Source organism: Schistocerca serialis, chromosome 6 (assembly GCF_023864345.2).
Source record: "Schistocerca serialis cubense isolate TAMUIC-IGC-003099 chromosome 6, iqSchSeri2.2, whole genome shotgun sequence".
Lineage (NCBI taxonomy): Eukaryota > Metazoa > Arthropoda > Insecta > Orthoptera > Acrididae > Schistocerca > Schistocerca serialis.
The window spans coordinates 744,288,037-744,360,125 of record NC_064643.1 but is presented as its reverse complement, the minus strand read 5'-3'; positions in this window follow the sequence as shown (position 1 = coordinate 744,360,125).

Genomic DNA, 72,089 nt, shown 5'->3' with positions numbered 1-72,089 from the left:
TCGCGCGGCCGTTTCTGAATTATAACAGCATAAAATAAACAATTACTTCATTGTATTCGTCAGCCCTTCTGATTAGGAAACTACTGAGTTTGTGATGGTTGAGTCTGGCTCGAATTGTCAACGTTAATAGTTTTAGCATAACGTTCACAAAAGTCCTTTTTCTCTCATTACCCTCACGGTAACGTTTAAATAAATAATCCCAACGAAACAAATGACTACGCTGTTGGCGTAATAGCCCAATCAATAGCGAGCAAAAGAGGTCAAATATCGGGGACAGTCGTGTAGTCAGAAATGTTTGTCCAGTGGTATGTGGAAGTGCGACCAACAACACACTAGAAATATTGACAGGCGAGGTATGAGTGTGAAGTTGGAGGAGCGTTTGAAGGTCACCCCTGTACGCTTTTCTGGAAAAGCTCGAAAATCACGGCCACCAGCAAAAATGTATCCCAGTACAAAATTTAACTACATTAAAATTTCAACAAAAAAGTTCCTGTTCATTTCCTCTTTAGCACTAATAGCCGGCGCGTAGCGAGCGAGGAAATGCGAAAATCTCGCGCATACTTTTTGAAGGCCCGAAAAAACTTTGCTGGTGTATAAATCGACAGCGGTAGCGACAGCTGAATCATTCTGCATACAACCTTTTCTGTGCCTTTAGCAAACACCGATGGCATTGAAATATTTAGCCCTTTCAGTCAGTCAGCATCGCGAACAGAATTCATGCAGTCCCGTTTAGCATTTCTTGCTCCCACTGTTAGCGCTTTCTATGGGGTGCTGCGTCATGCTAAAACTTCGTGAAGTTCCTTTCTAACGGGTGTCGGACAATACCTGCTGTCACGGAAAGTCACAAGCATTTAAGTCCTCGAGGTACGCTCGGATCACAGCCCACTTAAGAGGGTTAGGCTGCAACAAAGGCGACTGTCCCCCAATTACCAGAAATCAGAGGTGGCGTCTACATTTGCGAACAAGTTGAGCTGATGGACACTGGCAGGAAATGATACGTTACATGTGACATATTGTGGCAGCAATGCAATTTAATGGATGTGATAAGATTGACTGTAACATGTACAGCTCCTAGTTATAGGCTCTGTGGCGGAGCTACACAAAACAAACATTAAAATATATTTCTCAACCACGGATTATCAGGGGGCATTTCGAATATTAAATAATTATAGTCAATTGGAATTGATGATATCGGGTGATGTTTCTCGAGTTGGTAGTGGCTAGTCTTCATGCTGCGCCTCGAAATGCCAGTTAGATCCATATCAATGGTCTGGAATCGTAACATTATGGAGTACAGCTCTTACGGCCGCCTCGAAGACTGTTCGTTTTGCCTAAGGATATCCTACCAACCCCCGCATGATTTTACGTTCCGCTGCTTGTAGCGAAAGGGAATCAAAAGAGTGGGTGAACCTTCTCTCTCGAATCCGTACCTCTGTGTATCTCTACTACACTTCAATACATCACTGATCGACGTTCAATATTTATTCTTTTATGATAATGAAGATACTGGCAGAAGTAAAGCGGCGAGGACGGGGCGTGAGTCGTGCCCGGATAGCTCAGTTGGTAGAGCACTTGCCCGCGAAAGGCAAAGGTCACGAGTTCGAGTCTCGGTCCGGCACACAGTTTTAATCTGCCAGGAAATTTCAAGATACTGGTTTGTTTCTGGCATTGGAAGTTCTGTCCGCTCTAGGAAATGCATACTAAGTTTGTGAATGTCTCGCTAGAGTGCACTACAATACGGTAACACAAGTGACACCACCTAGCGAGAGTTTCTGAAATTTTTAGCGGAAATAAATGCGTGAAACATATCCCCTTACCTTTAGTTGCCAAGAATATCCTTGCTTGCTGACTGCTTATGAAGGATAAAGTGTGTCTTTTTGTGAGTGTATTGTCTGAGAGTTCCAATAGATTATTTTCTTGTAAATAAGTACAGTCCGAAAGGAAAACCGTATGAATTCAGTGTGCAACTTAAAGAGGGAGAAATTGGGAAGGTCAGCTAAGGATGGAAGTGTAGGAACGTGTTGCACCCAAACATGAACTAAGTATCAATTTAGAATGAAAACACTGGACATTCAGGCAAGGGTCTACACGTAATTTCAACGGAGAAGTGTACGGTACCACGTTTAGCGACACTTTAGCACAAAAAAAAAACGTAGTGAAACGTTAAACATTTTGTTAAGACAGTTATTAGCCTGTTAATACCTCATAAAATGCATGAGACACAAATGCTGACTTTATTTATATTTTGCTTTATACTATTTTATAATAAAATATACAATATTCTTCCATAAAATATAAATAAAATGAGCATTTGTATGTCATGCATTTTATAAAGTTCTAAAAATTACGCGTTTTGGAAGATCTTTAAAGTGGTGCGCTGATTAAACTACATATGCGCGAGTATAAATACGAAAACCGACAAATGCGGCATGCTAGCTTTCCAGATACTTGAATCAGTTGGTGGCTGCTCGGTTTGCTTCTGTGAGTCAGTCACAATACAGGATCTTTAACGTCACGGAAATTCATTGTTTCACCGCATGAACTCATAAACGCCATCGATTGAACACACACGAAAAACATTAAACGTCTCAAGTTCGTAACTGAAAACAAAAAGCACATTGTGAATATAGCGAAGCTAACATATGCCCATTAAAAATCTCTCCAGAACGCGGCATTTTTACTACGGTTTGTCGTGATAAATTGTCGGAAAATGTGATGTCGGCAGCTAGCTATGTTACCTAGCCTTCAGTGTGATTTAGTAGTTGATTATGAAGGGGAAAGGATGTTGTGACCTGGCAAAACAACTTGCATCCGTCCACAACTGTCTGTTCTTTCATTGCTGCGGGAGAAGTCTCATCAAACGAGAACACATGAAATATTAGTTCACTTTATTACATTAACAAATAAAATATTTACTTAGACTCACTTACTTGCCGTAACAGTACTGGGCAATTTACAAATGTCATGGACAAGAAAAACATCACTTGCACTAATTAACAAACTGTTCTCTTTAGGTAGAATGTTCAACACTACAAGTTTATCTGAATCTTTAACTACTCAATGGTCCCAGACGATGATGTTTACTGCTGTAGCTAATAACTGCCCACGTCGTGTTATGCCGACTCCACTGTAGCCTGAATGGGTTTTTAAGTTTGTTTTATACGCCCGACTTCTAATTTCACCACACAAGTCTCCAGGGTTGAGCAATTATTGGTTCAAATGGTTCTGAGCACTATGGAACTTAACTTCTGAGGTCATCAGTCGCCTGGAACTTAGAACTACTTAAACCTAACTAACCTAAGGACATCACACACATCCATGCCCGAGGCAGGATTCGAACCTGCGACCGTAGCGATCGTGCGGTTCCAGACTGTAGCGCCTTTAACCACTCGGTCACTCCGGCCGGCCGTAATGTCGACTGTTGAGTTAAAGTTGTACCTATTTTGCCATTTTTGGGAAGAGAAACCTTAAGCGCTTCTGCCTCTATAGTCTCAGTATTAAATGTTCATTAATTTCAATTTACTTCCTATCTCAGTTCAGTATTTAACACAAATCATATGTCAATGTCATTTCAGAGATATTACGTCGGTTCCACACTAACGGAATAACACGTAATTGTCATTTAACATCACTTTTATTAATAATTCTTTTTCTTATGACGTAAATGTTAATGAATGATCACTATCTAGGAGGAGAGAGGGATTGATCCTAATAATGAGATAATAGCTTTTAATGAGCCCGCAGTCGTTAATTAAATAAAAAGACACGTTCAAGGCTGATGTGCGAACAACTTTCGTCACGTCCGTTTTCACGTATCTGTCAAAACTAATCCTGTCGCCCACAATTCAAATTAACACTGACGTAACCCCTTTTGTCGGAACATTGAATCGTAACTATTATGTGAAAGTTTATTCTAGTCCCCGAATTAATTGCTTTCAGATACGCGCACGACCGAACAGCAGAACGGAACACAAACGACTTGTTTTAACAACCGAACAACGCAATGACGTTACATTACGACAATGTCCGCCCAATGAACCTCTCTTTGACTTTATTTTCTCTGCTCTGTTTAGTTAAATTATTCCTAATTACAATTTATTCAGTTATTTAACGAAAACATCTAACAAAAAATAAAATAAATTTATCCCAACGTAAAAGCAGTTACAAGCTGAGGTCTCGAATTGGGGGAGAGTGCTTTCATTCTCGGTACTATATTGACCTCAGTGTGAGGGCGTTGCAGTTGCTTAAACGAGTTGTGTTGGGTTGTTTGGGGGGGAAGAGACCAAACAGCGAGGTCATCGGTCTCATTGGATTAGGGAAGGACGGTGAAAGAAGTCGGCCGTGCCCTTTCAAAGGAACCATCCCGGTGTAGCAGTGATATTTTTCATGTCTGGTGCAAGGTGATATCAAAAGTGCGCGAGAGTTTTTTCTGGTTATGTGTTGTTTTTTATCTTTGCCGTAAGACTATAGCATCTCCTAGTTTTTGTTACTTCTCTGTTGTTTTTTTTAGTTTCTTCTCATTGTGAGTTTTCACGAATAAATATTTTTTCGTTAACTCGTTATACCGGACGGCTATGCAATTATTTGTTTTAGGCAAGTCGCCTACACCGGCATTTGCCTGGAGTGATTTAGGGAAATCACGGAAAACCTAAATCAGGATGGCCGGACGCGGGATTGAACCGTCGTCCTCCCGAATGCGAGTCCAGTGTGCTAACCACTGCGCCACCTCGCTCGGTGCTTAAACGAAGTCGTGGTCTTCTGGAGCGCCTCCCATACGTCATTGTGGACTGCAGCGAGTCCTCACTAACATCTGTGGAATCGATTCGCGCTGCCAACCTTGCTGTGCCACCGCGATATCTGGATGACACCACAAAGGAAATACAATTTGTAAACTTTCTTAGGGAGTGCTGGCTCCTTAATTCTGATCGGTGAAGGCCTCCACTTTTCCCAGTAAGGAAATCAGGAGCCGTACCTCGTCCAGATTTCGTTTCTCTGACTCACACTTCAACCACTACTTTTATTCGATGGTAAAATTAACACAGGTATTTACGAAAACTATCGTCTCATAGCATGGCTCTACGGTAAGGTAAGTTGTGAATCAGCTGCCAACATTGTATTAATGACATTTTTAGATGATACCACTGACTTGCAAGTACAGGTTTCAAACGAAACTTTCGTGGACGACAGGTTCATTACCGTAGAAAGTTTGAGTCATAACGAACTACCACACGTGATGAGCACCTTAATACTCACATTTTCGGGAGGTTTACTATTACCTGGCACCCCGTACCTTCCGTCGTCGAGGCTCTGAGGCCGGCATTCCTCCGGCTGTAAATACTGCTTTCTTACGAGGGGCCCCGTACGCAGCCCATCCGTTACGCCTAACTGGATAACGTCCTTGCAGCTCCGAGGCATCCTGGAAGGCGAGCGACGAGGGAAGCGACTCCGACACAAACCGGTTGTCCGGATGCGCGCAAACACAGGCTCGTCCGATAGGCGGCGCCGCCGTCACACGTAATGCCGCGACCGGATTCCTCGGACCGGCCGGGAGCCCCCGGAGGACCGCATTAGCCTCTTAAAGCGTACGGCGAGTGGCGCTCCCAGCCGCAATTTTCGCTTCTTTCACAGTCTTCTGAGGCACTTCACTTTACTCGCGTGGGCATTGCTCTGTCCCCATATACCGGAAAACGCGCGTAGTAAATGACGCATGCAAAGTGGCAGGAAGAAGAGGGAAATCAACAGCGTGCTTTTTAAAGACATATTCACTCAGCACAGTGTCAGTGAACTTTCATCTTGAGACCAACTGTTTCTTTGTTTTGTACCATACTACTTCCTGGCCACAGGTGCGTGTGCTCGTTGTGTAGATATTGTGTCCGCCTGCGTCAGTATGCAGTGGAATGGAGCTGATGGCTTGTTCTTTCCCCAGTCTTCCTAAATGGGTTGTGGTGGGAGCCTACATGGCTGGCTTCCTGCGATTTCCAATGATGGCCAATATTTTCCGAGACCAGGTGCAGATAAACTGCCGAAAGTCCAGCCAGGAAGCAGCACCTTACTGAAGTTCCAATAGAGGGAGCAGAAAATGACCAATGAAAAGGGCCGGCCGAAGTGGCCGAGCGGTTATAGGCGCTTTAGTCTGGAACCGTAGCGGTCGCAGGTTCGAATCCTGCTTCGGGCATGGATGTGTGTGATGTCCTTAGGTTAGTTAGGTTTAAGTAGTTCTAAGTTCTAGGGGACTGATGGCCTCAGAAGTTAAGTCCCATAGTACTCTTAGCCATTTGAACAATTTGAACCAATGAAAAGATCTACAATCAGCTACCGATTCTGATTGGCAGGAAATAATTACGTAAAACTTTCTGGGCAGCACGTGAAGCAGAGGAGTCAGTTGATGGCTCTCGTGCGCTATAGAAGTCGTGTGTCCTTCGTAGTGGAGCTGGTGTTTTCATTATCTGTTTCTGAATTCAGGAGGTGATGCTTCATGATCAAGATTGTTATTTCTTGCATTCACTCATTCCGAAAGTGGGTTCTGGTGGGCGGGGTGGGGATTTCAGGTTTAACTACTCCTACTTCCTAGGCAAGTGTTGCCGTTCAACGAGTATGGAGACGCTTAAAAGGTGGAGACCTATAGTAGCTAGCCGGACGGTTGTGTTTGGTGAACGAGACAGACTTCGCGACCTATTCCTAGAAGCCAATCAATTTTATTAGTTTCCATCGAAGCGTTTGTGAGTCATTTTTTCCTTTATTGGCTTTGAATTGGATTTCTGTTTTGTTGCGTGCAGACTATAGGCAGGAGTTGGTAGGGAACAGTTCAAAGCGGTGTATCAACTGCGGTGAACAGATTCCATTGCAGCTGTCGGACCACGAAATCTTTGTGAAAGTGATCGGATTGCCACTTGGCTTTCAATCATTAACTTTGCAGTAGTGGAAGTTTAACTCTGCCTGACGGATCAAAACGTGGCTACTTAACTCTGGCTCAGGGCTCAAAGCGTGACTACCGACCCTTATGTAGACTGGAATTACATATTTAACTGTGCAGAGAATTAATTCCGATCCTACAATAAACGTCTTTGAGTAAATCTGCGGAGCAGTACGTCGCGAACTTCGTCTCGCGCGCCGCATATCGCCTATAGGAGAGTTTCTCAAAACCTGACTGGTGTGTCGAGAGATTTTAATTTCTGATCTTCCGATAAAATATCTAGAAAACAATAAATTTATCACCAAATCGTTTCTTGCGTTAGTGCAGTCTACAATAAATCGCCCATCATTATACTTGATTGTACGCATAATAATTATAACAAAACTTGTTGTTTGACGTATATTTTGTCAAGGTTTACCTTCTCGTCTTCATAATCATCGCTGTCTGAGAACTAAATTCCCTGCAGGCGAAAACAAAACACCTGAGGCGTTCCCGTAGGGACGCTTAGAAAATCGCGTTATGTGATTGCCCACTGCAACGGTCCGGAATTGCCGACTCGAAAGTAGTGAATTTGGAAAGCACATGTTACTATATTGCTACATCCTGGCATTCGTAAAAATTGACTGTTGAAAAATCCTGTTTCTTGAACGGTGGTGCGAACCTTAATTCCTCCCAACGTGGTGCTTTTTAAACTGACACAATAGTGTCGTCATTTAGGTCACCAGCATATGTTACATTCTGCTTTTAATGTCATGAACAGCAGCCACAAAACCGACGGAAGCAGAATTACCCAATCCGCCACCGCACAAACTTTCGGCAACGAACGGTGATTCAGCACACAATCAAAGCGCGTTCGTAACACCACGCACTTTTTTGCTGCATTTGCTCGAGCTTTAACACTGATCTGTCAAGGGCTATGTGACGGCACTGAAAAAAGAATCAATTTTCTGCGAACAATGTTTGCAATCGCCTCCTTACTTAGAAAGCCACTGCCGCTGTGTCGACTGCTCCATCGGTAATGGATTACGCTTTGTGTTGCAACGTACCGTAGGAATTACTCTCCACCGTTGGATGCTTCTCTATTCGACACTCCCCGTTCGCACCAGCGGGGATTTGCACGGCAGCGTCTGGCCTTTTACAAAAAAAAAAAAAAAAAAAAAAAAAAAACACATTCCAGCGGAAGCAAACTTCCTACGATACTGGAGCTCCTCGCAACTGATGAATTCTACATCGCTAAGTATTGTGCATCCATCACTGCCATCATTACATTGTACATAAGGAAGTCGTCTGTTGCGTAGAGCCATCACTCTTTGTTATTCGTTCTTTGTAGTGTTACTTACCTCACTATTGTAACACAACTATGATCTATCTTCTGTGGAATTTGTAGTTCGTCCATAAAACGTGATCCATCAATATGACACCTTGTTTATCTATACTAAGAAAATGTGTAATCTAATGCAAAATAAAGATGAAAATTGTATAACAAGCTACAGTAATTAATGACAGAATTGTATATCATGCCGAGGGACGTGCTACATATCATATTCAATGTGCACACGTTAACGGCTGATAAAGACAGTGGGAGTCGCAGTACAGCCAAATCATAAGAAGTAACTCCCGATTAAAACTTCGATAAGACTTAGCCAAAGACAAACACAGAGGAGACGAAGTGACGAGAAAATATCACGAGCTGTCACACGCCAGCATGGAAACACTGAAGAATTGATCAGATCAACAGAGATTCTTAAATTATTGTTCGTTCATGTGTGGACAGATCTGTCGCAGTAGCAGAGAAAACTGCGTCAGCATTTGTTACCAGGGACGACTCCCCTACCCCTACATAGCGATAAAATCGCTTGTCTTTACTGAAATTTCTCATAATTAGAGGTTTGAAGGAGCGACGTGTACTTGCTTGGAAGAAACTTTTAATAGCCAAGACCACATTCAGTACTATTTATTCCTAATAACCGGTTGGTTCCAACATTTAACACTATCCTTTTCTGATCTTGAAAAAAAAGCTGTGTCACAGATGCAAAGTTGACAATACAGTAGATAGTATGTAGCACATTCACACTGTTTTGTTAAAAACATAAATAGGTTTGTGACAAATAAAAACAATACAGTTAAAAAGCACCTTGGGTAACTGGAAGTGTACACACACATAACATTCCATTCATGCCTGTTATATCTTTAATCGGCACCCTATCGTTAGTCATTTGAACTGTGTATTTCAAAGAATGTGAATCCAAGGTGCATTGAACTCGTCATGTAAACGAAAAACATATGCACACATGTGCACTGTTACGCAATTCAACAAGTAACATCTTGAAACCGGACATCAGGAATAGATAGTATTCAGTGCGATCTTGGCTGTTAAACGTTTGGTCAAAGCTTGCCTTAACGAAACAGAGAATACATTTACACTTACATTCTCTAGACACTGTCTCCCAACATCTTGCGGATTCAAGGAAACAGTTTAGCTATACTTTCGTCCGGTGGCGTTATGGGCCCAAATGTTTATGCCAAATTATGTGCTACCAAAATGGCTTGAGACGCAAGTCTACTGAGATTAGATTTGGACTAACAGAGGCGCGCTTGTCTTTGTTATCATTATTTACACTGTTGCAAATCACTGTGCTTCCACACAGAGATCGAACAGACTGCAGCAGTGGTCAAGACACTGGGCTTCCCGTTTGGACATCGACATGTAGGTTTTCTATAGTATCCCCAAATTGATCCAGGCGAATGTGGGACAGTTCCTTTGAGAAGCACGGCCGTATTTTTCCAACCGTGTCCAGTCTGAGCTGTTGCTGCTTCTCTCATGACCTCCTCCAAAGTTGAAGGTGTAAACAACTGTGTTAGTTGTAATGCTCATTTCCAGAACTTTTTCAGAATTATGTGTACTGTACCAAAGTTGTAACTCTTCAGGCTTTCCCGGCGATCTAATGACATCTTGGGTTGTCGGGTGTTCTGCCGGATATCAGCGTATACTTGCACGATATTTCGGTCACGTAGCTCGAGACCTTCATCAGGTGCGACCTGAGACTGCTACTCGAGTGGACCTGGTCCAGTATTTGTGCCTATGGCCTTCCCCCTCCACCAACGGCTGCAGGCGCTTCCTCTGTGGTCCGCGCCCATTCCCTGTGACCTGCTGGAGCGTTGCTGCTCCGTTTTCCTTCCGCTGCGGTTCTAGGTGTTCCCTCTGCGGTCCGCGCCCACCAAACCCGCTCCTGGGGGTTTCATCTACGGTCTGGGGTACCAGGCGTTCCCCCTGCGGTCCGCGCCCGCTCACCACGACCTGTTGGAGCGTTGCCGCTCCGTTTTTCGTCTCCTGCCGCTCTGGATGTTCCCTCTGCGGTCCGCGCCCACCAGTCCCACTTCTGGGTGTTCCATCTTCGGTCTGGTGATCCTGGCAGTCCGTCAGGGGCTCGTTTACCATCTCCATGTCTCTGGTTCTTCTGTTTGTGTAGTGTTGCAGCTGGCCCCGTTGCTCCTTTAACAATCCAGAGCCGGATCCCAGGCTCTGCTTAGCTGGTACCCTGTGTCACGATTCATAAGATCGTCAGCCATTTTAATCTCAATCGATTCTCTTATAACACTGTCCCAAAATCTGGGTGTTTGTGCTAGAATCTTGGTATCCTCATACTTCATGGCATGATCTAGTTCTAGACAGTGTTCAGCAATGGCTGACTTAGTCACCTGTCTTAATCTAGTGTGCCTCTGATGTTCTTTGCACCTGATCTCCACAGTTCTTGTCGTCTGGCCAATGTAGGACATGCCACATTGACAAGGTATATTGTAAATCCCTGGTTTTCGTAACCCCAGGTCGTCTTTGACATTCCCCAGCAGTCCCCCGATCTTGTTGGATGGACAGAAAACACACTTGATATTGTGTTTACGCAGGATCCTACTGATTCTGGCAGAAATAGAGCCAGCATAGGGCAGCAAAGTTATTTTTCGTGTCTAAAACACAGAGTTTTTCTATTTGATAAAACAATTAAATGACTCAAAGTGTTTCAAATAAACTAAGTGCATTTTAATGACATTTGAGAGCAATTAAAATGTCGAGTACTGTTTCGTAGCTTTTATTTGTGGTTCGTTTGAAACGTATCGCGAAAGTATTCTAATTTCAGCGTTGTTATGTGATGCTTACTTGTGATTTTCCCCTTTATAGCGCTGTTCCTGTATATTTGCTAAAGGTTACGGTGTAAATATTGAAATACATGGCCTGAAAAAAAAGTGAAAATCCAGAACAGATGGTCGGATGACAATTTGGCAGACCGAACAACAATCGGCGGGTATGTAAACGATTAGAGCTATAATTCAAATGGTTCAAATAGCTCTGAGCACTATGGGACTTAACATCTGAGTTCATCAGTCCCCTAGAACTTAGAACTACTTAAACCTAACTAACCTAAGGACATCACATACATCCTTGCCTGAGGTATGATTCGAACCTGCGACCGTAGCGGTCGCGCGGAGCTATAACTCCCTGTGACAGAACGACTATCGGGGTGCATTAGTATTCTTCGTGATCAGTGTTGTTACCAGTCCTGGTAGCGTGTATAACGGGGCGTGAACAGCGTCAGATGATGAACTGAATGTTCGCTGAAGAACGCGGTACGCACGAACTCGTTTGAGACAGCGTTATCAGCACCTGGAATAGTTTGAAAGATGCTTCTTTGTGGGTTTCTATTTGGTCGACTGATCAAATCGTGCAACATGCAGATTTGTGTTGTGTTCAGATGTGACAGTGGCCCGATGTTGCATCGACCATGCCTGACCGCACAAGATAGGATCGCCGCCTTGTGCAACAAGCATAACGTAACTTCTTTTGACAAATCAACACGGATTTATTAAGCACCGCTCGCGCGGAACTCAGAGTGCCGTTTCCTCTGAGGGTATCCTGCCTACAGGCAGATTCCATGTTCCTACATTTCCGGAAAGCGTTTCACATAGTGACACACTGCAGACTGTTGATGAGGGTCCGAGCATGCGGAATATCATATGAGTTATACGAGCGGCTCGAAGACTCGAAGTCAGAAGTAGAAAGCCGGCCGTGGTGGCCGAGTCTAGGCGCTTCAGTCTGGAACCGCGCGACCGCTACGGTCGCAGGTTCGAATCCTGCCTCGGGCATGGATGTGTGTGATGTCCTTAGGTTAGTTAGGTTTAAGTAGTTCTAAGTTCTAGGGGGCTGATGACCACAGATGTTAAGTCCCATAGTGCTCAGAGCCATCTGAACCATTTTCAGAAGTAGAAAAACATTTTTAATCAACATTTGTTAAGCGTTGTAGAGAAAATAGAATCTAGTTATCCATTAGAAAATGCAAGGCAGTATTCAACCCAACTCTCCTACTGAAATTAGGAAAATAATAAATTCACTCAAAAACAAAAATTAATGGCATTTTCAACAGAGTACGAAAAGTTTGTTCCCAACAAATAAGTCGGATTCTCAGCCACATATGTAGTTGCTCACTGAAACAGGGCATTTATCCAGATAGACTGAAATACGCTACTGTTAAGCATTGCATAAAAATGAGGATAAATCTGATGCTAACAACTACCGCCAAATCTCACTTCTGATAGCTTTATCCAAAATTCTTGAAAAAGTAATGTATTCAAGGGCGGCATCACATATCTGTAAACCGAGAGAGGTGGCGCAGTGGCTAGCACACTGGACTCTCATTCGGGAGGACGACGGTTCAATCCCGCGTCCGGCCATCCTGATTTAGGTTTTCTGTGATTTCCCTAAACCGCTCCAGGCAAATGCCGGGATGGTTCCTTTGAAAGGGCACGGCCGACTTCCTTCCCCGTCCTTCCCTAATCCGATGAGACCGATGACCTCGCTGTCTGGTCTTCCCAAAACAACCCAACCCCAACATATCTGTAAAAATGAAGTAATAACAAAATGTCAATTTGGTTTTCAGAAAGGCTTTTCAACAGAGAATGCTATATATGCTTTTACTGATCAAATATTAAATGCATTGAATAACCGAACATCACTAATTTGGATATTTTGTGATCTCTCAAGGGCTTTTGACTGTGTGAATCATGAAATTCTTCTAGATAAGCTTAAGTATTTTGGTATGAGTGGGACAGTGCACAAATGGTTTAATTCACACTTGACTGGAAGAACGCAGAAGTTGAAATTAACAGTACAGATAGTCTGCAAAAACCAGCAGAGTCCTTTAACTGGGGATGTATCTACAATGGTGTCCCACAGGGTTCAGTGTTGGGTTCCTTAGTTTTCTTAATATATATTACTCTCTGTATTCATGAGGATGCAAAGCTAGTTATTTCTGATGATGATACAAGTATCGTAATCACAGCCAAGAAGCAAGAATCAGCTGAGGAAATCGCAAATAATGTCTTTCAGAAAATTATTAAGTGGTTCTCTGCAAATGGACTCTCACTAAATTTTGAGAAAACACAGTTTATACAATTCTGTACAGTAAATGGCATAACACCATTGATAAATATAGGCTATGAACGGAAGTCTGCTACTACAGAACACTCAAAATTTCTGGGTGTGTGCATTGATGAGAAATTGAATTGGAAGAAACACATCGATGATCTGCTGAAACGGTTAGGTTCACTAATTATGCTATTAGGGTTATTGCAAATTTTGGTGATTAACGTATCAGTAAATAAGCCTACTATGCCTATTTTCACTCACTGCTTTCATATGGCATCATATTTTGGGGCAATTCGTCATTAAGAGAGAAAGTATTCATTGCACAAAAGCATGCAATCAGAATAACAGCTGCAGCCGACGCAAGATCACCTTGCAGACATTTATTTAAGGAACTCGGGATATTCACAGTACCTTTGCGATATACAGGGTGATTCAAAAAGAATACCACAACTTTAAAAATGTGTATTTAATGAAAGAAACGTAATATAACCTTCTGTTATACATCATTACAAAGAGTATTTAAAAAGGTTTTTTTTCACTCAAAAACAAGTTCAGAGATGTTCAATATGGCCCCCTCCAGGCACACGAGCAATATCAACCCGATACTCCAACTCGTTCCACACTCTCTGTAGCATATCAGGCGTAACAGTTTGGATAGCTGCTGTTATTTCTCGTTTCAAATCATCAATGGTGGCTGGGAGAGGTGGCCGAAACACCATATCCTTAACATACCCCCATAAGAAAAAATCGCAGGGGGTAAGATCAGGGCTTCTTGGAGGCCAGTGATGAAGTGCTCTATCACGGGCTGCCTGGCAGCCGATCCATCGCCTCGGGTAGTTGACGTTCAGGTAGTTACGGACAGATAAGTGCCAATGTGGTGGCGCTCCATCCTGCTGAAATATGAATTGTTGTGCTTCTTGTTCGAGCTGAGGGAACAGCCAATTCTCTAACATCTCCAGATACTGTAGTCCAGTTACAGTAGCACCTTCGAAGAAAAAGGGACCAAAAACTTTATTGGCTGAAATGGCGAACAAATGTACAACTAAAGGAAACTTTATAGCTCCCTTAATTCGCCGACAGATAGTGCTTAGCTCTGCCTTTTGTCGTTGCAGAGTTTTAAATTCCTAAAGTTGTGGTATTCTTTTTGAATCACCCTGTATATATTCACTTACGAAATTTGTCATTAATAACCCATCGCAATTCAAAAATAACAGCAAAGTGTATAGTTACAACACTAGAAGAAAGGATGATCTTCACTATTCTGGATTAAAACTGACTTTGGCACAGAAAAGGGTGAATTATCTTTGCTCTTTTGACAAATAGTATTAAAAGTCTGACATTTAAAAGCAAATTAAAAGAATTTCTGAATGACAACTCCTTCTGCTCAATAGATGAATTCTTAGATATAAAGTAGTAACTATAAAGAAGTTAATTAATTAATTATTTTGTGTAAAGAAAACTTATGTCTAGGTGACATGTTCCACATCATTACGAAATATCGTATCCATGATCTACGGAACAAGGATTAATGTATGTATGTATGTATCATATGTATGTACTCGTTAAGTAACAGAACCAAGTATGTTATCGTCGACGGCGAGTGTTAACCAGAGGGAAGGGTATCGTCAAGAGTGTCCCACAGGAATGTTATGGGATCACTCTTGGTCTGTATGAACATAAACGACGGACAGTGTGAGCAGCAGTCTGCGACTGTTTGCCGATGACGCTGCATGATACTGGAAGTGTCGTCATTGAGTGACTCTCGCAAGATAGAGAATGATTTAGAATTTATATTTGGTGTGACGAATGACACCTTGCTGTAAATGTATATAAATGTAAGATGGTGCAAACGGTACTAAAACAGTCCTGTAGTGTTCTAATACAGTATTAATAATGTTCTGATTGACACAGCCACGTCGATTAAATACCTAGGCGTAGCGTTGCAAAGCGATATGAAACGAAACGAACACGTAACGTCGCTAGTAGGGAATCCAAATGGTCGACTTGGGTTTATTGGGAGAACTCTAGGAAAGTGTAATTCATCTGTGTGGGAATCCTCTTATAGACGACTAGCGCGACCCTTTCTTGAATATTGCGCGAGTGTTTGGAGTCCCCACCGGGTCGGGTTAAATAGACGTAGAAACAATTCAGTGGCGTACTGCTAGCTTTGCTGCTGGTACGTTCGATCAACACGCGAGTATTGTGGAAATGTTTCGAGAATTGAAATGGGAATCCCTGGAGGGGAGACGACGTTCATTTCCCGAAACACTATTGAGAAAATGTATGGAACCGCCATTTGCGGCTGATCGTAGTAGGATTCTTCGGATTCGGGTAAGGAACACAAGACAGGGGACATCAGGGCACGTACTGAGGCATAAAGGCAGTCGTTTTTCCCTTCTCACCATTTCCGAGTGGAACACGAAAGTGAATGACTAGTAATGTATTGTATGTTAACCGGGGGCCTAGAAACGACGGAGAGGCTCCTTCCCCGCCGCAGCCGCTGTGGTCCACAAACCCACGACGACTACCGCAGTCCACTTCACTCCTCCGCCGCCCCACACCGAAACACTCTTTCAGGGTTATTGTACAGATGGGCCCCCGGTGGACCCCCCCCCCCTCTCCGCCCCTCCCCCCCCCCCCCATCCCCCCAGGGAACGTCTCACACCAGACGAGTGTTACCCCTATGTTTGCATGGTAGAGTAATGGTGGTGTACGCGTACGTGGAGAAGTTGTTTGCACAGCAATCGTCGACATAGTGTAGCTGAGGCGGAGTAAGGGAATTCGGAAGATGGAAAACCGCCTAAAACCATCCACAGACCGGCCAGCTCACTGGACCTCGACAAAAGTCCGCCGGGCGGATTCGTGCTGGGGACCAGGCGCTCCTTCCCACTCCGGAAAGTCGTGCGTTAGACCGCACGGCTAACCGGGCGGGCTGAATGACTGCTAGTGGCATAAGGTACCTTCTGCCAGGCACCGTAGTGGGGTATGCGGAGTATATGTGTAGATGTATTCTCTCCAGATCTGCGCCTGCCAGCCGTGAACAAGTAATAGACTGCGTGCAATATTCTGTTTCGTCCTGCACCTTTGGTCGGGGACTAGCAACTGCTGAACTATGGAAGTACCGTCCCAAGCGTAGGCTGCCGTTAACACCGCAACAAGAACGGTTACATTAGGGAGTTGTCGTGACTGGAAAGCACTGACTGCTGATTAATAGCATCGCACTGTCTTCAGTGAAGAGACGCGTTTCAGTACCATCCTCGACGAGTAGGGCAGCGACCTGGGGAGAGATCCCATTCTTGTAATATTGTAGGCAGGCACAGAGATGTTACCCCTGACGACATGGTGTGGGGGACCAAGGCGTATGACTTCATACCACGGTTGGTAGTGATTGAGGGAAATATGATGGCACAACGGTAACTTACGGATGAGCTGCGTCCTCATATGTTCTCTCTCGTGCGACGGTATCGTGGTGCCAGTTTTCAACAGCACAGTGCTCGTCACATATGGCAAGTGTCTCTATGATCTGTCTGCACGATGTTGAGGTACTCCTGTGGTTAGCGTGATCCCGAGATCTGTAGCTGATAGAACATGAGTGGGACCAGTTGGAACGTCAGCTCCGTTCCAGTGTCAGTATCCCAGATAACCGAGGACCATTTGGACAGCTGTGTGCCGGCTTGCTTCTGGAGAGGACACAACAACCTTACGACACCGTGTGAGGTGCCGGGGCCAGCAGTGTATTTAACACTAAATTTTTCTAGAATCTTCATATGGAAATGATGCTCTAAGCCCCCCCCCCCCCTCTTTTCTAACTCCAACTTTTGCTGTTGCACAGCCGGCCGAAGTGGCCGTGCGGTTAAAGGCACTGCAGTCTGGAACCGCGAGACCGCAACGGTCGCAGGTTCGAATCCTGCCACGGGCATGGATGTTTGTGATGTCCTTAGGTTAGTTAGGTTTAACTAGTTCTAAGTTCTAGGGGACTAATGACCTCAGCAGTTGAGTACCATAGTGCTCAGAGCCATTTGAACCATTTTGCTGTTGCACATGGATTAAGAAGAAATGCGAACTGACTGTAATCGACCCTGCAAGTGGAGTAGAAAAGAGTTTGGCACCTGCAATAATTTAATTGGATATAAATTAATTAGATAAACGAAAGTTTCATTAACATAGTGAGATGAAAGGGTTGCTCTACCGATTAACAGAATGAAAGTTCTGTCCAAAATAACAATTTGATTTATTATGACTAAACTCAAAATAATAAACAAAACACATGAAACATTTACAATACATCAAATTGGATACTCAAATAAATGCTGTGAAGGTGAAGTTGTCGATACACTACATTGTGACATTTATGACCAAGTGGTATGTGGAGCCAATTCCTTGCAACTCAAATCTTAAGAGAAACACACAGCCAACCCAACATTAATTGCTGCTACAGTACTGAGAACTCAGACAATGAACATCCAAGACAGAACAACGTAAGAAAAGACGGGAACAGGCGTCCTCTGCTGAGCTCTGATTATCACTGAGCAAAATTCCCTAATCTGCCGGTGCTGCGGACATACATTACCAACCTGTCTTCTTAACTGCAAGGACACGATCTGGCGTACTGGAGGCGATGGCTGATTGCTTCGACGTCCCGTCGTAGTGATGATAATGTCACGAGTATAGCCCGAAACAAATTATCCTGGTCTGATTGTTCCAGACTAAAGACTTCCTATAAAAACAAATGCGCCTCTGAGGGAGACGAAGAACGCTCGCCACACAATCACTGACGGTACAGTGATTGATTTTAACAAGCGAAGTCACACAGTAACTCCGATACAGTCAACTTCAGCCAAAACTGCTCAAGACGGACAACATAGGCCGCTTGTACACAGAACGCTCAATTGCCAACTGTACTCGGAAAGTTGTGTTGAAGTCAAAACTTCAGCACTTTCGTCAAACAGTTACAATTAAATGAAAGTATATTAGACAGCCAACGGAAGGCAGGCTGTCCAGAGCAGCGAGAGCTCAGTTTTGTAACCTACTCCGACCGAAAGGAGAGAGCCGACCCTCTCAAGAGCACCCGTACAAGCCGAACACAGAACATTCCCGCCCCCACGACAGTGGTAGTGGTTAAACTCGAAAACCGGCGGAAAATTCCCCCATATCGCCGACGCAGTACTATCCCGGCAATGGAGATACTTGGCGACAATTTCTGCGCCGATTTTGCTACTTCGCGGAGCTATTCCCTGAGCAAGCCAATCACAGTTATGATTTTGCAGGAAACGCGGGAAATTGCCCGCCAAGACTGCCTGGGAACACAAGTCATTCCCACGCCTCGCTGGTAGCCCGCCGGAAACTGTTTTCACTAAGTTTCTGCGAAGTAACGGAATCTCTAGCCCAGCCGCTCCGTCAGGCCCCTGTGGTCACGCCGCCGCCGCTCTTATGACAATGTCAGCGTCTGGAAAGCATCCACTCAACTCCCTCACACCCGTCGGCTTAACCCTTTCGAGAAACAGCAGAACCCGCCTGTCACCGGACCACCCGGGTGACGAGAGACACTGCGTGGGAAGTCCGTGTGTGAAGGAATAGCAACTTTTCACAGCATGCAATTAGAGAGGGAAATCGAATTACTCAGAGTAAGATAGAAATATGAGAGGGGGCTCATGCCACCTCTCAACCGTTCCCAGCAGAATCAGTGCATGCATCCAGACCAGAGGGGATAGAACACCATACTGCCAAGTTCGTTGTAAATGTAGCTCAGTTTTATAATCACTGCAATAACACCACATATCCTTGCAATCCGTGAAGTTCCATTTCATCTTCTGTGTGCTGTCTGCCCCAATAACTGAATAGTCAGCGTGACGGACTGCCGTCCTAAGGGACCCAGGTTCGATTCTCGGCTGGGTGGGGGATTTTCTCCGCTCAGAGACTGAGTGTTGTGTTGGCTTCATCATCATTTCATCCCAATCTGGCGCGCAGGTCGCTCAATGTGGCGTCGAATGTGATAAGACCTGCACCAAGGCGGCCGGATCTGCCCCGTAAGGGGCCTCCCGGCCAATGACGCCAAACGCTCATTTCCATTTTCTGGATGCTTCACTCTTTCTATCAGGCAGCGCATCTATCCGTATTACCCCTTCAATGGCTTTCTAATGGAGTTACCGAGGTAGGTGGCGCCACAGCTACAGCACTGTATTCGTGTTCAGATGGCGCGGGTATCATTCCTCCATCCAGCCGTCCACCTGCGAGGGATTCCTGATAAGCAATGCCTCCAGAGTTTTTATGTGAAAACTCTTAAAGCTTTTTCAAGAAAATAAATTTTATTAACATTCTATATGAAACTGAAACTTCCTGGCAGATTAAAACTGTGTGCCGAACCGAGACTCGAACTCTGGACCTTTGCCTTTCACGGGCAAGTGCTCTACCATCTCAGCTACCCAAGCACGACTCACGACCCGTCTCCACAGCTTCAATTCTGCCAGTACCTCGTCTCCTACTTTCGAAACTTCACAGAAGCTCTTCTGCGAACCTTGCAGAACTACACTCCTGGAAGAAAGGATATTGCAGAGACATGACTTAGCCGCAGCCTGTAGGATGTTTCCAGAATGAGATTTTCACTCTGCAGCGGAGTGTGCGCTGATATGAAACTTCCTGGCAGATTAAAACTGAGAGCTTCTATGAAGTTTGGAAGGTAGGAGACGAAGTACTGGCAGAATTGAAGGTGTGGGGACTGGTCGTGGGTCGTGCTGAGGTAGGTCAGACGGTAGAGCACTTGCCCGTGAAAGGCAAAGGTGCCGGGTTCGAGTCTCAGTCCGGCACACAGTTTTAATCTGCCAGGAAGTTTCATATCAGCGCACACTCCGGTGCAGAGTGAAAATCTCATTCTGGGAACATTCAATATCTTTATTCTTCATGTCTACGTATTTATTTCCCATAGAAGTCAATCTGGTGACGAATACATTTCTCCGAACGAGAGACGAATTTGTTGATACTATCAGTGTAGAAATGTTTGACTTTGTTAATGGAGCCACAACATTCCATCTACTTACACCCATTCATCACTATCAAAGTGATGTCCTCCAATGTGTCCCTTATGTTTCGGAAAGAAATGAAAATCGGATGGGTCCAAGTCCGGAGTGTACGGAGGATGATCGATCACAGTGAGCCCAATTCGTCAGATTGCTGCACAAAAATGGTTCAAATGGCTCTGAGCACTATGGGACGTAACATCTGAGGTCACCAGTCCCCTAGAACTTAGAACTACTTAAACCTAACTAACCTAAGGACATCACACACATCCATGCAAGAGGCAGGATTCGAACCTGAGACCGCAGCAGCAGCGCGGTGACGGACTGAAGCGCCTAGAACCGCTCGACCAGATTGCTGCACATTTCGTTCGCATGTGTTCTTGCATTATCATGCTGAATGATAGGCTTGCTCCATGTGTAGACGTAATTTTCTGCAGTCAGAAACTCTATTACAGCAGACTGTTTCTCAGGTACCGACATAATTACGTTATACAGCGCCATGATACAAGCTGCAGCGGGGCAGTCGACCGAATAATAGGCATTCCATGTACCACCTCAATCGATAATGAGAACAGAACTTTACAGCACGCCCTCGTACAATATCTTCTTTCCTTCGTCTTCCGAATTCCCTTAAAATGATCATATTTGATTCAGTAACTCACTAGATACGAAGGTATGAGCATTAACCGCATAGTAAAATATCAGCGTTTTGTGTATTTCTGCTTTTCGAAAAAAAAAATATTTTCATGTGTTGAGCCATTTATGAGAAGCATACATGGAACTGACTGCGTATCTTGTAATTCTTGAATTTTTGCTTTTTTTTTTTTTACTCATGATATGGCAATACGTATTAGATAATCTGATTATTTCTTAATTGTTTTGCTTCTGTCATTGGTGTGCTCCGTGTATGACGGTGTAAGGAGGAAAATACGTAATTAAGAAATCAATGTTAGCTTCATTATCATTAGACAAAATGAGGAAACAAGTGGCAATTGACTCTAGTAAAAAGTGTGAAGTCATCCACGTGAACACTAACGGAATCCGCTAAATTTCCGTTACTCGATAAACCACACAAATCTAAAGGCTGTAAACTCAAATAAATACTTAGAGATTAGAATTACGAATAACTTAAATTGGAACGATCATACAGATAATTCTGTAGGAAAAACAAACTAAAGACTGCGACTTATTGGCAGAACACTTAGGAAATGTAACAAGTCTATTGAAGAGACTGCTTACACTACGCTTGTTCGCCCTCTTCTAGAGTAATGCTGTGTGTTGTGGCATCCGCATCAAAAATTTCAAAGGAGGACAGCTCGTTTTGTATCATCGCGAAAACAGGAAGAGAGTGACACGAATATGATATACGAATTGGGGTGGCAGAAATAAAAACAAAGGCGTTTTTCGCTGGGGCAGGACCTTCTCAAGAAATATCAGTCAGAAGCTTTCTCCCCAAAGTGTGAAAATATTTTTTGGCGCCCACCTATATAAGAAGAAATAATCATCAACATAAAATAATATAAATGAGAGCTGATACCGTTAGATTTAGGTGATTTTTTGCCCGCGTGTTGTTCGAGAGAACAAGTAGGTTGCCAGGCACTTCATTGTGATTTGCAGAGTAATCGTTTAGATGCAGATGTAGATATAGATTAGCCATTTGATAACCACTGCTGAAAGAAGACCCCATTTAGACTTTTCCATACATTACGGTCTTCACCTAGTATTAGGACGCCTGCTCGCTCATTTTCATCTGCTGATATCCAGTAAAAATCCTTAAAATATCAATAATTCGTTAAGTGCCTCTCACACCTCTCTCTTGTTCATTACAATCGTAATTACGTCTTCCACTGCAATTTATTCCCTCATCTATTAGTCTGATTTCTTCTCTCTCTACCTTTATAATCTCTTTCATGTCTCCATTGTTGGATGAGGAATCATTTTTGTAATGGTTTTATATCAGAAGTACAGATCTCACTGCACGAAATCAATACAGGTGCTACACACTGTGAACTTTCCGTTTCAGAGACATCTGAGGTTCAGTTGTTTAAATCTATTTAGTGAGCAGCAAAGGCCAGACCGTCTCATCTGCTGTTCAGCCAGTAGCTGTCTTCAACTGCTGTAGCGACCAGAGACTGACCACTTAATGAACCGTAAAGAAAAGGAGAAGTCCTTGTGTATAAACAATGAGCAGGTTTCTAAAGTTCACCTGTAGAGTTTCCTTCCATCTAGTTGTTGGTAAGTAACGTTGGTGGTGGCTTCTTGCCCATCGCCACGTTTCTTCACTCATGCACACTCACGTTCAAAAGAAACAGAACACCTTGAACGACTAGAGATAGGACGTTCATATTCACAGGACATGTACATGTTCTGCAGAAATTAGTAGCGTTTGAACCATGTCAGCAAGCGAGTTCAAGGTTAACATCGATATCACGGGGCAACACCACCTACCGGTAAGATGTACCTGCGAGTCTCGTTCTCACAATAAACGGAAGATAGTCGATCAGTGTAACTTGAGCAGACGTGAAGCATGCCTCACAGACGTATGAAAGTGGCGAGTTTGGACTGAGCAAAGATTGGGAATTTGTACGGGCGCTGATAACCTAGCAGCTGAGTGCCCCACAAACCAAACATCATCATCATCATCATCATCATCATCACAGACGTACGCGCTAACCGTACCGTCAAATCAGTGAGTTTGAAAGAGAGAGCATTATTGGCATGAGAGAATGTGATGCATGTACCTGGTAAACTGCTGCTAATGTGGGACGAAGTGTTTCGGCAGTGCAGCGGGTGTGTGCAGAATGGTTCACGGGAGGATGTAGAATACGACCACCCAGACACCCCCCCCCCCCCCCCCCCCGAAAAGATCGACACCTCATCCGAATGGTGTTTCAGGATAGATCTGCGTTCTCCTCGGCTCTGGTGCAACAGTGGAACACATCTTACACCGTCGGGGCTGACAATGCGTCGCCGTTTATTACGACAAGGTTTACATGCGCGTCGTCCACTTCTCCGCCTAACTTTGACGAATGTGCAAAATGTTTCAAATGGCTCTGAGCACTATGGGACTTAACATCCATGGCCATCAGTCCCCTAGAACTTAGAACTACTTAAACCTGACTAACCTGAGGACATCACACAACACCCAGTCGTTACGAGGCAGAGAAAATACCTGACCCCGCCGGGAATCGAACCCGGGAACCCGGGCGTGGGAAGCGAGAACTCTACCGCGACGAATGTGCAAAAACATGCTAGAAGGCAATGACGTATGGAACAACGTCGTCGGGGACAGGAATGGCATCAGGTAGTGTTTACGCACAAATCCAGTTTTCTTTGAAAGTGATGGCCGCATTTTAGTTCGTCACAGACAGGGGGAGCGGTATCGCAGTGACTGCATTCGCACAAGACATACAGCGCCAGCTCGAGGCCTTATCGTGTGCGGTACTACTGGGTGCAATTACAAAACACAGTTGGTGCATGTCCAAGGCACTATGACCGGTGTGACCTCCGTGAATGACACCCTGCTACCTGTAGCCACACCCTTTCTGCCGAACACCCCAGACGCTATTTTTCAGCAAGACAATGCACGACCACATGTTGCTGCACGAACACGTGCCTTCTTGGTGTCACAGGATGTCAGCCGTTTACCCTGGCCCGCCATTTCACCACACTTGCCGCCAATCGAATATATGTGGGATATGGTGAAACGACAGAAACGACGGGTGCAGCGCTGTGACCCAATGCCAACCACCACAGATGAACTTTGGAACGATGTGAACGCAGCATGGATGACTATACCACAGGACGCCATTCACGCCTCTTACGCGTCGATGCTATCACGTACGGAACAAGTTACCAGAGAACATGGTGGACGCTGTCCCTGTTAGGCAACTGGGCACATATATACCATCCTTCATATACACTCCTGGAAATGGAAAAAAGAACACATTGACACCAGTGTGTCAGACCCACCATACTTGCTCCGGACACTGCGAGAGGGCTGTACAAGCAATGATCACACGCACGCCACAGCGGACACACCAGGAACCGCGGTGTTGGCCGTCGAATGGCGCTAGCTGCGCAGCATTTGTGCACCGCCGCCGTCAGTGTCAGCCACTTTGCCGTGGCATACGGAGCTCCATCGCAGTCTTTAACACTGGTAGCATGCCGCGACAGCGTGGACGTGAACCGTATGTGCAGTTGACGGACTTTGAGCGAGGGCGTATAGTGGGCATGCGGGAGGCCGGGTGGACGTACCGCCGAATTGCTCAACACGTGGGGCGTGAGGTCTCCACAGTACATCGATGTTGCCGCCAGTGGTCGGCGGAAGGTGCACGTGCCCGTCGACCTGGGACCGGACCGCAGCGACGCACGGATGCACGCCAAGACCGTAGGATCCTACGCAGTGCCGTAGGGGACCGCACCGCCACTTCCCAGCAAATTAGGGACACTGTTGCTCCTGGGGTATCGGCGAGGACCATTCGCAACCGTCTCCATGAAGCTGGGCTACGGTCCCGCACACCGTTAGGCCGTCTTCCGCTCACGCCCCAACATCGTGCAGCCCGCCTCCAGTGGTTTCGCGACAGGCGTGAATGGAGGGACGAATGGAGACGTGTCGTCTTCAGCGATGAGAGTCGCTTCTGCCTTGGTGCCAATGATGGTCGTATGCGTGTTTGGCGCCGTGCAGTTGAGCGCCACAATCAGGACTGCATACGACCGAGGCACACAGGGCCAACACCCGGCATCATGGTGTGGGGAGCGATCTCCTACACTGGTCGTACACCACTGGTGATCGTCGAGGGGACACTGAATAGTGCACGGTACATCCAAACTGTCATCGAATCCATCGTTCTACCATTCCTAGACCGGCAAGGGAACTTGCTGTTCCAACAGGACAATGCACGTCCGCATGTATCCCGTGCCACCCAACGTGCTCTAGAAGGTGTAAGTCAACTACCCTGGCCAGCAAGATCTCCGGATCTGTCCCCCATTGAGCATGTTTGGGACTGGATGAAGCGTCGTCTCACGCGGTCTGCACGTCCAGCACGAACGCTGGTCCAACTGAGGCGCCAGGTGGAAATGGCATGGCAAGCCGTTCCACAGGACTACATCCAGCATCTCTACGATCGTCTCCATGGGAGAATAGCAGCCTGCATTGCAGCGAAAGGTGGATATACACTGTACTAGTGCCGACATTGTGCATGCTCTGTTGACTGTGTCTATGTGCCTGTGATTCTGTCAGTGTGATCATGTGATGTATCTGACCCCAGGAATGTGTCAATAAAGTTTCCCCTTCCTGGGACAATGAATTCACGGTGTTCTTATTTCAATTTCCAGGAGTGTATATAAGAACGAAACTCGTATAGCTTGAAACCAGATGGCGCTATGGTTTGGCCCGCTAGATGGCGCTGCCATAGGTTAAACGGATATCAACTGCGTTTTTTTACATAGGAACCCCCATTTTTATTACATCTTCGTGTAGTACGTAAAGAAATATGAATGTTTTAGTTGAACCACTTTTTCGCTTTGTGATAGATGGCGCTTTAATAGTCACAAACGTATGAGTATGTGGTATCACGTAACATTCCGCCAGTGGGGACGGTATTTGCTTCGTGATAAAATGGACCATTTACCAACTGCGCAAAAGGTCGATATCGTGTTGATGTATGGCTATTGTGATCAAAATGCCCAACAGGAGTGTGCTATGTATGCCGCTCGGTATCCTGGACGACATCATCCAAGTGTCCGGACCGTTCGCCGGATAGTTACGTTATGTAAGAAAACAGAAAGTGTTCAGCCACATGTGAAACGTCAGCCACGACCTGCAACAAATGACGATGCCCAAGTAGTTGTTTTAGTTGCTGTTGCGGCTAATCCGCACATCATTAGCAGACAAATTACGCGAGAATCGGGAATCTCAAAAACGTCGGTGTTGAGAATGCTTCATCAACATCAATTGCACCCGTACCATATTTCTATGCACCAGGAATTGCATGGCGACGACTTTGAACGTCGTGTACAGTTCTGCCACTGGGCACAAGAGAAATTACGGGACGATGACAGTGTTTTTGCACGCGTTCTAATTAGCGACGAAGCGTCATTCACCAACAGCGGTAACGTAAACCGGCATAATATGCACTATTGGGCAACGGGAAATCCACGATGGCTGCGACAAGTGAACATCAGCGACCTTGGCGGGTTAATGTATGGCGCGGCATTATGGGAGGAAGGATAATTGGCCCCCATTTTATCGATGGCAGTCTAAATGGTGCAATGTATGCTGATTTTCTACGTAATGTTCTACCGATGTTACTACAAGATGTTTCACTGCCTAATAGAATGGCGATGTACTTCCAACATGATGGATGTTCGGTACATATCTTGCGTGCGGTTGAAGCGGTATTGAATAGCATATTTCATGACAGGTGGATTGGTCGTCGAAGTACCATACCATGGCCCGCACATTTACCGGATCTGACGTCCCCGGATTTATTTCTGTGGGGAAAGTTGAAGAATATTTGCTATCGTGATCCACCGACAACACCTGACAACATGCGTCAAAAAAAAAAAAAAAAAAAAAAATGGTTCAAATGGGTTCAAATGGCTCTGAGCACTATGGGACTCAACTGCCGAGGTCATTAGTCCCCTAGAACTTACAGCTACTTAAACCTAAATAACCTAAGGACATCACAAACATCCATGCCCGATGCAGGATCCGAACCTGCGACCGTAGCGGTCTTGCGGTTCCAGACTGCAGCGCCTTTAACCGCACGGCCACTTCGACCGGCAACAACATGCGTCAGCGCATTGTCAACGCATGTGCGAACATTACGGAAGGCGAACTACTCGCTGTTGAGAGGAATGTCGTTACACGTTTTGCGAAATGCATTGAGGTTGACGGACATCGTTTTGAGCATTTATTGCATTAATGTGGTATTTACAGGTAATTACGCTGTAGCAGCATGCGTTCTCAGAAATGATAAGTGCACAAAGGTACATGTATCACATTGGAACAACCGAAATAAAACGTTCAAACGTACCTACGTTCTGTGCCTCTTACCAACTGTTCGTCTAAAATTGCGAGCCATATGTTTGTGACTATTACAGCGTCATCTATCAAAAAAAGCGAAAAAAGTGGTCCAACGAATACATTCATATTTCTTTACGTACTACACGAATATGTAATAAAAATGGGGGTTCCTATTTTTAAAAAACGTAATTGATATCCGTTTGACCTATGGCAACGCCATCTAGTGGGCCAACAATAGCACCATATCGCTTCTCCCATCAAGCTAGAGAAGTTTCGTTCTTTGTAGTTTTTTCGTTTGACACTTATTTCGTGATATATTTGGCCCAGTCACAATCAATGGACCACCATATATAAGACTCACCAGCCATTTGACTATCTTCTTCTGTGTGGATGCAGAAACAGTGCCCAAACGCTTATGGGAATCGGCAAAAAGCTGCGAGTAATGAGTATAATGGGCAGGGGCACTATGAATATAGTGCAGGACTATAAGTTGTGAATGTGGGTCTCACGGGAGGTGTATCAGAGATAAGTCCCTACAGGCGCACTATTCTCTGTGTCCTCGCTGGCTCAGATGGATAGAGCGTCTGCAATGTAAGCAGGAGATCCTGGGTTCGAGTACCAGTCGGGCCACACATTTTCAACTGTCCCCGTTGGCTTATATCAACGCCTGTAGGCAGCTAGGGGTATTAATTTCATTGTAAGTGGACACATGATGGATCGAGGTGACTGAAAAGCTAATCATTTCTACAGAACATACTAGTGTACATGTCCTGTGACGATAAACGTCCTGTCTGTAGTAGTTCAAGATGTTCTGTTTTTTTTCTGATGATGAGTCTGATCGTGAGTGTATAAGTGCCCAGCGATAGTGGTCTCGCAGCAAGGCTGAATAAGTACAATCGTGCAAGAACACAAGATACGCGCAAAAATAACTTCGCGTGAGTAATGCGCATGCGTCACGACTGGGCGTCTGGAATGCGCCGTCAGCGTTCCGGCCCGTCCACATGTTGCCCTCACCGTCGGGCGTCGACTGCCGAGCCAGCCGCAGCGTGCAGATCACGCGATGGAGAGCACCCGGCGACCTTCGGCGGGAATCGAACCCGCGACAGGTGGATGGAATGCTGCAAAGGGCCGGGCTGGTCCGGTCAGCTTACGGCCGCGATGCTAACACCCGCCGACAGCGGCGGCCGCGACAAACAACTCCATAAATAAGTGCGCGCTCCGCCGCCCTGAATCATAGCAGCACTGTGCGCTCCGCAACAGCGCCGCATTTGTGGGAGTCGTAAACAACACCGGATGACGTCTCTCGAACGACTTGCTGCCGGCCCGAAGTAATTTGCGTCCCGGCGGAGAATAAATCGTTCCCAGCGGAACTGATTAAAGTCGTGATAATAGCAGTACAGCTATGTTAGCGTAACACGATACAGTACACCAATACCAATCACTCACATATGTTCTTTTATCAGTGATATAACGCTGACGAAATTGCTTCTTCTGATCTGGTGAAGCCACGCGCTTCAGCATATCAATCAGAGTTGCAATTTTTTCATATCTTTACTTTTTTGTTCAATTAATTAAGAATTTAATTATTCCAGTTCCAAAGAAAATGTGAATATTACGATACTATGAGTTTAATAAGTCATGGTTACAAAATACACTACTGGCCATTAAAATTGCTACACCACGAAGATGACGTGCTACAGACGCGAAATTTAACCGACAGGAAGAAGATGCTGTTATATGCAAATGATTAGCTTTACAGAGCGTTCACACAAGGTTGGCGACGGTGGCGACACCTACAACGTCCTGACATGAGGAAAGTTTCCAACCGATTTCTCATACACAAACAGCAGTTGACCGGCGTTGCCTGGTGAAACGTTGTTGTGATGCCTCGTGTAAGGAGGAGAAATGCGTACCATCACGTTTCCGACTTTGATAAAGGTCGGATTGTAGCCTATCGCGATTGCGGTTTATCGTATCACGACATTGATGCTCGCGTTGGTCGAGATCCAATCACTGTTAGCAGAATATGGAATCGGTGTGTTCAGGAGGGTTATACGGAACGCCGTGCTGGATCCCAACGGCCTCGTATCACTAGCAGTAGAGATGACAGGCATCTTATCCGCATGGCTGTAACGAATCGTGCAACCACGTCTCGATCCCTGAGTCAACAGAGGGGGACGTTTGCAAGACAACAACCATCTGCACCAACAGTTCCACGACGTTTGCAGCAGCATGGACTATCAGCTCGGAGACCGTGGCTGTGGTTACCCTTGACGCTGCATCACAGACAGGAGCGCCTGCGATGGTGTACTCAACGACGAACCTGGGTGCACGAATGGCAAAACGTCCTTTTTTCGGATGAATCCAGGTTCTGTTTACGGCATCATGATGGTCGCTCCGTGTCTGGTGACATCGCGGTGAACGCACGTTGGAAGCGTGTATTCGTCATCGCCATACTGGCGAATCACCCGGCGTGGTGGTATGGGGTTCCATTGGTTACACGTTTCGGTCATCTCTTGTTCGCATTGACGGCACTTTGAACAGATAACGTTACATTTTCAGATGTGTTACGACCCGTTGCTCTAACCTTCATTCGATCCCTGCGAAACCCTACATTTCCGCAAGATAATACACGACCGCATGTTGCAGGTCCTGTACGGGCCTTTCTCGATACAGAAAATGTTCGACTGCTGCCCTGGCCAGCACATTATCCAGATCTCTCACCAATTGAAAACGTTTGGTCAATGGTGGCTGAGCAACTGGCTCGTCACAATACGCCAGTCACTACTCTTGATGAACTGTGGTGTCGTGTTGAAGCTGTACACGCCATCTAAGCTCTGTTTGACTCAATGCCCAGGCGTATCAAGGCCGTTATTACGTACAGAGGTGGTTGTTCTGGGTACTGATTTCTCAGAATCTATGCACCCAAATTGCGTGAAAATGTAATCACATGTCAGTTGTAGTATAATATATTTGTCCGATGAATACCCGTTTATCATCTGCATTTCTTCTTGGTGTAGGAATTTTAATGGCCAGTAGTGTACTAACAAAAATTCTTTATAGAAGAATCGAAAAACTGGTAGAAGCAGACCTTTGGGGGAGATCAGTTTGGATTTCGGAGAAATATAGGAGCACGCTAGGCAATACTGACCCTACGACTTATCTTAGAAGATATGTTACAGAAAGGCAAACCTACGTATTATAGCATTAGTAGACATTGAGGATGATTTTGAAAATGTTGACTGAAGTACTATCTTAGAAATTCTGCAAGTAGCGGGGGTAAAGTACAAGGATCGAAAGACTGTTAACATCTTATAGAGAAACCAGACGGGAATTATACACAGGACATTATGACCACCGATCTTCAGTGAGTTCCCTAAATCGCTCCAGGCAAATACCAGGATGGATCCTTTGAAACGGCACGGCCGACTTCCTTCCCCGTCCTTCCCCATTCCGACGACGCCGATGACCTCGATGTCTGGGCTCCTCCCCCAAACAACCCAACCCCAACCACCGATCTTCTATCGATATAAACCAGCCCAGGAGACAGCAGCGTCAGCTGGCGAGGAATGACTGGCAGTCAACACAGGCACGCTGCATGTAATATCATTGAGCGTGCTGTCCGTGTTTAGAATGGGAAAGGCGCCCGATCTATCTGAGTTTCACTGATGGCAGATTGTGGTGACGAGGAGGCTCGGCACGAGAATTTCGGAAACTGGACGATTTGTCGGGTATTCGAGGAGTGCTGTGGTGAGTGTCTTCAACACGTCGCGAAACCAAGGTGAAACCGCGTCCAGATGTCGTGGGGTTGGGCGGCAATCCCTCATTACAAACGTCGGATGTTGTACGCTGGGTATATTGGTAATGCAGGACGGACGGCGAACTGTGGCAAAACTAACATCGGACTTTAATGCTGGGCAGAGTACAAGTGCGTCTGAACACACAGTGCACCGAACAGTCCTTACAACGGACCTCCGTAGCCGATGACTCACATATGTGTCTGAACACACAATGCACCAAACACTCCTAATGATGGGCCTCGGTAGCTGATGACTCATGTAGGTGTCTACACACAGTGCACCGAACACTCCTAACGATGGGCCCCCACAGCCGATGATCCACATATGAGTCTAAACACACAATGCACCAAATACTCCTAACGATGGGCCTTGGTAGCTGATGACTCATGTAGGCGTCTACACACAGTGCACCGAACACTCCTAACGATGGACCTCCATAGCTGATGACCCACATATGTGTCTAAACACACAATGCACCGAATACTCCTAACGATGGGCCTCGGTAGCTGATGACTCATGTAGGTGTCTACACACAGTGAACCGAACACTCCTAATGATGGGCCCCCATAGTCAATGACCCACATATGTGTCTAAACACACAATGCACCAAATACTCCTAACGATGGGCCTCGGTAGCTGATGACTCATGTAGGTGTCTACACAGTGCACCGAACACTCCTAACACACAATGCACCAAATACTCCTAACGATGGGCCTCGGTAGCTGATGACTCATGTAATTGTCTACACACAGTGCACCGAACACTCCTAATGATGGGCCCCCATAGCCGATGACCCACATATGTGTCTAAACACACAATGCACCGAATACTCCTAACGATGGGCCTCGGTAGCTGATGACTCATGTAGGTGTCTACACACAGTGCACCGAACACTCCTAAAAATGGGCCCCCATAGCCGATGATCCACATATGAGTCTAAACACACAATGCACCAAATACTCCTAACGATGGTCCTCGGTAGCTGATGACTCATGTAATTGTCTACACACAGTGCACCGAACACTCCTAACGATGGGCCACCATAGCCGATGACCCACATGTGTCTAAACACACAATGCACCAAATACTCCTAACGATGGGCCTCGGTAGCTGATGACTCATGTAGGTGTCTACACACAGTGAACCGAACACTCCTAACGATGGGCCCCCATAGCTGATGACCCACATATGTGTCTAAACACACAATGCACCAAATACTCCTAACGATGGGCCTCGGTAGCTGATGACTCATGTAGGCGTCTACACAAAGTGCACCGAACACTCCTAACGGTGGACCTCCATAGCTGATGACCCACATATGTGTCTAAACACACAATGCACCAAATACTCCTAACGATGGGCCTCGGTAGCTGATGACTCATGTAGGTGCCTACACACAGTGCACCAAACACTCCTAACGATGGGCCCCCATAGCCGATGACCCACATATGTGTCTAAACACACAATGCACCAAATACTCCTAACGATGGGCCTCGGTAGCTGATGACTCATGTAGGTGTCTACACACAGTGCACCAAACACTCCTAACGATGGACCTCCATTGCTGATGACCCACATATGTGTCTAAACACACAAGGCACCAAATACTCCTAACGATGGACCTCCGTATCTGATGACTCATGTATGTGTCTACACACAGTGCACCGAACACTCCTAATGATGGACCTCCATAGCCGATGATCCGTGCATGTGCCAATGTTAACACCACGACATCAGAAACTACCACTGAAATAGGCACGCGACCATCGGTACTGGATCTTGGCACAATGGCACAGCGTTCCACTATCTGATGAATCCTGATACCTGCTTCATCATGCCAATGGGAGGGCGCGAATTCTGTCGTCAGGGGAACAGCTCCTTTACTTCTGTACTGCGTGACGGAGACAAGCTGGCAGCGGCTCTGTTGTGCACTGGGGAACATTCACATAGGCACCCAGTAATGCTTGTGCAAGGTCCCATAACGGCCAACTAGTATCGTACACTGGTTGCAGACCACGTACACCCCTTCATGGCGATCATGTTTCCCGATGGCAGTGGCATTTTTCAGTAAAATAATGCGCCATGTCACAAGGCCAGGTGTTTGATGGAGAGGTTCAAGGAACACAGTAGCGAGTTCCAATTGATGTACTGGCGGCGCCAGTGGCCAGAACTGAACCCGATCGCACAAATCTGGGATGTGATTGAACGTGGCGTCAGAGTTCATCATCCCCCTCCGCGGAATTTCCGGGAATTACGGGACTTGGGTGTGCAGATGTGGTGCCAGCTCTCTCCGGCGACCTACTACGGCGTCATTGCTTCCATGTGACGACGCGTCGCGGTGCTATCCGTGCCAAAGTTGGATATACTGGTTATTAGGTAGGTGGTCATAATATAACATTAGACTAGCGATAAGTTTACCACAGTCTTTCATTGGCGAATGACACAAGGACTTACCGTCTGATCGCCTCATGTGCGTCCATTTAATCGCCGAAAACGTCCTGCTTGCAGCGTGACCTATACAGTGTGTTATTTTCAAAACTGGACGCTTATGAACTCAGTCGTTTTGCTTCCTAAAAAAAGCATTAAAAGTGTCAGAAAACACTCACGGACATTAGAGTGCTTGTGTGCCCCCCATTTCTCCTCTCACGTCACCTGAATCAAAACTGTACAAGCGCGGTCATCGACAGACATTTATGGGTCTTGAACCTACCTCCTAGCAATCTCCGTGGGCTGTGACACGTGAAGCTAGTACGAATGACACCTCGACAGTGAATTTCGAAGTGGTTATAGAGTAAAAAATAATGGAAAATTAGTAACTAATATTCCGTAGTGGAGCACAATCCACAAATGAGGAAGGCTATGGAAAAGAAATGTTGTATTCACTTCAAAAGAATCAGGCCGATATCTGCCTTAAACGATTTTGAGAAAGGACAGAAAACCTAAATCTGCATGTCCGCACTGTGATTTGACCTCAGATCCTACTTCATCCCACCACGCATTACTCAGCTGAAGCTGCGTTATTAACTGTCTCCATATCAGAATTGGAATTTATTCAAAAATGGTTCAAATGGCTCTGAGCACTATGGGACTTAACATCTGAGGTCATCAGTCCCGTAGAACTACTTAAACCTAACAAAACCTAAGGACATCACACACATCCATGCCCGAGGCAGGATTCGAACCTGCGACCGTAGCGGTCGCGCAGTTCCAGACTGAAGCGCCTAGAACCGCTCGTCCACAGCGGCCGGCGCCTTTGACCTCCAGTGTCTTGCCAGGTTCCAGTAGGTTTGCGCCATGTTTTCTACTTCTTTCCTTTAGACACAGTGGTTCGGTACATATCGATTAACAAAGCTGTTTTGTTTTGTGTTTCTGTTTTTTTTTTCTTCTTTTTTTTTCGAAGTGGAAAACTAAGACAAAAGCTGTATGAGATAGTAAGTTGGGAGTGTGCGAGACGAAAGTACCTTCCACTTCACTGGAGGACACAGTGTTGGCTGTGGTGGGGTGGGGGGAGGGAGGTAGGAGCTTACAACTGTTGATATTTTCTCATCTCGCACTCATATATCTCTTTTGAAAGTCTGTGTGCTGCGTCTTACGTGACGCTATTTAGAACCAGCGAAAAGGTGAGGTTACAACTACGATAGGACAGAGCCCGCTTTGCTAGTGCCGATGAGCGCACCCCTTCAGATAACAGTAACGGGGTGGCTGTGTCCTAAGTCCGCACTCGACTGCTGGGTCACAATCGGTCTTGCAATGTCACGCAGTAAATAAACCTGCGGAAATAGTTCAAGTTTGATGCATTCACGTAATCAAAAACTGCAAGCGTCTCTCTTTGCCGTCAAAACTATTATAATACCTTCCGGAACCACGGTTTATAACTGATACTTCTACTTCGAAACCCAGTGCAGTATCATGGTACACAAGTGATTTTAGCTACTGCAGGCAGGTTGATGAAGAAATTAAAAAAACCAGCGAAACAGTTGTTCACGTTTAGGTTGCAAGAGCAGTAAATCAACATGCACTGTTGTAAAAGAAACTAGCTGACAAATCCGGCATTACCCGAGTTTACATTTTGCCAGTTTTCTATTACAAATTTAAAGAAAAAAATAGCTGTGTTCGTACACAAGTTTCGAAAACAATTTTTTTCCATGTTCACATAGAAACACGTTTGATGTTTTGAAACAGTCATGTAAAGAAATTTGCATAATGCACAAACGTGTAAGTATAGTATCCATATTCAGAGCCATGATCCTGGACAGTTTCTGTACGGTGAGCGCAGCTGCTTCCCATGTCTACAACGCGACTTTGTAAGCATCTCTATGGCAACGCCTCTTCGTAACTCTATAGACGGTTACTCTTTTCGCCTACAGCCCTTTGCGCTTCGCCGTTGAAAGCTATCAAAAGCGCCTCCAGGTGTCAAGGATTTCCGTAATTTGACTAGACTGTACGAGTGTCTTAGTAGTACAGAGTAAATATATTAAAACTTCATGCACGATTCTGTGATTTCTCAGGCATCTCTGTGTTATACCATGACATACTTTTGTAGGTGCATATAGCGGCGTAAGTGGATACTGCCTGCAAAACGTATTGCGAATGCATTTCTTAAGAAAGAAGTAATGCACTTAAATGTCATGCATAATGCTACAGTTTTTCACTCTTCCCATTCTCTGTTCCGTCAAATCTCCCGATTTATCTTAGGCCTAACAGTAAAGGATAAATTTACCAAATCTAGTTGAAATAATAATTTTTAAGTGAATACACCACCGTTTCACTGTATTGTTGTTTATTTAATTACGACCCACGTTTCGACCTTTTACGCTGTTTTCAAGTCTAGCAACTGCATTTGAGTTAGGCGACGTGTAGCTGCTGTCGTGAACATTACAAAAGCAATATTGGCCTCAGCTCATTACGAACCGGTCGCGTCGCAAGCCGTGCCGAGCTGTCTGGGAAACGCGTCTGCCGAGCTGGACGTAACTCACGTGGCAGCGTGATAAACATCACCAGCATAGACCAGCAGCCAGCGAGCGAACAGGGCGTTACGCCGGCTCATCATATTAATCGTAGGTATTCGCAGACGTGTGAGTGGGTACACCACCATCTCGGGAGATTTGCCTCCTACTGGGAGCAATACGAACGTTGTCACCTAAAGTAGTTTCACAGACATTGCCAGTGTAACTACAAGACTCACGGCTGGAATTAGTATAGTTTTTAGGCTACTACTGTACGCCACATAAAAACTCGTCCTGCGACACTTTAAGTTTTTCAACCGGTAAGTAGTCAACTTCTCCAGATTTTATACCTTTCATACTGGTGCAGACGTGTGTGTCACCTGTCAGTATAATCATATGGATAAATTACTTGACTAAGTGTTCAACCAGACTGACAGACATTCCCTATATTATAATTTTTGTTGTCATTAAATTTTTCAGATCGTTATGTCCTATTATGGAGCGCGGTTGGACTTATTTCGCCGATGTGTTTGCTTTCTTCTTCTACCAGAACGTCTTCATCTTATCACTGTTGTTTATCCATGTTCTCTTGGACGTAACACTTGGTTTAGCTTGAAAGCGATGCTTGTCAACGTTCTGAATGCAGCTCTGTCCTTTTTTGTTTGCAGTGTCTATTTGCTGAAGATCTTTTTGCATTTCGAGTATCCAGTTGCTTTTAACTTTCATTGAGATGGAAATCCAGCAAATCCTTATGGTCAGCCTGTTATCGTTCATTCTGAGAATGAGGCCATAATATTGCAATAATTTCCTATAAATATCAGAGATTTCTTCCAACTTTTGACATGTTGGACTTCCATCTCATCCAGATTATCTCAGCACAAAACGGACCAAAAACTTTGCGTATTCTCTTCCTTTCTTCTTTGTCTATGAGTTTAATTGATGTTCTGCCTCCAATTATTTGTAGTATCTGATCCATGTAACGATTCTGTTTCAGCTACCATAATGTAACCTTTTAATTCGACACTGCGAAATACTGTTTTTTTACTGTAACTTTTCCATACAATTCTGTAAGTGTTTAGTAATTAAATAATTCCTACTTTGTTTGTTTAACGATTTAATCCAGAGTCTTGAATAACTTCTCCTAGATAATTAAATTTGGATACCTGGGATATTGTACCAAACTGTGTAAACATCGGTGTTCATCTAGGTATTGAGGAGAGCCATCCATGTACTATTATTGTTATTACTATTATTATTATTATTCTTTCCTGTCTCAGACGTTATGTCTGGTTAAAAATGGAAAGTGACGCGGACCTTGATCAAGCGTGAGTTCCCTTTAACTGTACGGTATATGTTACATTGCATTTAGGAACTTTTGGGTAATTGAACATGTATCAATAATTACGGATTTCTGTAGTTGTATATATAAGTTTGGATGTAGCTGTATTGCATTGATGTACTGGTAGATATTGTGGTATGACTCCTGTAGTTGATAGTATAATTGGTATAATGTCAATTTTATCCTGATGCCACATGTCCTTCACTTCCTCAGCCAGTTGGATGTATTTTTCAATTTTTTCTCCTGTTTTCTTTTGTATATTTGTTGTATTGGGTATGGATATTTCGATTAGTTGTGTTAATTTCTTCTTTTTATTGGTGTGTATGATGTCAGGTTTGTTATGTGGTGTTGTTTTATCTGTTATAATGGTTCTGTTCCAGTACAATTTGTATTCATCATTCTCCAGTACATTTTGTGGTGCATACTTGTATGTGGGAACGTGTTGTTTTATAAGTTTATGTTGTAAGGCAAGCTGTTGATGTATTATTTTTGCTACATTGTCATGTCTTCTGGGGTATTCTGTATTTGCTAGTATTGTACATCCGCTTGTTATGTGATCTACTGTTTCTATTTGTTGTTTGCAAAGTCTGCACTTATCTGTTGTGGTACTGGGATCTTTAATAATATGCTTGCTGTAATATCTGGTGTTTATTGTTTGATCCTGTATTGCAATCATGAATCCTTCCGTCTCACTGTATATATTGCCTTTTCTTAGCCATGTGTTGGATGCGTCTTGATCGATGTGTGGCTGTGTTAGATGATACGGGTGCTTGCCATGTAGTGTTTTCTTCTTCCAATTTACTTTCTTCGTATCTGTTGATGTTGTGTGATCTAAAGGGTTGTAGAAGTGGTTATGAAATTGCAGTGGTGTAGCCGATGTATTTATATGAGTGATTGCTTTGTGTATTTTGCTAGTTTCCGCTCGTTCTAGAAAGAATTTCCTTAAAATGTCTACCTGTCCATAATGTAGGTTTTTTATGTCGATAAATCCCCTTCCTCCTTCATTTCTGCTTAATGTGAATCTTTCTGTTGCTGAATAAATGTGATGTATTGTATATTTGTGGCATTGTGATCGTGTAAGTGTATTGAGTGCTTCTAGGTCTGTGTTACTCCATTTCACTACTCCAAATGAGTAGGTCAATATTGGTATAGCATAAGTATTTATAGCTTTTGTCTTGTTTCTTGCTGTCAATTCTATTTTCAGTATTTTTGTTGGTCTTTGTCTATATTTTTCTTTTAGTTCTACTTTAATATTTGTATTATTTATTCCTATTTTTTGTCTGTATCCTAGATATAAATCATTTTCCAGTTGGCTAGCAGTTTCGTTACCATTGTGGGCGGGCATACGGTTCAAGCGTCGTCCCCGACCATGACGGCGCTTGTCCGAGGCGTCTTTAGTTCTGTCCTGAACCAACTAATCACACTAAAAGGGGGATTAGCCCTGTTAGTGGTTTGTTCTTTTTGTGGCCTTTTACGAGTGGCAGAACATACCGGAGGCCTATTCTTTTCCCGTGTCTCCACGGGGTTTATTATTATTATTATTATTATTATTATTATTATTATTATTATTATATTATAGACGAATAGATCACTTGAGGACCACGCGAAGCGTTTAAGTGATGTGAGATTTTCTCAGGCGTCACACAACCTTCACCCTTTCACTACGTATTTGCTTCATATCTTCTGACCAAGTTGTTCCCGTCTTAAATTAATTGACCTCTTGGCTCACTTTTCACTTGAGTGCTTTGTGGGTAGAGAAAGCTGTAAATTTGTGCCGAACTGTGAATCGAAACAGAGTCTCCTGCTTACTATGCAGATGCTCTGACCACTAAGCCATATGGAGACAGTGGTCATTACAACTGCGCGGACTACCCTAGCACATCTCCGTCACACTCAAATACCGAACTTACCCACACACTACTAATGTAATGCCCTTTAGTGCCCCCTTGCCCATTATCCTCATTACTCGCAGCATTTCATGGATATTTATGTATCAATTAGCATCCTGCTGGACACTAAACTCCCTCTCGTTCAATAACAAGTCAGTTCGATACTTTGAGAACATTGTTTTATGTTTTCTGCAAAGTTATTTATTTCTTTTGTTGTTAGTTTGAAGTTCGATTTTCTCATTGACCTTCAACATGCTGTCACACTCAAACGTATCCGAACGACCTGAATTGCGTTCCACCTGATTTTTATGCAATCTGCGCAACGTAACTGTGTTTCAGGTCCTTCTAATCTCTCTTCAGTATAGTTATTCGACAATATAAATTGGTTACTACAGGAGACCAATAGGGACCACTACCCCCAAAGCTATTAATCCAGATGTAAATTAATAGCATGATAATATAAATTTCAGGAAATACGTTATTGGAGACGACACCGTCCTTAAGGCTTGTAAACTGAAATATATCATGATAAATGACATTTCAAAAAACGTGACGAAAGTTTTTGTACTGGACCAGAACCCGGGACTCCTACCCACCAACCACTGTTCCCGTTGAACGTCCGGGAGAGACCTTAAATACGGTTTCAGTCACTAGTAATAAAGTGTGAACATGTTTAAACTTGAAATGATGTGACGTACAGTTTGTGTTTGGTCGAGAATCGATCCCATCACCAGGGACGCGTGCATTCTGACCATCTGTAATGTGTTGGTACCGGGTTTCACCATCTCTTCCTCTGATTATCGCATTAACAACACAAACACGATTCTACTCTACACATGCACTCTTCATAGACACGTATGCGGAGTGAAGATCAGTGCGGCTGTGTCTGAACACGACTCGAACTCTTCGAGCTGTTCACGTCAAGTTGCGGGAATCGCTGGTTCTCTTCAAGCTTTTAATCGACCTGCGAACTGACAACTTTTGCTGGCACTATCAAAACGACCTGTCTCAGCCGGTCTTACCGTTATTATGCATGGTGGATTTTAATAATAGTAATAACTTTGAAACACGGACTGAAATATCTTCTAGGGCGTAGGTCATACGTAACTCCGACAACTAATAAGTAAACAAAAGATTGTAATCACGATTCTGTCCAATTCTCGAGGTTTCGTTCGTCCTGCGATCTAGCGAGGTCTGATGGTAGTATCTTCTAGACCGGTCACATTGCTGTAAATCATTCTCGTGATTCTCTTTTTGTTGTACCTAGTTTGTAGTTGCTGGCGTATCCTTTGTACTCGAGCTGCCCTAATGTAATGTCAAGTGACGGTTCGAATAAGCTCGATACTGTATCGAACGCTGCGGCATATGAGGAAATCTCGAGCCCATTGAAACGCTAGTATCGTTTGCCCAGCCCTGAAGATCAGCATTTAACGTCCCTACGACAACGACGTCATCAGTGACGGAGCAGATGTTCGAAGGTACAAGGATGACCTAGGAAATCAATGTAGCCAACCCAGTATTTGCATCAGTGTATTTAGGAATACCACGGAAATCCTAAATATCGATAGTCAGTCGGGCATCTGAAGCGCCGTCCTCGCGAATGCTTTTCCAGTGGCACAACGCTCCGTCGCCTAGGTCGTTACCTGCAGGCCGAAATCCACACGAGCAAGTAATAAATACTTGTTTCCACTTCGTAAAGACAATTAGACACCGAAATTTTAGGCCTTCTTTAATAGTGAATATGTTAGATCGGTACTGTATTAACGCTACATATAATTAATTAATTGAACTGATAGTACTACTTAGAACAATGCGACTGCTAAATTTTTCAGATTATTATTATGATTATGTAGTATTCTGCCTAGTGGCAGGTCCATGTCTTCGTACGGAGAATTTCTGATTCCACTGTTCCCTGTCTTCAGCTTCTTCCTTCAGTCTGTTGTATCTCCTTCCATCCTTCATGTCGTCCAGATTTTGAATTCTTCTTCTTTCTCGTCCTGCGTTTCCTCTGAGTTTCCCTTCGATGACATCATGCATGAGTCCCTCGTGTCTAAGTACATGTCCAATCCAGTTGGCCTTTCTCTGAAAAATTGTACGCAGAATACTTCTCTTCTCTCCTACTCTTCGCAGTACATCGTCATTTTTTATGCGATCTGTCCACTTGATCTTTTCCATTCTCCTCCAGCACCACATTTCAAAGCTCTGTAAGTATTTTCTCTGCTTCTTTCTCATGGTCCATGTCTCTGCTCCATACAGTGCAATATTCCAAATGTAGCACTTTATTAGTTTTTTCCTCAATGCCAAACTCAAATTGCTGGTCAGCAGAGTGCTCTTCTTGTTGAAAGCAGCTTTGGCCATGGCGATTCTTGCTCGGATTTAGTTGGTGCAGTGGGCATCCTTTGTGATAAAACTTCCCAGGTACTTGAACTGATTCACATTTTCCAGTTTCCGATTGTCAACAGTTATCTTCAAGTGTTTCTCACATTTTGATATGCGCATCACTTTTGATTTTTCGATGTTGATTTCCATGCCGTATTTTCTTCCCGTTTCCACCAAATTGTTCGTCATGTGTTGCAGCTGTCGGTGATTTTTGGTGAGCACTACCAGCTCGTCTGCATACTTGATAGTGTTGATGAGACGTACTCCTACTTTGAAGTTTCCGCATCCCATCAGCGCTTGTCTCGCCAGCATACCTCCATACAGGTTGAAGAGACTTGGCGACAGACAACATCCTTGTCTCACTCCCCTTCCTATTTCCACACTGTTCGTTCCTCCATAGTTCAGTCGTACATGTACCCTTTGTCCCAGGTACAAGTTACTTATAAGTCTCCGATCTCTTCAGTTGATTCCTATTTCCTTAAGGATGTTCATCAATATATTCCAATTGACTCTGTCTAAGGCCTTCTGCCAGTCTATAAAACAAGCGCAAACATCTAAGTTAACAGCCAGAACTCTCTCTGACAATATCCTCATCATGCCAATGGCGTCTCTAGTCCATTTTCCTTTCCTGAAGCCAAACTGGTCTTCTCCCTTCACTACTTCAATTTTCTTTCCCAACCGTCTATTTAGTATTCTTGCAATGATCTTTGCCACATGCGATATCAGACTAATTGTTTCATAATCACTACACTTCTTGGCTTGCTTTTTCTTCTCAAGAGTAACCGTTGTGAAGTCCAAACAGTCTTGAGGTCACATCACGAGCTGTGCTTACCTGAACAACCCAAACAGGCAGAGTTGAGGGCAGCGGAAGTTATTGCACGTACAACAGCTTAGTTACTCACCATCGCTCATCGATAACAAAGCTGCTGATATACGAACGCGAAACTGTGTAACAAAGAGTTGTTGTTGTTGTTGTCGTTGTTGTTGTGGTCTTCAGTCCAGAGACTGATTTGATGCAGCCCTCCATGCTACTCTAGCCTGTGCAAGCCTCTTCATCTCCCAGTATCTACTGCAACCTACATCCTTCTGAATATGCTTAGTGTATTCATCTCTTGGTCTCCCTCTACGATTTTTACCCTCCACGCTGCCCTCCAATACTATATTGGCGATCCCTTGATGCCTCAGAACATGTCGTATCAACCAATCGCTTCTTCAAAAGTTGTGCCACAAACTCCTCCCCATTTCTATTCAATACGTCTTCATTAGTTACGAGATGTATCCATCTAATCTTCAGCATTCTTCTGTAGCACCACATTTCGAAAGCTGCTACTCTCTTTTTGTCTGAACTGTTTATCGTCCACATTTCACTTCCGTACATGGTTACATTCCATACAAATACTTTCAGAAAAGGCTTCGACCATGATCAGTTATTTCGCTTCCAGAATAGCAAAACTCATTTACTACTGTGTCTCATTTCTTTATCTAATTCTCTCAGCATCACCTGATTTAACTCCACTACATTCGAATATCCGCGTTTTGCTTTTGTTGATGTTTACCTTATATCCTCCTTTCAAGACACGGTCCATTCCGTTCAACTGCTCTTCCAGGTCCTTTGCTGTCTCTGACAGAATTACAGTGTAATCGGCCAACCTCAAAGTTTTTATTTCTTTTCCATGGATTTTAATTTCTACCCCAAATTTTTCTGTTGTTTCCATTACTGCTTGCTCAATATACAGATTGAATAACATCGGAGATAGGCTACAATCCTGTCTCACTCCCCTCTCAACCACTGCTTCCCTTTCATGCCCCTCGACTCTTATAACTGCCATCTGGTTTCTGTACAAATTGTAAACAGCCTTTCGTTCCCTGTATTTTACCCCTGCCACCTTCAAAACAGCTAGTAAATAAATGAAATTAATGACTGATAACACCTTATTTTTGTCAGTCATCGCCATTTCCCGATTTAAAAAAAAGAGTTCCACAGAGAGAAAGCGACTGGAGGACGCTACAGCATTACAGCATTGTGTGATGTCCCTAATTGGCAGAGCTGACGTCAAACGACGGATTCTGGCCATGCGGCTTTGAGGCGGGAGCTGTTTAGTTTATAGACTGTCGCGCCCGGCAAACGACGGCGGCTTTAATGTGTGCGCAGACGGCGCGAGGGACCACAAACGACTCCGACCGTCAGACAAATGAGTCGCATAAACTAACGCGTTTAAAAATGGGCGCACAAGTGGGAATGAGGCCCTAAAAGTAAGTCCGCGTTTGCCTCGATAATTTCCGCCTGACCAGTAATGGGGAAAGGAATGCGGGAGAAATGGCAGTCGGCGGGCGGCGCGACACAGACGGATACGCGACCCCGGCGAGGAGAGCACGGCCGCCGAGTCGGTACAGGTACCAGCGTGCGGACTGCGGACGCGGCGCGTGGGTTTTCGGGTAATCGGTTTAGAGCGTGTAATCCGGCGCGACAGAACCGCAGGTGGCTGGTGACCCGCGATTGCGGCAGCTCCCGGGAAGGTGTCGCGGCGCCATTACCGCAGGGTCTGCTGTATACCTAAACAGGGTTCCACCACTTAGCGAGGGCATTCGCGGGGACCGTGGACTACCGGAGGCATCAGTAGATGTCTCTGCGGGCTCGGTACCGTGCTCCTACACGGCAGCAGTCTTTCTGGCAGACGGGTTATCTCTTCAAGAGGTACTTTCATTGCAGTTTTGTAAACTGTAGCATCTAGCGACAGCATCTATGGGTACTATGACTAGCCATCTACACTACTGGCCATTAAAACTGCTACACCACGAAGTTGACGTGCTACAGACGTGAAATTTAACCGACAGGAGGAAGATGCTGTGATATGCAAATGATTAGCTTTTCAGAGAATTCACACAACGTTGGCGCAGGTGGCGACACCTACAACGTGCTGACATGAGGAAAGTTTCCAACCGATTCCTCATACACAAACAGCAGCTGACCGGCGTTGCCTGGTGAAACGTTGTTGTGATGCCTCGTGTAAGAAGGAGAAATGCGTACCATCACGTTTCCGACTTTGATAAAGGTCGGATTGTAGCCTATCGCGATTGCGGTTTATCGTATCGCGACATTGATGCTCGCGTTGGTCGAAATCCAATGACTGTTCGTAGAATATGGAATTGTTGAGTTCAGGAGGGTAATACGGAACGCCGTGCTGGATCCCAACGGCCTCGTATCACTAGCAGTCGAGATGACTGGCATCTTATCCGCGTAGCTGTAACGGATCGTGCAGCCACGTCTCGATCCCTGAGTCAACAGATGGGGACGTTTGCAAGACAACAACCGCCTGCACCAACAGTTCGACGGCGTTTGCAACAGCATGGACTATCAGTTCGGAGACCATGGCTGCGGTTACCCTTGGCGCTGCATCACAGACAGGAGCGCCTATGATGGTGTGCCCAACGACGAACCTGGGTGCTCGAATGGCAAAACGTCATTTTTTCGGATGAATCCGGGTTCTGTTTACAGCATCATGATGGTCGCATCCCTATTTGGCGACATTGCTGTGAACGCACATTGGAAGCGTGTATTCGTCATCGCCATACTGGCGTATCACCCGGCGTGATGGTATGGGGTGCCATTGGTTATACGTCTCGGTCACCTCTTGTTCGCATTGACGGCACTTTGAACAGTGGACGTTACATTTCATATGTGTTATGACCCGTGGCTCTACTCTTCATTCGATCCCTGCGAAACCCTTCAGTCGGCCGAAGTGGCCGTGCGGTTAAAGGCGCTGCAGTCTGGAACCGCAAGACCGCTACGGTCGCAGGTTCGAATCCTGCCTCGGGCATGGATGTTTGTGATGTCCTTAGGTTAGTTAGGTTTAACTAGTTCTAAGTTCTAGGGGACTAATGACCTCAGCAGTTGAGTCCCATGGTGCTCAGAGCCATTTGAAACCCTTCAATTCAGCAGGATAATGCACGACCGCGTGTTGCAGGTCCTGTACGGGCCTTTCTGGATACAGAAAATGTTCGACTGCTGCCCGGGCCAGTACATTCTCCAGATCTCTCACAAACTGAAAACGTCTGGTCATTGGTGGCCGAGCAACTGGCTCGTCACAATACGCCAGTCCCTACTGTTGATGAACTGTGGTATCGTGTTGAAGCTGCATGGACAGCTACCTGCACACTCCATCCATGCTCTGTTTGACTCAATGCCCAGGTTTATCAAGGCCGTTATTACGGCCAGAGGTGGTTGTTCTGAGTACTGATTTCTCAGGATCTATGCAACCAAATTGTGTGAAAATGTAATCACATGTCAGTTCTAGTATAATATATTTGTCCAATGAATACCCGTTTATCATTTGCATTTCTTCTTGGTGTACTAATTTTAATTGCCAGTAGTGTAGATACATACTGCGCAAGCCGCCAGACGGTGCATGTCGGAGGATATCTTATGCCACTGCTAGTCACTTCCCACACTGCGCCACTCGCAAATTGACCGATGGGAAAAAAAGACTATCTAAATGCCTCCTTGCGAGGCCTAAATTCTCTTATCTTGCCTTCGCGTATCTTAAGCGAGATATAAATTAATAGTAGCAGAACCTTTCTGCAGTCTGTTACAAAACGCCAGTCTTAGAACTTTCTCAGTAGTATTTCGCGAAAACAACGTCGTCTTCCCGCCAGGAATTATTGTTAGAGTTCGTTGAGCATTTACGTAACATTCGCAAGTTGATCGAACATACTGATTACAGATCTAGCAGCTTGCCTCTGGATTTTTACGATTTTTTCCTTTAATCCGACTTGGTCGTATCCCAAACACTGGAATACTACTCAAGAATGGATTGCACGTGTATTCTGTACGCGGTTTCGTTTAAAGATGAGCTAAAGTTTCCTAAAATTCACCCAATACACCGACATTGACCATGGCATTCCCTGGAACCGTCTCTTACGTGCTCGTTCCATTTCATATCGCTTTGTAACGTTCTACATCTACAGATTACTCTACAGTTCACATTTAAGTGCCTGGCAGAAGTTTCATCGAATCACCTTCAAGTTACGAGGGTTATTCGGAAAGTAAGATCCGATCGGGCGCCTAGTAGAAACCGCACTGAAAATCCGATGTCGCTTTGCACAGTAGTGTTTGGAGGTGTCTGTAGTACGCCCCTCGACCGCATCACGTCGCTCTTTTCAAGTCTGAGTGCACAGTGAACAGGTAAAGATGCCCAGAACAATACCGTCTGCCGCCAAGTATGAGGGCATGGCGGTGGATTTCGCCTTATGTCATGCAGCCCACACAACTCTCATGCGTTTCCTTCTTCACGACAATTCTCGGCCGCACTTTGCAGGGGGGCAATGAAGATGCTCCTGCAGCATTTTCTATGGGCAGTGTTTGATCACCAACAATGCAGTGCGTAATTGGCTCGCCCCGAGTTTCATCTCTGCTCACATGAAACGCTGGCTATGGAGACAACATTCTGGCACAGACAACGGGTTGTAGATCAGAGTAGGGAACAGCCGAAGTGGACAGGCGGCTACGTTCTGTGACGAGGGTACTGGAAATGTGGTTCAACGCTATGACAGGTGTCTAAGTCGGGGCAGCAAGTACAGAAGTAGCTGGAAGGTGTCAAATGGCTCTGAGCACTATGGGACTCAACATCTTAGGTCATAAGTCCCCTAGAACTTAGAACTACTTAAACCTAACTAACCTAAGGATATCACACACACCCATGCCCGAGGCAGGATTCGAACCTGCGACCGTAGCTGTCCCGCGGTTCCGGACTGCAGCGCCAGAACCGCACGGCCACCGGCTGGAAGGTGTAGCTAAGTGTTTCAAATAAAAAATATTAGATTTTCTCATTGGTTTCCATTTCGCGACCGATCGGATCTTATTTTCCGAATACCCCTCGTATTTCTCTACCGTTATATTCTCGAATGGAGCGTAGGAAAAAAGAGCATTGGCCTGATTTCTCTCATTTTATTATTACGATCATTTCTCAATATGTAAATACTTCCACAACAGGAGGACAAAGTTGGTAATTTCAAGAGCATATCTGATGCAACAAAAAATAAACGCCTTTGTTTTAATCACTGCCACCCCAATTCACGTATCATGTCCGTGGCAGACTCCTCTATTCCAGGTTAATACAAAACGAACTGCCCCTCTTTGAACTTTTTCGATGTTCTCCGTCAGTCCCGCGTCCCTAACGCGGATACACACCGCACAGAAATATTTCAAAAGAGGGAGGGCAAGCGTGGTGCAAGCAGTCTCTTTAGTAGACCTGTTGCACTTTTTAAGTGTTCTGCAATTAAATGGTAGTCTTTGTTTTGCTTTCCCCGCAACATTATCTATGTGATCGTTCCGGTTTAAGTTATTTTAGGTGTTTTGATATTTAATTGATGTGACTGTGACCAGCAGCACTATTCTAATACAGTATTCGAACTACACAAGGTTGTTTTCCCTACTCATCTGCAGAAACTTACATCTTTCCACATTTTGAGTACCCTAAGCCGCCTTTCATCAAACCAAATAGGAATTTTGATGATTATCTGACACTGTCAGCTGTATTGGAGGCGGTCTCCGAATCTAAAACGGTTGTTTTTAGTATTGCAGAAGTTTATTCGCCCAGTCTGCATTACTATTTTCAGTGAAATTAAATCGCCATCTTCAGGTCATGCATTTCGTCAACTGTTCACATTAATTGGACACAATTTATAGAGACGACAGTCTATAGCATCGTCTCTCTTCATATTATAAGAGAATATGCATTTTATGTATTTTATTCGTAAATATTGTATACTTTTCGCACAACTATTCTCTTACGGTATGACGAGAGACGATGCTATGGAATGTCGTCTCTATACGTTGTGTCCAATTAACGTTAATAGTCCACTAAATGGATTGACTCTGTAAAAAAATTTTTGCATACAAATGATCTGCCGTTAGTGATTTAATTTCGCCGAAACTGGTAATCACTGTGTATTTTTGTGCGATGTGGGCGAATAAAATTCTGTAATGAGCACAACAGTGTTCAAATAAAAATTCTGTCCAAGCCATCTTGTATCCTCCTACAGTCACTCAACGACTACACTTTCCCGTACAGTATAGAACCTGGGAACCTATTACGTATGCTCAGATCTTTGTTAACAGTCTGTAATGTGGCAACATGTCAAATGCTTTCCGGAAACCTAAGAGCATCCATTTTGTATGTTGCCGTTCATCCGTGGTTCGCAGGATACCGTACGAGAAAACAGCAGGTTGAGTTTAGCTACGAGCGATGCTTTCTAAATCCGTGATGGGTTATAGACAGAAACTTCTCCCTCAAGTAAATTTATTATATTCACTCTCAGAACACGCTCAAGAATCTCCGTGCTCACAAAGAAGCCTTCTAACTGACAAATCTGAAGCCCATGAGTTACGAATTGTTGTCATATCCTCTATTCACCAAATTTGATATCCTTTGATTTCCACCTGAACCCACATATAGAAAATTTGCTACAAAGTAGATATGGCGGCTGTAGATGGGTCCTCCCCGTCACTCCAGAATCGCAGTTCATGGATGGATGGAATCTTCTCACTGGAAATACTTCAGACTGAGTGCACTGACTACTTTACCCAAAAATAAGTCTCTCTCCCCCTTCATAGATCTTTCCTTGCTGACATAGTACTAGTAAGTTATTATGAGCATGCCTTGACAATATTTTTAAAAACGAGTGGGACTCGCGACCTGGTACAGCTATCCGTTTTAATGAGTGAGTTTGTGAGTATCATAATATGTGACATAAACGGTCATATGTTTGGACTACACTCACTCAGAAGTTTAAACTTTTTATACCGCCAAGAGACCTTAGACCATAGTATTTGGCATAAATTTCAACTTGAAACCTCTTCCCGTTCCTGAGATAAATGGGTCTTTACAGTCGGGCAACGAAGTGATCCTATAAGCGTTCCTCTTGTAGCGATTGTGGTATGGAATCCCAAAAAAGAAAACAGAGTTGACCAGAGAAATTTTCATAGTGGGATTTTCACTCTGCAGCGGAGTGTGCGCTGATATGAAACTTGCTAGCAGATTCAAACTGTGTGCCGGACCGAGACTCGAACTCGGGACCTTTGCCTGTCGCGGGCAAGTGCTCTACCATCTGAGCTGACGACTCACGCCCCGTCCTCACAGCTTTACTTCCGCCAGTACCTCGTCTCCTACTTTCCAAGCTTCACAGAAGCTCTCCTGCGAACCTTGTAGAAAAATGGTTCAAATGGCTCTGAGCACTATGCGACTTAACTTCTGAGGTCATCAGTCGCCTAGAACTTAGAACTAATTAAACCTAATTAACCTAAGGACATCACACACATCCATGCCCGAGGCAGGATTCGAACCTGCGACCGCTCCAGACTGTAGCGCCTAGAACCGCTAGGCTACCTAGAACCGCACGGCCACTCTGGCCGGCGAACCTTGCAGAACTAGCGCTCCTGGAAGAAAGGAATAATGAAAAAACGAAGTTCTGCAAGGTTCGCAGGAGAGCTTCTGTGAAGTTTGGAAAGTAAGAGACGAGGTACTGGCGGAAGTAAAGCTGTGAGGAGGGGGAGTGAGTTGTGCTTGGGTAGCTCAGATGGTAGAGCCCTTGCCCATGAAAGGCAAAGGTCCCGAGTTCGAGTCTCGATTCGGCACACAGTTTTAATCTGCTAGGAAATTTCAGAGAAATTTTCATAAAACGTAAACTGTAGAGGACACTTACAATGCAGACATCTTTGTACACGGATTCGCGTTTGACACATGGTACGACTGGCCGGAGCAAGCCACTTTCACTTGCCGAGGACAGCACTGTAGGAGTCATGACGAGCAGCCAACACGTGACTCGACTCGAATGAATGGATAGTTGAGACGTCCGTGCGGGCATCGGCAGTGTGACGGATGTACAAAATAATGTACGCCGACGCCGCGGGATACCCAGCGATCGTCCGCGCAGAGTAGCGGCAACTGCAGACTGCTGCGTCACGCCTCTCGGCGCTTCTCGGAAGAGGCCCCGTATATTACCGTCAGGTTCGGAGCATACTGTTGTTATACGTAGTCCAGCTGCGAGCGAGTTGTCTCTCATTATTTTCTCTCATCACAAAGGGCTGACTCAAGGAGGCCAGCAAAGCAACTACGAGAACCAGCGTCGCCCATAAAGCTGTAGAGCCTCCTCCCTGTCACGCTTTACAGCGCAGCTAAAACGTAATGAGAATGCCGTTGTGGAAATATTGCACTTCATAGATATTCCTCTCAAAATTTTTATTTTAAGAGCCCTAGTCGTGGAGACTGGTGCTTTGCATCTAAAACTAAGTCGCCTGTATTGATCTGGTGAAATTACGTCTTCCTGTCGACATATGAGTCTCAGCTTTATCTTCGGAAAGGATAGAAGTTGAAGCAATGAATTAAAATTCTTGGTTAGCACATCTGCCTAGTAAGCAGGAGACCCAGCTTCAAGTCCCAGCCACCGCACAAATTTTAATTCATTGTTCCAGTTTCTATCCTTGTCGAAGATAAAATTGAGATCCATATGTCCCCAGAAAAAATGTAATTGCTACAGATCAAAAATTACCTTTGTCTGGGGTACAGGCAGAATTTCCCCATTACATACAAAGCTTGGGTTGCTATTCCAGTGTCGACGGTCCTCAGTAATACTGACGACCCAAGGAGGGGCAAATGGGTTAAACTTCTTTCTTTAAAGTCAGTACCGCCATTAGACTGTTGTTTATTTACAGTGTTACACTTACACAATCATGAATTCGGCTTCAAAGTGCCATTATCAAGTGTTTTAAGTGTTATAAATTGCCTAAGATGGCATACTATAGTATTAAAATCCACTATTAGACTCACAGTATGCCATCTTAGGCAATTTATAACACTTAAAACACTTGATAATGGCACTTTGAAGCCGAAATCATGAGTGTGTAAGTGTAAATGTAACACTGTAAATAAACAACAGTCTAATGGCGGTACTGACTTTACAGAAATACGAAAAAATTATTAAATGGGTTGAAGATGTGAAGTGAATTTTGTGTTAGGAGGGGTAATGGACTACAGTAGTCGGAGCAGGTTATGGATTGGGGGGAAGGAATGAAAGAGGAAGCCGCCTTGTAGAATTTTGCACAGAGCATAACTTAATCATAGCTAACACTTGGTTCAAGAATCATAAAAGAAGGTTGTATACCTGGAAGAATCCTGGAGATACTAAGTGTCCTCTCCATCAACAACGGTGATGTAGTGGTTAGCACATCTATCTAGCAATCAGGAGACTCGGGTTCCAGTCCTTGGCAAACATTTTAATGCGTTGCGTCAGCCTCTATCCTTATCAAAGGTAACTCGGTTGCATTTGACATAGAGTAAAAAAAAAAAAAAATGGCTCTGAGCACTATGCGACTTAACTTCTGAGGTCATCAGTCGCCTAGAACTTAGAACTACTTAAGCCTAAGTAACCTAAGGACAGCACACACATCCATGCCCGAGGCAGGATTCGAACCTGTGACCGTAGCGGTCGCGCGGTTCCAGACTGAAGCGCCTGGAACCGCTCGGCCACCATCGGCCGACGATGGCTCCGGTTTCTGCAGTAGGACACAAGCATGCAGATCCGCCTTAAAATAAATTCATCTTGGGTATTAGGCCACGTCATCATGAATCAGTAAAACGGTCGCCCTGAAGAGGAGGGCTGCAAAGTCGATCGAAACATCGTCATTTCAGTTGTTCTAGTGTTTCATAATGACGCGCTCTAATACCCAAAATGATTTTATTCAAATTGCCACTGGCCGTTTTTTGCTGTATGTCACAACCATCCGAAAGAACTTTCGCCAAAAATGAAATCAGCCACCACCGCCTATACAAGATAAGTTGTGTGCGATTTGAAACGTGAACGTTCGTCTGATAACGAAACCTGTCGGTTAGAAACTGATAATGGCGCTATTTGTCCATAACAAACACTGCCTGATAGCTGACTTTACTTTATTATAAGAATTCACGTATATAACGCTGTGTATTTTAGTTACTGGTTTTTTGAAAAAAAGTTGCTATATATTGCTCACATAGCTATCAGAAGTTGCTTCTGATACGAGCATATCGAGGAATACGGTGTGGAGGGTACTAGTATAGGAGCTACTATAGGTGTGCAAGTACGACGTCAGTCGATTTTAAACAGAGTTAAGGCAAGTCAGTGGATTGTGTTCGAGTGCATGAACTGAGACCTGTTGTCGACTCTTTGAACAGCTACGAAGATTTAAAATTTTTGCTATAAAATACAAGATCTCTATGTCAGTAGAAATATTCATGTTCCACCATTGGCCCCTGAACTGAAAGTAGTGAGTTTAGGATGCTCTACCATTTGTATAATTTTTACGCTAAAGATTTGGATCACCATGGATAACAGCTCTCTTGATTCACTGTGTCATGACACATTTCGACAAATTTATTATCTTGTTTCTTGGCAAGTTACACCAAGCAACTCTAAGTGACCAAAATAGATTCATCAGCATATAACCAACGTCCAATCTCTCAAAAATGCAGTGTTAAGTTCTAGAAACTCATCTCATTACGATACAGTGTTCTTTAATAAAGGTTACTTGTTCCCTCAGTAAAACCTCCTGTACTGTTTGCAAGTTATGTCGTCACTCCTCCGAAGAGCCCAGCGGACTGGAAAAATATCCGGTTGAACGCTTCGTGACACGGCAACAGAACAAGCTGCCTGAAAACAAGCCAGGCCCGGAGTGGTTCATAACTCAAACCACGAGAGTCGCTATCCTGTTCCTGTCAGGGCGCAGTGTAACTGCCAGAAGAACAACACTAAATTAGATAGAAAGCAAACGCTCCGTGTCAGCCGCTGCACCGCCATGTCAGGTACGCCGGTAGGTCGGCCAAGCGTGTTTCTACGGAGTCGTCACGTGACCGCCAGGGATGTTATCCTTCGCCAAGACGGTGAGACAATTTTTGCAGGTCGCAGAAACAACTCAACCAGCGGCGCTACATCGAAATTGGCAATACACAGCAGGTTGTAAGTAGGCTGTTTAGGTTTTTACGTTGGTAACGTCACGTAGCGCTCTGTATGAAAATCACTGACTGTGCTGTGTGCAGTCTGTGGCTGGTTTGCATTGTTGGAATATTCGCCATTGTAGCGTTGGGCAGTTGGCTGTTAACAGCGCGTAGCGTTCAGTGTTGCCAATTTAGCGACTTTGTCGCTAGAAATGGCGACGTTTGCCTTCGTCTTAGCGACAAAAAAAACTTTTTAGCGGCAAAAATTATTTAGCGACGTATCTGGCGACTTTTGGACTACTAACGACTTTTGAAGTACACATCAAAACTATTTTGGGCCAGTATTTTCATTAACAAAACTAAGATTTTAACTATAGAATGGGTATTACACTGACTTTGTTCGAGATTTACTAAGTTGAATTAAGCTCTTAGCAGATCATGTAGCATTGTTCAGCATTTAGTAAGCCTGAATGTAGGAATTGCCTACAGAGTAAGAAAACCTTGACTATAGAACAATTTATTATTCATTACATACAAGCCTATTATCGTCGATAGCGTATCGATCTATAGTTCTTCAACTTTTGAACTCCTTTTATTTTTCGAATTGACAAAAAACATACGTAATATTAAGTATAATAAAATACATTTCTGTCCAGCAACTTCTAATTTTTCGAAATTTTAACTAGCAGTGAAATTATTACCACATGCACAGCGGTAACGCAAGAACAATTCGGTGTGGGTACCTCGGACGTTATTACATTTTAAACAATGAACAGTAGGACTGATATCGAGTTACCGAGTGAGTAGATTGTTTCATGACTTCTAGTTCGCCTGAGTTTTGATGTATTTTCAGTGATTATAAGTTGATGAAACTTATGTTGTGGTGGCTTACATAACGGATTCACTGCAGAAGAAAAAGCAGCACGCTCAAAAACATTGGTTTCAGCCACCCATTGAATTCAGGTTCTGCTTCCCACGCATCCCGATGTTTTTGAGCGTGCTACTTCTTCTTCTGCAGTAAATCCGTTATGTAAGCCACCACAACATAAGTTTCATCAACTAATAATCACTGAAAATACATCAAAACTCAGGCGAACTAGAAGTCATGAAACAATCTACTCACTCGGTAACTCGATATCAGTCCTATTGTTCGTTGTTTAAAACGTAATAACGTCTGAGGTACCCACACCGAATTGTTCTTGCGTTACCGCTGTTGCACATACTTGACATCTTGCCATGGATAAGTCTCCAACTCTGGTTTCAGCCACCCATTGAATTCAGATTCTGCTTCCCACGCATCCCGGAGTTGGAGACTTATCCAAGGCAAGATGTCAAGTATGTGCAACAGAGTTTGTGATGTTAGAAAGCATTCGAAAACTATTAAGCATAAACAAGAAATTGATTTAAAAAAAAAACACAAACCACCTTACCTGTGAAAATTGTTCCGAAAACTACAGTTGGAATAGCAAGCAGAGCGGAAGGCGCCTTTTCTTGATTTATTGCTCAACATTGTTCTATTTTAGCTGTAGATCATTAGGAATACTGTGCAAGAAGGTGTTTTCCGCTGATGAGGGCGCTAAAAACATGCAATTACATCGTACGAAGTGCACTAACATTATAACTGAAGTTTTGGCTCCCTATTTTACACAATCATTGGTTGAAGATATAGGTAACCAAAAATACAGTGTACTAATAGATGATTCCACAGATGTATCAATATCTAAAATGCTTGGTATCGCTATACGGTACTACATTGTAAACAACCAAACCATTAGATCAGCATTTCTCAAACTCGCTGTAGTAAAAACTGGAGATGCAACAAATCTGGCTGCTGTTCTTGTGAATTCTTTGAAAGATCTCAAACTTCCAATCGCTAATATGGTAGGAATTTGCACAGATAATGCTTCTGCAATGGTTGGAATAAACAATAGGCTTTTTGAACAACTCAAGAGAGAATATGGTTTGAAGCATTTGGTATTGATCCGTTGCATTTCTCACTCTCTTCAGCTTGCAGTTTCGCACGCCTCAGTGAATACCATGCCTAGAAACATAGAGTTTCTTGTATGGGAAACCTACAATTGGTTCTCCATTTCACCCAAAAGGTAAGAGGAATATGAAAAGGTTTATGAGACAATAAATTGTGGAAAACAGCCACTAAAAATTTTGAAGGTCTGTGCAACACGTTGGCTTTCAATTGAACCAGCAATACGAAGAATTCTGGAGCACTGGGAAGAACTAAAGCTACATTTTTCATTTTCCATGGTTCAAGACAATTGTTACACTGCCGATCTTTTGTACAAGATGTATTATGACAACTCAAATCATCTTTACATGTGTTACCTTAAACATGCTTTAAAAGACGTACAAATAGCAATAAAAGCTTTTGAAGGAGAAGACAATGACCCCACTAAATTACTACATACACTTGTACTTCTCATACAGTCGCTCGGACAAAACATAGTTTTTCCAACTGTTGATTTGTTGACAAAACTAGTTCCAAGCGAATGTATGAACGCAAATCCGAACCTTGGCTTTATGTTTGAACAGAAATTGTCTGAATAAAGTTTGCCTGAAGAAAATAAAGTTTATCTGAAGAAAAGATGCATTCAGTTTAGTCTGAAACTCACAAAACAAATTCAACAAAGACTGCCAAGTAACGTTACGATCCTGAAAAAAAATGTCAATGCTGAATGTTGAAGAAACACTAAAAGTGAATAGAAATAATGCTGTAGCGGATGTAGCCAAAGAATTAGGTTTTAGTGGCGATTTCATAGACGGTGTGCTGCAAGAATGGCATAATATCAACTTCATTAGGTGGAATAACACTACTAACACTGTTCGATTTTGGAGTGAGGTTTTGCAGTATAACAATGCCGCAGGTGAGAATCCTTTTTCTTTGATTTCACAACTAGCAATGACTGTTCTATGCCTACCGCATTCAAATGCAGAAGTGGAAAGAGTATTCAGTTCTATGAACATTATAAAAACTAAACAACGTAACAGATTATCGTTAAAGACAATTAATGCTTTGATCATATTGAGAGACCAGCTGAAGAAACAAAATAAAGATTGTGCATCTTTTGATATAACATCAGACGTATTGGAGCTTATTGGTGCGAACAAAAGTTACTCTTTTGCGACAAAACCAGTCGAACTGCAACATCATCTTTTGAGCGATGTTCAACCCTCTATATCAACTACAGTTCTGTCAGAGCATGAAACAGAAGAGTTATTCGATCCTCTGAGTGACGACGATGAATAGCTCACATACCGGTATGTATATATTTTGTAACCTAATTTGAGTTCATGCTTTGTTTTGTTACAAATATAGTTGTATATTTCTAGTATATTTGACTACTGTGATTGAAACAACAATTTATGTGTTGTGTCAATTATGATAACATGTTTAATTAAACGTTAGTGTATTTTATATGTATGTTGTTGCAAGCGATGCACCATTTAATTAAGACAATATAGCAATTATGTATGAGACAATTTTTATTAGTATTTTATTACCCCCCCTCCCCACGGGCTTATTGCACCATTCAAATTCTCAGTACAACTCTAGTAAAATCAGTTTTAGCGACTTTCTAGCGACATTTGATATTGAATCTAGCGACTCAGGCTTTTTAGGGTTGGCAACACTGGTAGCGTTGCGCAGTTGGAGGTGAGCCGCCAGCAGTGGTGGATGTGGGGAGTGAGATTGGCAGAGTTCTGAGAGCGGATGATCTGGACGTGTGACCATCAGAGAGAGTAAATTTGTAAGACTGGATGTCATGGACTGATATACATATATTATGACTTTTGAACACTATTAAGGTAAATACATTGTTTGTTCTCTATCAAAATCTTTCATTTGCTAACTATGCCTATCAGTAGTTAGTACCTTCAGTAATTTGAATCTTTTATTTAGCTGGCAGTAGTGGCGCTCGCTGTATTGCAGTAGTTAAAAGTAACGAAGATTTTTGTGAGGTAAGTGAATTGTGAAAGGTATAGGTTAATGTTAGTCAGGGCCATTCTTTTGTAGGGATTATTGAAAGTCAGATTGCGTTACGTTAAAAATATTGTGTGTCAGTTTAGCGTTGATCAGAATAGGTAAAGAGTGAAATGTCTGAGTACGTTCAGTTCTGCTCAGCTATTTGAAAATCAAATAACGTAAGAGGTTTATCAGCAGAGTCATTCATAAATTTTTCTAAGGGGACGTTTCAAGATTGCCACGCCCAAAGTGACGAACGGATGAGATCACAGCAGGGGGATGTATGGGAAGTTAAAGCGCTGCTGTTCCTTGAGGTATATACATCTACATCTACATGGATACTCTGCAAATCACATTTAAGTGCCTGGCAGAGGGTTCATTGAACCACCTTCACAGTTCTCTACTATTCCAATCTCGTATAGCGAGCGGAAAGAATGAACACCTACATCTTTCCGTACGCGCTCTGATTTCCCTTATTTTATCGTGGTGATCGTTCCGCCCTATGTAGGTCGGTGTCAACAAAGTATTTTCGCATTCGGAGGAGAAAGTTGGTGATTGGAATTTCGTGAGAAGATTCCGTCGCAAAGAAAAACGCCTTTCTTTCATGATTTCCAGCCCAAATCCTGTATCATTTCTGTGACACTCTCTCCCATATTTCGCGATAATACAAAACGTGCTGCCTTTCTTTGAACTTTTTCGATGTACTCCGTCAGTCCCATCTGGTAAGGATCCCACACTGCGCAGCATTATTCTAAAAGAGGACGGATAAGCGTAGTGTAGGCAGTCTCCTTAGTAAGTCTTTTATATTTACTAAGTGTCCTGCCAATAAAACGCAGCCTTTGGTTAGCCTTCCCCACAACATTTTCTATGTGTTCTTTCCAATTTAAGTTGTTCGTAATTGTAATATCTAGGTATTTAGTTGAATTTACGGCTTTTAGATTAGACTGATTTATCATGTAACCGAAGTTTAACGAGTTCCTTTTAGTACTCATGTGGATGACCTCACACTTTTCGTTATTTAGGGTCTTACGAATATAGGAAATATGAAAAACTATAATTGTAATGTTCCTACGAGAGACAGCTTTCCTTTGTTTAGCAGTCGCTCTTACAGCAGACGTATTGTAACACATCACTTCCTAGCCGCGCCCGTGTGTGCTTGCCTTGTTGGCTATAGTCCAGGTCAGGGCCAGTATCTGGTAAAGGCGGATTTACCTAATACTCCAAAATGGGTTGCGTTGGAGGCCGGACTCAAATGCGAGTGATTTTTCCCTTGACTGCAGCTGTTTCCAGGCACTTGTTGGGAATAAAAAATTTCATTTGCCAGGTCAGGGACAAAAATATTTTCCAGTGGAGTGGTTAGCGGGATCGACAAATGGCTAACGAAATTGCCTACATGCGGTAACTGAGTCTGAACGAAAGGCCTGAATGTAGAACAGTTTGGAACTTGTGAAATCATGAGTCGGGGACCAGTCCATTGTGGGTGAGATGGCAGGTCGTAAGCCCTCTGGACCGGTTTAAAGTGGTTATAACTTCGAAATCTGGGAGTTTTTCCGATACGGAGAGCCTAAAAAACACTCGACAGTGCGTTCCCGTGCTAGAGCGTGGAAATCCTCTTAGGCATTTTCCTATTTATCTGGTGAATGTTGCGGATTGGTGAGCGTGAACCTCTTCGGTAGAAGAAGCAGAGGGCGGAGCCGTTAGCTAGCTGTACGTGGTATTGGGTTAAAGCGTACACCTCTGCTAGTGTTAACTGATGCCAACGAATTTCATTTGTTTCAGTGAAAATTGGAGCCTGGTGTTTTTGTGTGACTTTTCCCCTATTGAGTTACGCATTATTCTCTTTTTTAGTCGTGGAGGTGGAGGAGATTAGAGTTTAACATCCCGTCGACAGCTAGATCATTAGAGACGGAGCAGATGCTCGGATGACGAAAAGGGTACGGAGAATAAATAAAAACTTTGAAGTTTGCCGATTACATTGTAATTGTGTCACAGACAGCAAAGAACTTGGAAGAGCAGTTGAACGGAACGGGCAGCGTCTTGAAAGGAGGATATAAAACGAAATTCAACAAAAGCAAAACTAGGATAATGGAATGTAGTCGAATTAAATCAGGCAGTGCTGAGGGAATTAGATCAGGAAATGAGACACTTAAAGCAGTAAAGGAGTTTTACTATTTGCGGAGCAAAATAACTGATGATCGTCGAAGTAGACAGGATATAAAATGTAAACTGGCAATGGCAGGAAAAGGGTTTCTGAGGACGAGAAAGTTGTTAACCATGAGTATAAAAAATGAAATGAGCGTGTGGCATTGTTGGACGGGAGGCCCCATCTGGGCACGTTCGAACGCCGAGTGCAAGTCTTATTTCAGTCGACAACAAATTGGGAGACTTGCGTGCCGGTGATGAGGATGAAATGATGATGAAGACAACACAACAGCCAGTACAAGAGCGGAGAAAATCTCCAACCCGGCCGGGAATCGAGCGCGAGCCTACTGCATGGGAGGTAAGCACGTAACCACACATGTAAGCAGGTGGACACCACAGGTGTAGACGTAAGTGTTAGGAAGTCCTTTATGAAAGTTTTATATGGAGTGTAGCCATATATGGAAGTGAAATATGGACGATAAACAGTTTAGGCAAGAAGAGAATAGAATCTTTTGAAATATGCTGATACAGAAGAATGCTGAACATTAGATGGGTAGACCAGGTACCTAATGAGAAGGTACTATAGAACTGGGAGAAGAGAAAGTTGTGGTACGACCTGACTAGAAGAAGGGATCGAATGGCAGGACACATTCTGAGGTATCCAGGAATTCCCAACTTAGTACTGGAGGTCTGAGGTGTCGAGGAATCACCAACTTAGTACTGGAGGTCTGAGGTGTCGAGGAATCCCCAACTTAGTACAGGAGGTCTGAGGTGTCGAGGAATCCCCAACTTAGTACTGGAGGTCTGAGGTGTCGAGGAATCCCCAACTGGAGGTCTGAGGTGTCGAGGAATCACCAACTTAGTACTGGAGGTCTGAGGTGTCGAGGAATCCCCAACTTAGTACTGGAGGTCTGAGGTGTCGAGGAATCACCAACTGGAGGTCTGAGGTGTCGAGGAATCACCAACTTAGTACTGGAGGTCTGAGGTGTCGAGGAATCCCCAACTGGAGGTCTGAGGTGTCGAGGAATCACCAACTTAGTACTGGAGGTCTGAGGTGTCGAGGAATCCCCAACTTAGTACTGGAGGTCTGAGGTGTCGAGGAATCCCCAACTGGAGGTCTGAGGTGTCGAGGAATCACCAACTTAGTACTGGAGGTCTGAGGTGTCGAGGAATCCCCAACTTAGTACTGGAGGTCTGAGGTGTCGAGGAATCACCAACTCAGTATTGGAGGGAACCTCTGGGGAGGGGGGGGGAGGTGTAAAATTGTAGAGGGAGACCAAGAGATGAATAGAGTAAGCAGATTCAGAAGGATGTAGGCTGCAATAGTTACTCGGAGATGAAGAGGCTTGCACAGGATAGAGTAGCATGGAGAGCTGCATCAAACCAGTCTTTAGACTGAAGGCCACACCACCAACAATGAGAACAACAGGGGAAAAATTGGCGGTGTCCTTTCAAAGGACCAGCCCGGCATTTTCTTGGAGCGCTTTAGGGAAAACACGGACATTTGAACCGTAGTCCTCCCGAACGCCAAGTCTACTATGCTAACCACCTAGCTGCCTCGCTCGGTGTAGTAGTGAGGACTATCCACAGGCGTTGCTAGGGGTCAGTTGTAAGCTGTGTATGAACTGTAGATGCTGTACTTATCCCATGCTGTGACGGCGTCTCGAAATCTCTTAGAAAGTAGTGGATATTGCTAATGGGTTTTAATTCTTGACACTGGTACAGAGTGTAACTTATCCCTATCTCGCGGGTCAGTGCGAGTCTGGTAACCGTTATGTAGACTGGTTGTACATTTGTAGGAGAGCAGACAATAAATGTTTGCGATGTACGTCGTGTCGTTTGCCTCGCGAGCTGCACATCACCATGGGTGCATCGCATGCTGACCGCGGCCGTGAGTGTTGTTTCGCGCGAAGCCATGAAAGCTTAGAGGACTGACTAAAATAACGTTCCAGCATGAATTACAGAGAGAAGATCGCATGTCTCCTATCTTCAGCTGCAGAGAGTTGTAGTCCGCTGTTTGTGAGCTGATAGACAGAATCTGGAAAAGAAACAAAAATAAGACCGACGCCCATATGGGGACTGCATGCAATACAAGGCTGGGAATATTACAGAGCTTTGAAGAGCGCTGCGTAAATCCTTCTGAGTTGCTTTCCAAAGTGACGCGATATGTATGAATTAAGGCCAATGACCGTACAGATCAGCTGACGAAAATAGTGCAGCATCTGTTTCCCCCCCGATGGACCGCTACCCTACAGGAGTTTTCGTAGTAGCCTCGTCAACAACGCAGAAACGGAATGGATTGAGTTAGTGGACATGGATCATAACGTTACAGGCACGTGGTATTGGGCTGTTCAGCAACAAATCCCAGGCCAACCGGTTTTCCAATTCGACGCTCAGGAGAAGAGAAACTGCTGCTCTTAGCAGACTACGAACATGTCACGTGGATACTAAAAAAACGAGACATTTGTTAAAATTAATTCCCTCTTTCAGCTGTGATTCCTGCCTTGTCAACGAGGACGCTGTGCATTTATTAATAGAATGTGGTAAATACCATCATCCAAGAGCAATTACACTGCAAAATATTTACAAATTAAGGTCTATTTTCCACAAGATTTCGGGATTGCAGCCGGATCTCATCGACTTCTTTCCACGATATTTCGGCTGACAACCTTACAGCCATCTTCAGGCGAGTGTTCGAGTAGCTCTTAGTTCCATGAACAGGTTCTTTGGCAAACGTATTTGCTGTTTCATTCGTCTTGGTACAGGGAAACTTCGAAATTTGAGGAAATCTGTAACGTTTCATTATGTATGTATACAACCGTATTTTATGCTGAAATTTCTTATTGTGATGGTACAGTCACATTAATATACTTTGTTCACTCCTTATCTCGTTATAACTATAACGATAACGTTAACTATAATAATAGTTACGGTACAGCCTAACCTAAAAAGTTCACATTTACAACCATATGACTCGTAGGAGCCTGAATATTACAATTGCCTCCACAAGGTATCATAAACCGCTATTGGATCTATAAACACAGCTAACATCTTCTGTCTGTTTTGAAATACTGCTTCAGAAAAAGTTGTCTGTGAGAGTAGCTGGTTGGTGGAGCTGTGATTTGGGTGGAATCTTGCCTGTTCAGCAGACGGGCTTCGGGAAATTGTTTGGCTAATTCTGCTATATATTATTATTTCTAGGAGTTTATATACGATATACGAGGGCAGCGTGGAGGGTAAAAATCGTAGAGGGAGACCAAGAGATCAATACACTAAGCAGATTCAGAAGGATGTAGGTTGCAGTGGGTACTGGGAGATGAAGAAGCTTGCACAGGATAGAGTAGCATGGAGAACTGCATCAAACCAGTCTCAGGACTGAAGACCACAACAACAACAACAACAACAACAACATATACGATATTACTCGCGTCCGCAGCACGTCTTCAAGCTTTGTGTGTTCCCGGTGTCGTTCTTAACGAGGAACGATACTGGTGCCCTGCAGTCTTAGCGACACCCTGGCATATGTCATATTACCACACGCAAAGCTGTATCTAGTGATACAGTAAGGCTACGGAAATACGGATTGCGGTTGTCGCGACTAGCGTGTAAAATGATCGTTTTTCCTGGATTAATGGAACACACAGTTTTAAGTAGTTCGATGAGAAGTTTTGCGCTGTTATGTTGTGCGAAAATAGTTGCTGAAGTAGTAACAGATGTTCATAGAAAGGACACGGGTACATTTTACGAAAGTAATGTGAATACTACCATCTTGATAAGTATTTACTGTCAGCTTATTCAGTTTATTCTCCTTGGATCATCCTAAATTTGCTTTTCGGTAAATGAATGAATCGGGAAATGTGATTTTTAAAACTATCAACGCAAACAATGACTTGAAAAGATGTTATAAGACGAATATTAACAAAATTAAAACGAAGATAGTGGAATGCAGTCGAATTAAATATGGCAATGCTGACGGATTTAGATTACGAAACAGGAGATAAAAAGCAGTCAATGATTTTTCCTCTTTGGGCAGCAAAATAACTGATGATGGCCGAAGTAGAGAAGAGATAAAATGCAATAGCAAGAAAAAATATCTTTCAAACACAAATTTCGTTTGAGGATGTCTTTTCTAGAGGTACTTGTACGGCAAGTCAAACTTGGAATACAAGCAGTTCAGATAAGAAGAGAACAGAAGCACTTGAAATGCGCTACAAAAAAAAATAATAATAATAATAAAAAAATGCGACTTAACTTCTGAGGTCATCAGTCGCCTAGAACTTAGAACTAATTAAACCTAACTAACCTAAGGACATCACACACATCCATGCCCGAGGCAGGATTCGAACCTGCGACCGTAGCGGTCGCTCGGTTCCAGACTGTCGCGCCTAGAACCGCACGGCCACTCCGGCCGGCGAAATGTGCAACAGTATATTGTTGAAAGTAAGATGGTTAAATGGAATAACTTATCAGGAAGTACTAAATCAAACTGAGAAAAAAATTATGACACATCTTGACCAAACGAAAAGATCGATTCATAGGAATCATCGTGAGGCTTCAAGAAATAGACAATCAGGTAACGGAGCGACGTGTGAGGGATAAAAATTATAGAAGGCAACCACGGCTTGGCTACAAGAAGGAAATTCAGATGGATGTAAGTTGCAATAGTTGGGAGAGCTGGAGAGGATACCAGCGTGAAGACATGAATCCGATCCTTCGTATTTTCAGTGTTAAACCTGAACTTGGTAAAATTATGTTAGACGATGATGACAGAATGGTTCAAATGGCTCTGAGCACTATGGGATTTAACATCTGTGGTCATCAGTCCCCTAGGACTTAGAACTACTTAAACTTAACTAACCTAAGGACATCACACACATCCATGCCCGAGGCAGGATTCGAACCTGCGACCGTAGCAGTCGCGCGGTTCCGGACTGAGCGCCTAGAACCGTTAGACCACCGCGGCCGGCAGTAATGACAGAAACGACAGATTTTAGCATTACGTCATTATATCTTTAAGTGACCAGTTTCCGTATTGTTGAAATTGCATCTTTTATCGCCACAGCAGTACTCTCTGTGTCTATCTGTGTGTAAAAAGTTAAGCGATTACTGAACACGAGGGTTTCTCTGACGTATATAATTCTCAGTTGTAGTGTTATTGTGGTTCATGTTGTTTACACTTATACGATCTGAACGAAAACGCCGTGTAATTGCTGTTCTATTTTTGTGTGTGATTTTTTTTGTGCTTTTGTTTGAAAGTTGTTTGATGAAACTGCTAGACAGACTTTAGTTAATTCTGCATTAATTATATGTTTAGCGCAGTAGCACGATTGTGGGAATGTGGTGACTATTAGATAAGTTTAGGGAGGCGCTGATTCTTTGTCACAGTTTTTTAGAAAGTGTATCGGACGGTACGACTGAACAGGCGCCTAGATTATCGGACACTTTAGTTGTACCAGTAGTAGCCAAAAGACACCTTTACAGCACGCTCCTGAAACTAAAATGGATTTGTGCCATTTATCGGCTTCTCTCCACACTTCGTTGCCCCTCCAGGTGATAACCGGAGTTACAAATATATGCTGATGTACCCGACGTGCTTACTGCTGCAATCTGCTGCTGTTCTCTGCCAGTATCTTACGAATTAACCGCTTTACAATGTTTCAGAATAGTGGTTCACTAACAGGCTATGCTCTGCAAAATTATTAAAAATTTTGCCTGCCTGTTGCCAGAGATAAAACAGAGAAGCAGTAAAAGGCGGGCTACGATCGAGTACCTGCCTGAAGTTCGGGCTGCGTACTTCACAAATAAAGTTGTCGCTGTTACCTCAGTGCTAACGGCGTATCTTCGTTCCCGGTGTAGTTCAGTGAGTGTGAAGAGTCGGTGAATTGTGGCGCCGAGGTCGCCTCATACTAGTAGACTCGTCCTCTCTTACTGAAGCAGGCAGGAGCGTAAGGCTAGGCGTGACTTACTGTTTGCACTGAAGATGAGTACACAATCTTGATGCTGCTAAGTAGCACTGTCTAGGCGAAATGACCGATTGTCGGTATCAGATGGCCTTTAACAAACTGTATTTTGTGAGACTGTGGAGGCTGTAAGACGAAAACTAATTGATACAAAGTATGCAATTGCAAAAGTGTTCCGTTGAAGGAGTGATATATGGAATATGTTTCACGCTAAGTCCACACTGTGGACGAAAAACATACAAATTTCGCCCATTGCAAACAAAATGGTTGTACCCTTGTTTATTCCAGCTCCACCGTGAGAAAACGTATGTGTTGTGTCACACGAAAACTGGGCAACGTCTTTGCTATATCCTCGCGACAAAGAGTGCGTTACTTCTGTATTCATTTGGGTATGGCAACTTGCTGTTTTGGTTCAAATGGCTCTAAGCACTATGGGACTTAACATCTGAGGTCATCAGTCCCCTAGACTTAGAACTACTTAAACCTAACTAACCTAAGGACATCACACACATCCATGCCCGAGGCAGGATTCGAACTTGCGACCGTAGCAGTCACGCGGTTCCGGACTGAAGCGCCTAGAACCGCTTGGCCACAGCGACCGGCTGTTATTTTGGGCTAAAAGTGATTTGTGTAGCTTATCACTGATTTCCATAATTTGTTTCAATAATTAGTCACATTTAGATTCTGCACTTCATCCTCATGTAATGCTTTCTGATTTATTTATTTATTTATTCGTATGGCTCACAAGCAGTGCAAAAGTACAGGTATATAACATTAGTATATTTCTGTAATAACCATACAGAAAGACAAAACTACATATAAAACTACTTAGATGTCAATAACTAAGTTCCTAATCCATATAATAGCTGCATCGTCAGCTTTCATGAGGTCGCTTCAACTCCCCAGATAGAAACGTAAGGGGCGTTCATCTCTAATGTGCTTGATTGTCTGGTTCGGAGCCCCACAGTCACAAACCGGAGAGTTGTGCACCCCACTTGCAATAAGAGTCTGCACATCGACCATGCCCATTGCGAGCTCTGTTCAATGTAACCCATCGTTTCCTGCCGAGTTCTGTGTTAGCATTATCACAGTTATACTTTCGAAACCACTCACGTTCTTCAGGATTTTCAACAAGTTGACAGTTCTGATCCCACTGGTCTCTCACCTCGATATTGCTGACATCTAGCTGTTCTGCTTGCCGTAACGGTGCGTTTCTTGAACGAAGTCTGTTTCGTTGTAGACTTGGTATATCTCCCCGTATGGGTAATTCCAGGTTCTCCTGTAGTTTGTTGTATTCTCTTAGCAAGGCCTCGCTTTTACGGACTGCGTGTGGATAGACGTTGCTCAGTAGAGGAAGCCAATAAATGGATATTGGTCGGATTGTCGCTGTTATAAACCGCATAGTGTGGTTCAAGTAAACTCGGAAACGCTTCGGAAGTCTGTATTTTCCAACGTAATTATTAGACGTTCACTGAATAGATACTAAATATTAAAAAAAACTTTACAGCTATCTTAGAAAAAGTTTTATCTATGTGGGTGATTGGAAATTACCGTTACTAACTCCTAGGACGTGTAGAGAGGACTGAATGGATAGTATTTTGAATTGGAACCCACGTCCGGAGACGTACAGTTTCTGTGCTGCCACCATTTGAAAACGTGTTGGTAATGCGACCACTTTTACAAACGATTTATTAGGCGTGACTCAGAACATCACTTGTTTTACAGTTATACTCATTAATAATCAAAGAAACAAAAAGGAAACTTAATCAGTTTTCACAAACACTGTTGTTTACAGTATGGCCTCTTCCAATTCGGGAGTGCCGCGTTTCGTTGGGTTACCGCAAAGGCGTCTGCTGACGACGAAGGTACCCCTATTTGGGAGCCGTGGCGTGATTGTGGTATGCTATGGAGTCGGACGCTGTGCACAACGATCCCGGTAAAAGAGGCGAGTAGCCCTTCCATTACCGTACGCTTCGCCATGAAAAGGGCTCGTGGTAGTGTATTCTGCTAACGTGTACTCAACCATGTTGCTCTAACACTCACAGACACGTGACTGAGGCTCGAACCACGTCACAGAGAGGCGGGACAGCCAATCCGACGTAAGCACCCCCAACCATGGCTATCCTGTTGCAAACCTACCTCGCGAACACATTTTGAAACGGCTGTAGCACGCAAACGGAACGTTTATGGGCACGGGTTCCAGTTCAGACTATTGGCTACTCAGGCCCCTCTAGAAGCCTTAGAATTTTATAGCGGGAATTTCCGAACACCCAGTATGAAGTATGAACATGTGTATAATGAGAACAACATTCACTACTAACCGAACAGTAGTTATATTGGTATACAGGGTGTTACAAAAAGGTACGGCCAAACTTTTAGGAAACATTCCTCACACACAAATAAAGAAAAGATGTTATGTGGACATGTGTCCGGAAACGCTTAATTTCCATGTTAGAGCTCATTTTAGTTTCTCCCACCCACGCTCAATGGTGCACGTTATCATGATTTCATACGGGATACTCCACCTGTGTTGCTAGAATATGTGCCTTTACAAGTACGACACAACATGTGGTTCATGCACGATGGAGCTCCTGCACATTTCAGTCGAAGTGTTCGTACGCTTCTCAACAACAGATTCGGTGACCGATGCATTGGTAGAGGCGGACCAATTCCGTGGCCTCCACGATCTCCTGACCTCAACCCTCTTGACTTTCATTTATGGGGGCATTTGAAAGCTCTTGTCTACGCAACCCCGGTACCAAATGTAGAGACTCTTAGCGCTCGTATTGAGGACGGCTGTGATACAATACGCCATTCTCCACGGCTGCATCAGCGCATCAGGGATTCCATGCGACGGAGGATGGATGCATGTATCCTCGCTAACGGAGGACATTTTGAACATTTCCTGTAACAAAGTGTTTGAAGTCACGCTGGTACCTTCTGTTGCTGTGTGTTTCCATTCCATGGTTAATGCGATTTGAAGACAAGTAATAAAATGAGCTCCAACAAGGAAAGTAAGCGTCCACATAACATATTTTCTTTCTTTGGTTCAAATGGTTCAAATGGCTCTGAGCACTATGGGACTCAACTGCTGAGGTCATTAGTCCCCTAGAACTTAGAACTAGTTAAACCTAACTAACCTAAGGACATCACAAACAACCATGCCCGAGGCAGGATTCGAACCTGCGACCGTAGCGGTCTTGCGGTTCCAGACTGCAGCGCCTTTAACCGCACGGCCACTTCGGCCGGCTTTTCTTTCTTTGTGTCTGAGGAATGTTTCCTGAAAGTTTGGCCGTACCTTTTTCTAACACCCTGTATAACTTGCTTCTGTCACTTATGAGGGCCGGACGTTTTGTGAGATTGCAACCTGCACTTGAGAATGGCTATGAAGCCGACATCATGACTGGGTGACGTAACTGAATAACAACTCACGCCCCGTCCTCACAGCTTTAATTCCGCCAGTACCTCGTATCCTACCTTCCAAACTTCACAGAAGCTCTCCTGCGAACCTTGCAGAACTAGCACTCCTGGAAGAAAGGACATTGTGGAGACATGGCTTAGCCATAGCCTGGGGGTTGTTTCTAGAATGAAATTTTCACTCTGGAGCGGAGTGTGCGCTGATATGAAACTTCCTGGCAGATTAAAACTGTGTACCGGACCGAGACTCGAACTCGGGACCGTTGGCTTTCGTGGGCAAGTGCTCTACCAACTGAGCTACCCAAGCACACAGGAGAGCGTCTGTGAAGTTTGGAAGGTAGAAGACGAGGTACTGGCGGAATTAAAGCTGTCAGGACGGGGCGAAAGTTGTGCTTGGGTAGCTCAGTTGGTAGAGCACTTGCCCGCGAAAGCCAAAGGTCCCGAGTTCGAGTCTCGGTCGGGCACACAGTTTTAATCTGCCAGGAAGTTTCATATCAGCGCACACTCCGCTGTAGAGTGAAAATTTCATTCTAGAAACAACCCCCAGGCTATGGCTAAGCCATGTCTCCACAATGTCCTTTCTTCCAGGAGTGCTAGTTCTGCAAGGTTCGCAGGAGAGCTTCTGTGAAGTTTGGAAGGTAGGATACGAGGTACTGGCGGAATTAAAGCTGTGAGGACGGGGCGTGAGTTGTTATTCAGTTACGTCACCCAGTCATGATGTCGGCTTCATAGCCATTCTCAAGTGCAGGTTGCAATCTCACAAAACGTCCGGCCCTCATAAGTGACAGAAGCAAGTTATACAGGGTGTTAGAAAAAGGTACGGCCAAACTGAATTCTATAAATAATTTACAATTTAATGGTGGAAATTTCTTTCGGAACAATTGCGTATGTAGCGGTATTGCCGCGAGGCCACGGTCATACTTGCGATCTCATATACTCGCTGTCCCTTCTGAGTGGATCGAGTCCACTTGTACCCGACAGCATGAAAGGTCATTGTTAGATTCCTTTCATGATAATATCTTAAATCTGTTGTCATTTACGGCATACATTCCACTTCTAAATTTACTGTGGTGTTTCTGACTCTATCTGGGAGGAGACTGGGCAGTGGAACGTGTTACTTTTACACATAAACAACAACGATCTGTCACACTACTACACTTTAAAACACAGTTTATATGTAATTCATGTCAGACGGTCTCATACGGAACCTACATCCGCTTTCTTTTATATACTGTATATGATAAGATACTGTCATCCCCCTTCCCTTCTGTGTGAAAGGATGAATGAGCAAATGTACGAGATTTGTAGTTACATGCTCGATGGTAGCAGACGATCCGGTCTGCTAGAGAACAGTAGGACCAACGTCAGAACAGGTAGCTACGCTTTCTAAAAGCAAAGAGGTTTCTATTCTTGGTATGGTCCTGTCAGTCCCTTGTCATGTTGATATAGGAAGCTGCCTCTCTGGTCACTTCCGTTTGTATCTGTGAAGCACCCCTCAGGAGGGACCCCCACCAGTCTGTCAGTGGCGAGCGTCTGAAGTGGTAAGATCTCCGGCTAAGCACGTCTCTGCTAAGTCCGTAGGACAATGGATTTCAGCGTAACTGAAAATTTAATCACCATTATTTCAGGATTAGATGTAAAATATCTAATACTATCTTAAATTGCAACGGAGCGTAATTCGAGTGTGAGTGTTCAGAATATCTTCCAGTAGTTGCTTTGTCACTATTTTGTGAGTAAAGTGGAACCACGTGTTGATCAGTAACTCTAACTAAGATCATCAATCTTAAATGCGAATGTGCGCGAGATTATAACGTCTCGTCTTGACAATATTTTTCAATATAGCACCTTTTCTTTATCTTCAACCCACGTGGGGTGTACTTTGTGAGACCAGTACCATGTGCTTATACAATTGTTTGACCCATGAGGTTAATAGTAAGACGATAGTAACCAGTTCGAGGTTTTTCTTTTGTAAATTGGGTTTCGATGTAATTTATTTTAATTATCAAAATTATTGTGGAGTTACACTCTTTGTGTAAACCAAGTTGACCACGTGAAGCATGTGGTGTAATCATCAAAGTAGCCCTCAGCTTTTTTTTTTCGCGAAGATTTCACAGAGAGTTAGTATGAATTTAGTATACCAGAATGTGGTAATCTCATGACGGACACGATTGCACTACGAACGTAACTTCTTCGGGTGAAAATTGAATCGGTTGGTTGTGGTTAATTTCCTCTCGCATATGTTTCAACGTTCTTCGTGTGTTACTTTATGAATGCAGTGTTGTATGCAGTCTCCCAATCTTGGCTCCATATTTGATGTGTTCCGTAAGATTACAAACTCACATTTTCACAATCCTAAATAAGGCACCAGTTTCGTTATGAATCAAGTTTAATATGCTGAAATTTTAACGGAACAATGATCAATGTTAAAATAAATGTCCAAATATAAAATGATTTATTTCTTTTTATTTCAATTGTCTTTATATATATATATATATAATCACCGGTTGTCGTAAGATAACTATTAAAAGATTATAATTAATGTTAGTCTGGTTGAGAATTTGGTAAACTAACTGGATACCTGGTGAAACAGTTGGTCAGTAATTCAAAGTTAACTTCACCAGAGAGGACACGGCTTTTAACCCGCTTTTATCGCCTTGAATATCAGCACCGCTTTAAGAACAAATTAATGCATCAACTTTACAAACCTGATTAACGTGGCGAGTGGGCTGCGGTGGAGACTCACGAGTAAGAGTCCAAGGGCAACACGCGGACGGCTAGTTCGGAGACGACGCCACAGGACTCGCTGGCGAGTTCAAAGCGAGTACAGCACGCGGAGCTCACTTCTGGCCTCCAGCAGACGTACTCACCTCCAGAAGTGCGGCGTGAAGCCCGGGCACTGGTCGCCG